Here is a 72,089-nt window from a genome sequence, read left to right as displayed (position 1 = left end):
AATGTATGGTTTGTGAACAAAACCATCTTAAAAAAACAGGTTGATGAAGAAAACTTGAGGGCACTATATTGAGTGAAATAAGACAGACACATAGGGACCAATATTGCAGTGTCTCACTGATATGACCTAATTATAATGGGTAAACTCATAAACATGAAATGTAAGTTATCAGGATACAGAAAGAGCTAAAGAATGGGGAGTGGTTGCTTATTATTAGCAGAATGTTCAAGTAGGGTGAACTTAAATGTTTGGAAATGGATAGAGGTGATGGTAGCATGTTGTGAGAGTAACTAACAGTGCTGAATTGTGTGTGAATATGGTGGAAAGAGGAAGTTCAGAGTCATGTATATCACAAGAAGGAAAGTTGGAGGTTAAAAGATGGGAATGTATAAAACAGTGAGTCCTTGTGTGGACAATGTCTGTGATTAACTGTACAAATATTAGAAATCTCTCTCATGAACTGGAACAAATGTATGACAGTATAACTAGAAGTTAATAATAGAGGGACATATAGAAAAAAATATACCTATTGCAAACTATATACTACTGTTAGTAGTATTTTAACATTCTTCATCAACAATTACAAATGTACTATACCAATACTATGAATCAGTAATGGAGGGGGGTGGTTGTGATTATGGGAGGATTTGAGTTTCCTTTTTGGGGGGGTGTCTTTATTTCTTCTCTGGAGTAATGAAAATGTCCTAAAAATTAAGAAAAATTTAATTGTGCTGATGGGTGCCCAGCTGTATTATGGTACCATGGGCAATTGGTTGTATACTTTTGATCTTTAAAAAATTTTATGGTATGTGAAGAATCTCAATAAAAAAAAAAAAAATGAATGGATAACCAAAAAAAAAAAAAAAACCCAAAAATGTATGGAGGTTAACAAGACACTCTTGAACAATCATTGGGTCAAAGAAGAAATTGCAAGATAAATCAGTAAATATATAAAGATGAATGCAAATGAAAATGCAAAGTATCAAAACTTACAGGATGTTTTGGACTCTCCCCTATTTTTGAAGGACAGCTTTGATGGATAGAGAATTTGTGGCTGGCAATTTCTCCCTTTCAATATCTTTGCTATATCATACCACTGCTTTCTTTCCTCCATGGTGTCTGATGAGAAATCAGCACTTAGTCTTTCTGGCTTCCCTGAATTGCTTTTCTCTTGCTGCTTTCAGAATTTTCTCCTCTCTTTGGCATTTGACAGTCTGATTACTCTGTCATTGAGTGGATCAATTCAGATCTATTCTGCTTGGAGTATGTTGGCTTCTTAGATTTGCATATTAATGCCATTTATAAGGGTTGGCAAATTTTCAGCCTTTATTTCTTCAACTATTCTTCCTGGCCCCTTTCCATTTTCTTCTCCTTATGAGACACCCATGATGCATATGTTTGTATGCTTTGTGTTGTCAATCAATTCCCTGAGACCCTGCTCAATTTTTTTTTCCATTTTTTTCTGCATTTGTTCTTTTGTCTGTTGGAGTTTGGTTGATTTGTCTTCTGGCTCACCGATTCTTTCTTCCGCCTCTTCAAATCTGCTGTTGTGTTTCTAGTATATTTTTAATTTCATCTACAGTGTCTTTTATTTCCTTAATCTATGTTATTTTTCTATATATTCTTTCAATTTTTTCTTTATGCTCTTCTAATATCTTCTTTTTTATATTATATGGATTCTTTATTGTCATATTCTTATAAAACTGACAAGTATATTTTACAGCTAATTAGGTAAAATTCTTTTAATGTCAAATCCTATATCTCATTTTCTATTCAAGAGTTATAGAAGTGAAAGTAGATTTCAAATTCCATAAGTTTTGTAAGAGTTTTCTTTTTCAAGATACTTCCATATATCCTCCATCCTTTAAGAAATGTGGAGCATTATTTAAAAAAAAAAAAAAAACTGTGTATTGATCAATATCATACTAAAATTATATTATCAGTATTCACCAGAAAAATATTTAGTTAAACTATAAGAAAATATGTGGTTTATTAGAACATCACTGAGAAAAATTTATGGTGTTTGCCAAAAATTAATACAGCTCATATCAAGTACCTTAACTGCTAAGTACATTGTGACTCTGCTTTGCAATTTCCATAGTAATATCACCCAGAAATGTTGCTGGGATTCCTACCATGGTCAGTACATCACTTTACATACATGCACTCAAAATACTTGTTGATTTACTAGTGACAAAACCACCAACTAATGTTGTTAAATAAATGGAACTTATTCTTTAACATTTAAGCAAAGTTGTAGATTTGACTTTTTAACTTTGTAAACAGTTGTTATTACATATAAACAAGAATTTAGTTTAACATAACAAATTTAAATCTTGACATCTTACTAAAAATACACTTCATCCCAGAAAATCTAGATTTAGAAAAAGATGTATACATATTTTCTAGGGTCTTCTTAGTATCATTTATCTGTTTATACACATTGCCCTTTATTTCTTTGAATTGATTCTGGAGATTTGTTTGTACAACTTTGATTAGTTTTTTTTCAGATTCTGTGTCTCCTACAACTTTTTTATATGTTCCTTTGAGTGGACCATTTCTTCATGAGTTTTAGTATACCTTGTGATTTTTTGCTGACATCTTATCATCTGATTATCTTGATGGGTCTGTTCTAAAGGTTATTTCTATCTCTTGTCTAGGATATAGTTTTTGCCTGGCTTTGTATTACACCACTGCTTTCACAGTTGGAGTGTCAGTATTTCTCAGCCAAAACAAGGCTGTGGCACATAAAGCAGCTGTGGATCATCTCTAATGAGACTGAGATAGGGTCAGAGATGCTCTAAAAAAGCCCTGCAATTATCCTCTGCAATTTTTAGCCTGATTAGGTGGCTTAATCATTCTCAGAAGCTATTTACCTGCTGAAGTCCCACAGAATCTGATGGAGTGGGGCTGAAACTGCAGGGTTCCTGTGCCCTCACTTCACCGACCAAAATATGGCTAAATGTGGGTCTATGTCCCCCACTTTACTTGCAGTGGAGGACCACCCCAGCTACCACAGTCAGGAGCTGTCCCTCAGGAAAGGAAGAGGCCACCCACTGTTTTTTCCCTCAAGTCCAGGACCCTCAGCTGGAAATACTGTCCCTGTCCATGTTTTCTCAGACTCTTCAGTCCTCATTGACCTGGGTCTTGAAATGCCCTCCCCTGTCCCCTGCATTGTCAAACAGTTGATTCATACAGAATGTGAAATGGTACAGCCATTCTGCAGGATGTTTTGGCAGTTATCCCAGGAAGATAAGAAAAGAGTTGCCTTATGACTTGGCAATCCCACAACTCAAGATATACCCAGATGAGCTGAAAGCAGGAATGTGAACATCTGTACACCAATGTTCATAGTGACATTATTCACATTGCCAAAAGATGATAGCAACCCAAGTGTCCCTCTAGAGACAAATGGGTAAATGCAATGTGGTATATACATACAATGGAATATTATTCAGCAGTAAGAAGGGATGAAATCCTGAAGCATGCAACAATGTGGATGAATCTTGAGGACATTATGTTAAGTGAAATAAGTCAGACACAAAGGAAAAAATATTTTATGATCTCAGTCACACAAACTAAATATAATATGTAAACTCATACACATAAAATACAGAATATAGATTACCAGGATATACAATGAAGCTAAAAAATGGGGAATTGCTTAATATGTGCAGAATGATTAACCAGGTTGAACTGAATATGTGGAAATGGAGAGAGGTTACAGCAGCACATTATTGTGAGAATAATTAACACTAATGAATGGTATGTGAATGTCATGAAAAGGGGAAGTTTAGAGTGATGTATGTCACCAGAAGGAAAATTGGGGGTTAAACCATGGAAAAGCATACTATAGTGAATCTTGTGGTGGACAATGTCCATGATTCACTTTACAAATATCAAAAAGTTCTTTCATGAATTAAAACAAATATATAACACAATTATAAGGAGTTAATAAATAGAGGGTATATGGGAATATCAGTACCTATTGCAAACTATGGACTAAGGAACACTGTGATATTTTAATACTCTTTCATCAAAGGTAACAAATGTACCACACCAATACTATCGGTCAGTAATGGGGGTAGATAAGGGTTATGGAAGGATTTGGGTTTTCTTTTCCATCTTTATTTCTTCTCTGGAGTAATGAAAATATTCTAAAATTGATCATGGGGATGTATGCACAGCTATGAAATGGTAAGGTAAGCCAGGGATTATACTCTTAGACTGGTTTTTATGGTGTGTGAATATATCTCAACAAAATTGCATATAAAAAAAATTCCAACAAAGGAAAACCACAGACTAGATGACTTTACAAGGGTATTGTACCAAACATTCTGACAAGAGTAACTGGGCAATTTTAGGCCATAGTCCCAGAAGAAAGAACCAGATGCTAGTTATAATTTCACTATAGAAACCCCAAAAAGGGTTAACTCCAATGCTGTGCAACTGTTGCTGACAGGGTGATGCAGAAATGAAACACAGACACAAAGTTAAGCTTTAAGGGAGCAGGGGACCACAGCACCTTGTGTCAAGTGGGTGCTGATGCACCTGTGCTCCAGTTATTTATTCATTTGTTACACAAACCAAGACTATGCTACATGATCAAAAGCATTCAGGGTCTCTCAGATATTAATCTTTACATGCTGCTGCAGATAAGAAGGAAAAATCTGGGGTCAATGGTTAACACTGCTGTCATAGTCACAAGACACACATCTTTACAAGGTGTGCCTGCATGGTGTTCCATGCAGGCTAGCAGCCCAGCATTCCAGGATGCCACGCTGGACATGGTCTAAGTAACATGAAAGGCTTGGTTCCCCACATGTCCCCCTTTTTGTTTCTTCAATGCAGACAGGATGGACCAAGCAGCTTCCTTCTGCTTTAGGTCTGAGAGTGTTTTTCTTGTGCATCTGAGGACTAAACAAAGATATAAGATTATTAACAAAATTAGGAGAATACTACCCAGGAACCCACCACCAAGAGATTTAACCCATACTATGGGATTTAATATTTCAAAGCCATCAGCAATGCCTTGCATTGTCTCTGATTCTGATAGAACATTACAATTAGCATTTTGGATATTATCTACTGTTTCTTACAATTTTAAAATATCCATGGTAAGATTATCATGAAGTCCAATTAAATGTCTCTTGACTCTATCCCATGTAAAATGGGTGTCCTTGTATTTATGGGGAGTGATACAAAATGTTGATGTATTCCAATCACACTGTAACTTAAACTGGTATTGTAAGTTCTCAACTTCCTCCCCTAAAAGGAGAACAGCATTCTCTAGATCCACGAGATTGGCATTAATTTCTTTGTCAATTTTAACTACTCCCCCCAAGCTTTACTTGCATTTCTATGCCATTTTTGAATAAATGCTGTAGTTTGAATAGATTGATGTAGTGCTGTTCCTGCAACAGTGGCTGTGGTTGCAATAGCTATTATGCCAATCAGATATGCTATTAACAGTCCAAGAAATCTCTTTGTTCCTTTATATACTTTTTCTAAAATTTGTAGTAACATATGCATATCAGGTGATGATTCCCAAGGTCAGTGCTGTGAAACAGGGAGCCACAGACGTTTGCGTCACCTAAGAATTACAATAGTAATATTTTTAGAGTCTATGGTGTTTTCCAAGTAAGCATAAAGTGAACAACTTTTATTCTCCATACAATTAATTTCCTTAGTAATAATATTAATAGTGAGATTTCCTATCCAAAAGACATAAGGATCTCTAACACAGGTTTGTATTCCAAAAGTATCTATTTTTGTAAAATTTAGAGTATAATTAATCTTAATTATATAATACTCATTCCATCTGGAAATGTTATGCAAACTAATAGGGAGACTCCAAAGTGTATCTTGAACATAGGAATTATTTAAAGTAGGTTTGGGTTGGGACCAGCCAATGCTGTGACAAATAATAGGATGTTTTGCCAGGGTTTGAATACTATAAGAATGATTATAATTATGAACCTCCCGTTTTAGTCTCTTGTAATCAGAGCACTTTGCATTAGTGCAATTCTGAACCACATACCCCTTAGGGGACCAGTCAGTTACAATTCCATAGGAACCATTCTGCACTAACACTCCACTAACTGATCTACAATTAACCCAATACACCCTTTGCATTTCTGGCGACCAATGTTATGGTATGTAACAAATAGGGCATTGTGGAGCATGGTCCTGAATAGTAATATTTTCATTGTAGGCAAAACTATAGCCAGATATTAGGAACAGGGATGCTTTGGAGACATTATCTCGCTTGGGTATGACTGATAACCATGCTTGCCAAGTCAGCACCAAGCATCCTTCACCCTGTCCCACACACAAAGGTAAATGTGTAGAAGCTAATGATTGAGAATAGTTCTTTCCTTCCTCCTCAGGAATCTGAGGAAGTCTTTCATTAATTGGAGGAGGCAGCCAAGTACCGTTGCTAAAATATACAATGGGAGACGGATGATCCCACTCTACAGGTTGTAGCAATGGGGGATTAGGGATATAGGCCCAATAGGTATAATTTCCAGAATGAGCACATACCGGAGATATACTCACAGCAATAGCAATAAAAGCCAACATTGCCACCATCAGGTTAGAAACTGTCATAGGCAGCTGAGCTTGCTGAACTTGTTTTTCAGCATCCTGACACAGCTTTTTTATCTGACCCCAAGTTGGGTGTTGGGCTTCCCTAGTTTGGGGTGTTGGCCTGATCACTGTCATCTTCAGTGTCAGACCCTGGAACTGCATCACTGGTGGCTCAGCGTCCCACATGAATTTTATTTTTCTTGTTGGCTCCATAGTACGGCTTCAGTCGTCAGGCTGGTATCCAAATTGGAGTTCATCCATCACCTGGGGAAACACAAGCATAACCTCATTCCCATGTTAGCAATTTTCCCATTGTCCATTTGTTGGTTAACACATCCTTCCACCATATGGGAGGTGCTTTCTGAGAGTGATGGTTTGGTGTTTTTTCAGTTGGGAAATGCCATTCTGTGGCAGTGGTGCCCAGTTTTTCATAAAAATTTAAAAAATTTAAAGTAAATAAGGCTTTTGATAATCTCTCATGGGGACTTCCATCATCTCCCCCTTTTTGTTTTTGCAACATTGTCTTTAATGTACGATTAGCATGTTCAACAATTGTCTGTCCTTGAGGATTATAAGGAATAGCAGTAGTATGATGAATGCCCCAAGTTGTAGTGAAAGTAGCAAATTTTGCAGATGTATAGGCTGGGCCATTATCAGTTTTTAAAGCATGGGGCAAGCCCATAGAGGCAAAACAGGCAAAAAGGTGAGCACAAACATGATGAAATGTTTCACCTGTTTGTGCCATAGCCCAAAAAAAGCCAGAGTACATATCAATGCTGACATGAACAGTGGCTAAGTGGACAAAGGAGGGAATATGAGTAACATCCATTTGCCATAAATCATTAGGGGCTAAACCACAAGTGTTGACACCAGGCTCCTGTAATAGAGGAGCAGTGAGAAGTTGACAATTTGGACAGGAAGAGACAATATTGTTAGCTTGTGCTCTAGTAAGGGGAAAATGAGACAGTAGTCCCTGCACATTAAGATGAGTAAGTGAGTGAAAGTGAGAAGCTTCTGAAATAACAGGTAGCAATCATTTATCTGCAGCAGCATTGCCAGCTGCTAGAGAGCCTGGAAGATTGGTATGCGAGCAAATATGGGTAATGTAAAAGGGAGTGATACGAGCACAAACAGCTGATTGTAACTCAAGAAAAAGGCTAAATAAACAAGGAGGCAACTGTTGCTTAATAGTTGCCATTTCAATTTTACTAGCTACATGAACAACATAGGCAGAATCAGATAAAATATTAAGGGCTTCAGGAAAATCTGTTGAAACAACTATTACTGCAGCCAGTTCAGCTTGCTGGGCAGAGAAATGAGGAAGATTTAAAACTTTGGACTTAGGGCCAGTATAGACAGCTCGACCTTTAGATGATACATCTGTAAACATGATGGGAGCATTAATCAAAGTTTCACAAGAAGTATATTTTTGCAGTATCCATTGTGTATGGTGAATGAATTGGAAAAGTTCATTTTTTGGATAATGATTATCCAGCTGGCCAACATAGTCAGCTAGAGCAATTTGCCAAGCTAGATGTTGTTGCAAAATAACTGAGAGTTCTTTAGCTGTTACTGGGAGCACAATGAGGCAGAGGTCAAAACCATTAAGTTGTTTTGCTCTTTTCCTTGCTTGAGCAACCAAGGTGGCTAGAAGATCGAAATAAGGGAATATGGATTTTACTGAAGAATTAGGCAAAAATAGCCATTCTACAAGTTTTTCATTTTGCAAAAGCAAACCTGTGGGGGATTTTGGAGTAGGAAAGATAAGGAGAGACAAAGGTTGAGTGGGTTCAATGAGGGATATCTGAGCTTGTTGAAATTTAGCTTCCACTAATTGTAATTCCTTCTCTGCAGCTGAAGTTAAAGATCTAGGGCTGTTTAATTTAGAATCCCCACAAAGGAGAGAAAATAGGTTGGAGAGCTCACAGTTAGGTATGCCTACTCTGCGGCAAAGCCAATTAATATCCCCTAGTAGTTTTTGTAAATCATTTAAGGTGGTAAAAGCATTCCTGTGGAGTTGTACTTTTTGGGGTCAAATTGTAAGTCTGTCGATAGTGGAACCTAAATACTGCACTGGCAAAGTGCATTACAGCTTGTCAGCAGCAATATGCAATCCTACATCCTGTAAAGCCTTTTGGATGGCATAGAAAAAAGCATCTACTTCAGTCTCCTGAGGTGCAGAGCACAAAATATCATCCATATAATGGGTTATATAAGCCTTAGGAAATTTTAAATAGACAGGCTGTAAGGCACTGTCAACATAATATTGACAGATTGTAGGACTATTTAGCATACCTTGTGGTAAAACTTTCCATTGATATCATTTAGAAGGGGTTTTATTGTTAAGAGACAAAATAGTAAAAGCAAATTTTTCCTTGTCTTGGTCAGCTAAGGCGATGGAAAAGAAACAGTCTTTAGTACAGATGACCACTAAGGCCTAGCTTTCAGGAATCATGCTAGGGTTTGGGATCCCAGGTTGTAAAGGTCCCATAGGCTGAATAATAGCATTAACACCTCTTAGGTCAGTTAACATTCTCCATTTCCCAGATTTTTTCTTTATTGGTGTCCTAGTTTGCTAATGCTGCAGAATGCAAAACACCAGAGATGGATAGGCTTTTATAAAACGGGGGTTTATTTCACTACACAATTACAGTCTTAAGGCCACAAAGCGTCCAAGGTAACACATCAGCAATCGGGTACCCTCACCGGAGGATGGCCAATGGCCTCCGGAAAACCTCTGTTAGCTAGGAAGGCAGCTGGCATCTGCTCCAAAGCTCCAGCCTCAAAACGGCTTTCTCCCAGGACGTTCCTCTCTAGCAAGCTTGCTCCTCTTCAAAACATCACTCCCAGCTGCACTCAGTTTTCTCCCCCCAAGTTAGCTCATTTATATAGCTCCACCGATCAAGGCCCACCCCAAATGGGTGGGGCCACGCCTCCATGGGAACATCTCATCAGAATCATCTCCCACAGCTGGGTGGGGCCCATTCCAAGCAAATCCAACCAGCACCAAAACTTCTGCCCCACACAAGACCACAAAGATAATGGCATTTGGGGGACACAATACACTCAAACCGGCACAATTGGGAACACAGGAGAATTCCAAGGACTAAAAGACTCTTCAATATTCTGCAAGGACAATTGTTCTTGAACCAACTCATGTAAAGCCTCTAATTTTTCTTTTGTAAGTGGCCACTGCTCTACCCATACCAGTTTTGTTGTAGTCCACCTTAATGGGATGCACTGGGGAGGCGAATGAACAGTGGCTGCCACTGAAAAGGTTTATATCTTAAATGAAATCAATCACATTTTGGTGAGACTGGTATGGGTGAAGGGGTACCTTGCAAATGTATGCCAAGCCCACGGCCAGGGACATGCCCCATATTTGCCATCATGTTGTGGCTTTGAATACTGTATACCCCACTAGGAGGAGGGATATGCACAGTAGCATGCCATTGTTCAAGTAGGTCTCTGCCCCAAAGATTAAGAGGAAGAGCAGCCACATAAGATTGTAGAGTGTCCCACAGGGCCAAGGCAAGGTAAGATGGGAACACTCTGGATAAGCCCTTGAGGGGAGCCTAGGCCCACAACAGTAATTCATGCCTCTTGCAACGGCCAATGTTGGGGCCAGTGTTGCTGACTAATAATAGAAATATCTGCACCCATATCTATAAGCCCATTAAAGCTATGTCCGTGAATTGTAAGAGTACACATAGGGCATGGCTCCTACAGAGCCTCTGTGAGAAAAAATCTGGCCTTGCCTGTGCTACCAAAACTTCCATCTCCCCGGTTTTTAGAGGAGGAACCAACAGGTACATAAGGTAATAGTAAGAGCTGAGTGACTCTCTTGCCTTTATGGGCAGTCCAGGGAATAAAGGAAGACATGATCAGTTGAATTTCACCAGTATGATCAGAGTCAATGACTCCAGTGTGTACACGAATGCCCTTAAGATTGAGAGAACTGCGTCCAAGCAAAAGACCCACCATCCCTTTAGGTAAGGGGCCATAATAGCCAGTGGGGACCTTAACAGGAGGATTATTGGGGAGAACACATACCTCAGCATTGGCAGCAAGGTCTACTGCTGTGCTCCCTGCTGTGGCTGGGGAAAGCTTCAGGATGGAGGGCTTGGAGTTGGAGGGACAGCATGCAGATTTTGATGTTGAATTGAGAATGCTCCCTTTCTGTGAGGGGCTGGGAGCCCACCCCAATTGCCGTTTCCTAAAAGGGAGGTGCCATCCTTATGAGAAGTGGATAGGCACTGGTTAGTCCAGTGTCGACCTTTCTGGCATTTTGGATACATGCCAGGCTGCTTTTGTGAAGATTTATTTTTTGAGCAACTGCATTCTTTTCTAGTATGGCCCATTTTCCCACAGGAAAAGCATTTTCCTGGGAATGGAGAGCCAACTCTCAAATTAGCCATGGCTTGAACCATCATTTCTGCTTTATAATCTTCAGTCCCAATATCTTTGCATAAATGAATATAGCCATAAGATCAGCTTTACCTTTAAATGGGGCAATGGCTCATTGACAGTCTTTATTAGCATTTTCATATGCTAGCAGGTGCAAAATAGTATCGGCAGCCTCTGAACTAGTAACCTGCCGGTGTATTGCTTCTTGGAGCTGGGCAATGAAATCTGGATATGATTCTTTTGGCCCTTGCAAAACCTTTTGAAAGGATTGTGCAGCTTTACCTTTAGCTTCAATTTTGTTCCAAGCTTGCAAACAACAACGGAGAATCTGCTCGATTGCCTGATCATTATAAACAGACTGATTTTCAACAGTGGAATAAGCTCCTTCGCCCAGTAATTGATCTAAATTTATATTTACTTTCTGTTGCCAATTATGTGCAGCCTGTCATTCTGCATGCTCAGTCCACCAAGTCCTAAATTGTAGATATTCTCCTGAGCTAAGGACTGTACAGGCTAACGTGGTCCAATCTATGGGAATTAGATGAGAACCTTCAGCTAAACTTTGTAATATGCCAACTGAAAAAGGGGAATGAAACCCATAAGTTTGTACAGCTTTTTTCAATTCTTCAAGAATTGCAAATGGGACATGCTCATGGAAGTAAGTATAAACTCCATCAGGATAATTAGCGTCTCGGCCAGGAGTCACGTCATCATGAACCGTGACAGGGAAGGCAAGAGGACAACATATGGCCTCTAAATCTTGCCACCTAGCCTCTGCCAGACCTTGCTGCATGCCTGAAAGGTGAGCAGGCTTAAGTGCCTGGGTATTGCTAGGCACAGGAGGAAGCAGCATAGGAGGAAGAGGCCATTCATCTAAACAAGGAGCAGAAGGAGGTTGTAGTCATTCACAGGTATAAAAGACTTTAGCAGGTTTTATAGGATCTTTATCATCCTTCTCATCTTCAGAAAGAGGATCAGGACTAGGACTATCGCTAGATTCCCTGTCCTCCTCATCATCATCAGTTTTTAGAGGCTCAAGAACAGACTTAATTAAAGACCATGTAGACCAAATAGTAACAGGTAAATTAACTCCTTGCATATGTTTTTGTTTCAATTCCTTACCTACCCACTGCCAGTCATGCAATTCAAGAGAGCCAAGGGTAGGGAACCAAGAGCAGTATTTTTCAATAACCTACAGCAATTCTAAGATTTGTGACTTCCCCACCTTGACACTGCCAGCACGCAGCAGTTGCCGCAAGAGGGAAATATAGGACACATACTTACCATGTCCCTCAACGTTACCCATTACCCTGCTTAAAATGCTCGGGGTCATTCTACAAGGAACGCATACAAAAGACGGCCGTTACCTCCACCCAAGTTCCAGTGCCGCTTTACCCGAGTTCCAGCGCCGCTATACCTCAGTCATTCAAGTGATGCTTCTGTCAGGAACCAGGTCCGGTCCTTTGAGCCCCATGTTGGGTGCCAGTTGTTGCTGACAGGGAGATGCAGAAATGAAACACAGACACAAAGTTAAGATTTAAGGGAGCAAGGGACCCAAAGCATCAATGTGCCAAGTGGGTGCTGATGCACCTGTGCTCTAGTTATTTATTCCTTTGTTACACAAAGCAAGACTATGCTACATGATCAAAAGCATTCAGGGTCTCTCAGGTATTAATCTTTACATCCTGCTGCGATAAGAAGGAACAATCTGGGGTCAATGATTAATGCTGCTGTCATAGTCACAAGACACACATCTTTACAAGGCGTGCCTGCATGGCATTCCATGCAGCCTTGCAGCCCAGCATTCCACTCCACCACCCCAGACATGGTCTAAGTAACATGAAAGGCTTGGTTCCCCACATGCAACCTCTTACAAAAAAACTAAGGAGGGAACATGTCCTAACTCATTCAGTAAGTTCAACATTATCCTTATTCCAAAGACAGATAAAGACACCATAAGAAAAGAAAATTACAGATCAATGTCTCTTATGAATATGGAAGCAAGAATCCTAACAAAATGCTAACAACCTGTATCCAACAGCAATTTTGAAGAATTATATACCATGATCAAGTGGGACTTATCCTGGTATGTAAGGGTGGTTGAGCATAAAAATTAATGCAATTCACAACATTAATAGAATAAGGCAGGAGGACCACACTGTTCTCAACTGATGCAAAGAAAGTATCTGATAAAATTCAACACCTTTTTTTTTTTTTTGATTAAAATAAACAGAACACTAGGAATAGAGTGAAACTTCCCAACATGATAATGGGCAAATACGAAAAGCCTACAGTTAATATCCTACCTAATGGTGAAATACAGAAAGCTTTCCCTATAGGATCAGGAAACAAGATAAGGATGCACACTCTCATCGCTGTTATAGTGATCACTGTTGAAGTTTTAGCCACAGAAATTAAACAACAAAATGATACAGAAGGCATCCAAATTGAAAAGGAAGAAGTAAAACTTGCCCTATTTGCAGATGACATGATCCTATATAAAATTCTGAAAAACAACAAAGATTCAAGAGCTAATAAAAAAATCCAGCAAAGTGGCAGGACATAAGATCAACATGCAAAATCTCAGGGTTGTTTCTGTACATAAGCAATTAACAAACAGAAAAAGGAATCAAGAAAAAGAATTTATTTGCAATAGGAACTAAAAACAATCAAATATCTAGGAACAAATATAACCCAGTATTTAAAGGACTTGTACACAGAAAAAAAATTGATTGCTACAAGAATTCAAAGAAGACCTAAGCAAATGAAACCTAAGTGATTTATAGTTTCAATGCAATCCCAATCAACATTCTAAAGACCTTCTTTGCAGAAAAGGAAAAGCCAATCATCAAATTTATATAGAAATTTAAGTGGCCTCAGAAGAGCCAAAGCCATCTTGAAAAACAAAAATGAATAGGACACACACTTCCCAAGCTTAAAACTCATAACAAAGCCACACAAATAAGTCAGCATAGTGCTGACACAAAGACAGACATATACACCAATGGAACACAATTGTTCAGATTCAACCCTCACATTTATAGCCAGATGATTTTTGATAAGGGTGCAAAACCCAGTTAATTGATAAAGATTATCTTTTATTCTTTGACAAAAGGTGTAGAAAAACTTGATCTCCATTTGCAAAAGAAAGGAAGAGTATCCTTAACTCACACCTTATGCAAAATAAAATAAATATTGAACAAATATCTAATATAAGAGAGAACTATCAAAGTCCTAGAAGAAAATTTAGGCAAGTGTCTTCAGGGTTTTGTGTCAGGCAATGAATGGTTTCTTAGATTTTATACCCAAAGCAAAAGCAGCAAAAGAAAAAGAGATCAATGGGACATCATCAAAATTAAAAACTTTGTGCCTCAAAGGACTTTATCTTGAAAATAAAACAACAACTTACACAATGGGAGAAAATATTTGGAAACCACATACTTGATAAAGGTTTAATATCCTGAATACATGAAGAAACACTTCAACTTAAAAAAAAGACAATTCAATTTAAAAATTAGCAGAAGAGAATGGTGCAGCCCCTCTGGAAGACTGTGTGATGGTTCCACAGGAGGCTGGGTGTAGGGCTTATATATGATCCTGCAACCCTGTTATGTGGTGTATAATTGGAAGAATTGAAAGCAGGAACACAAATCGACATTTGAACACTGATGTTTATGGCAGAATTATTCACAATTGCAATGGATGGATACTGCCTAAAGAGTACATCTATGGATGAATGGAGGGGCAAACTGTGGTGCATGCATATAACAGAATAATGAGCAGCTGCAAGGACTGAAGTCATGAGGCATGCAACTAGGTGAATGAATCTTGAGGACTTTAAGTTGAGTGAAGTAAACGAAAAATGAAGGGACTGCTCGCTCTTCCCCGGCGGCGGCGGCGGCAGTGAGCAGTTGCAAGCCAGTGGCGGGCACCATGGAGAGCGGCGGATGCCCAGGCAGAGCGGGGCTCCCACCCCGGCACCCGGGCTCCAGTGACCCGCGCTCTTAACCTGCACTGCGTCGGAGCGGCCGCCGCTTCGCGTTCCCCGCGGCCTCGTCCCCCTTCTCGGCACCCTGCTCCCCGACTTGCCCTGGCCCCCACACTTTGGCGGGGTGGCGGCTGCCGGGCCCCGGTGGCAGCGGCCAGAGCAATAGCAGCAGTAAGAACGCGCCTCTGATGAAGTTCAAGCCGAACCAGACGCGGGTCTATGACCGTGAGCGGTTCAAGAAGCGGGCGGCGTGCCTGCGCTTCCGGAGCGAGCAGGAGGACGAGGTGCTGTTGGTGAGCAGCGGTTGGTATCCCGACCAGTGGCTCGTCCCAGGTGAGGGGCTGGAGCCCGGCGAGGAGCCCGGCGGCGCTGCCTTGAGGGAGGTTTATGAAGAGGGTGGAGTCAAAGGAAAATTTGGCAGACTCCTGAGCATATTTTAGAACCAAGGAGCACAGAAGATACGTTTATGTTCTTACAGTCACTGAAATATTAGAAGATTGGGAAGATTCTGTTAATATAGGAAGGAAGAGAGAATGGTTCAAAGTAGAAGATGCAATCAAGGTTCTCCAATGTCATAAACCTGTACATGCAGAATATTTGGAAAAACTGAAGCTGGGTTGTTCCCCAACCAATGGAAATTCCACGGTTCTTTCCCTTCCAGATAATAATACCTTGTTTGTAGCTTCTGCACAGACCTCTGGGTTGCCATCTAGTATAAGGTAGAAAGTAGTCAGCGGAACGTTACCACCATATGCCAGCTCTTGGAGAGAGAGGTTCTTTATTTTCCTTGGCAAACAAGCATCTCAATGACATTTGCAAACGGTCTGAATTTGCCATACAGGGTTTTCAAAAAATTTGCATGTATTTCAGATGCTTTCAATTTTTTTTTTAAGTGTAAAAATACTTTAATAAGCCAAAGCCATAAGGAATTTTTTTGGGTGCCTTAACTGTGCTCCCTTCCCCCTCCATCCCATGTTATTTTTACTTGTACAAAATTTATATTTTCTGTAGCACACTATCTAATTTAAAATCTATGATCAGTTTATTTAAACAAAGTAATTACATAGAACCTAGAATAGGGAATGAGTTCTTGTTATTCTGTGCAGGCTAACGTAATAACCCCAATACATCTCAGAATATTGTGGACAGAAAATAAAAAGTATTTGCTATGTCCCCTTGAGGGACTGGGGGAAAGTGTGGAACTATTAAACTTCCCCACCTGGGGTATTCCTGCTATTCTCTGAAGAAATAGGTGTATCCAATTTGATAAGCCAAAGCCCTAGAACTAGGCGCTTGCCATTATAAAACTTATTTCTCCAGTGAAGGAGCTAAGCCTACTTACAACTATGCCTAAGGGTCACCCCAGAGAACCTCTTTTGTTATTCAGATGTGGCCTGTGTGTCTTAGCCAACTCTGCAAATTAACTCACTACCCTCCCCACTAGGTGGGAGATAACTCCCAGGGGTATAAGTCTCCCGGGCAATGTGGGTTATAACTCCCAGGGATGAGCGTGTCACTGGCATTTTGGTATTGAGAATGCCTTCTTGACCAAAAGAGGGGAAAGAAATGACAAAAAATAAAATGTCCGTGGTAAGAGATTTCAAATAGAGTCAAGAGGTCATTCTGGAAGTTATTCCTACACATTATATAGATATTCCTTTTTAGTGTATTCGAAGAGTTAGAAGAAAATAACTGATACTGATGAACTGTAATGCAGTAGCCTTGATTCTATAATATTCAATGATTCAATGATTCTATGACTCAGTGACTGCATAGCTATATAGCTTTTATTGTGTGACTGTGTGATTGTCAAAACCTTGCGACTGACACTCCCTGGATCCGGTGTATGGGCAGAGGAGTAATAAAATAATATCTATATATCTATCTATCTATACCTATATCTATATCTATATCTATATCTATCTCTCTATATATACATATATATATATGCATAATGGAGGGGAAAAGGGGTGTGGGATATTTTGGGTGTTCTTTATTTTTAATTTTTATTTCTTATTATTTTGATGGAGTTATGAAAACATTGAAAAAATGATTTTGGTGATAAATGCAGAACAATATGATACTGTAAGCCATTGATTGTATACTTTGGAAAGTCAGAATCTAGAATATAGCTTACCAGTGGATGGGGTGGAAATAGAGAATTTGAAGTTAAAGCTTAAAATGTAAAGATGACTTATTTGGAATGATGGAAATATTTTGTCAATGGATGGTGGTGATGGCAGCACAATACTGTGAATGTAATTAACAGCATTGAGATATATATTTGTATGTGACCTAAAGGGGAAATGTTAGGGTGTACGTATGGTGATAGAATTTTAAAAATCCATGGAACTGCACCACAAAAAAGTGAACCCTAAATTAAACCGTGAACTATAACTAATAGTACCATTATACAAATGTGCTTTCATGAATTGTAACAAATTTACCACACCAATGCAAGCTGTTAATAATAGGGTGGTATATGAGAATCCTGTGTTTTATGCATGATTGCTTTGTAAACCCACAAGCTCTCTAATAAAATAAATAGCATATATGGGAGACCACATTTATCACTGGAGAGAGATACAACAAGAAAGAGCCAGAAGAATAGATTAACTAGTATTTGAACTTGATTTAAAACATTTAAAAATCACATAAACATGGAAGGAAAAATAAATAAAAGTTGAAAATCTTTGCTACCTGTCAATAAAACTATATAGTTTTTCAGGTTTACATCTGTCTCTAAAAACAAAATAATGAATTTTTATATCATTAAGAGGTTATACATATTTTTTCAAACCAGAATCAAATATTTCATCGTAATTACTTTTCCAAGAATATAAAATTTTTGCCTTTCTTTTACTTCATTTATGCCTGAGTTTCCAACAACATAATTGCCTCCTTCTCTCTGTATGTATACATAGATAGAATATGGATACACATGTACATATATGTATGTAAACACACATATATACTTATTTTTCCAAAATACCATAATATATCTAGTCCCATTGTCTTAATTTCAGAAGATTTTCTTTTCTGAAGTCTACTGGCACCTGGTCCATCTGGAGGCCGTACCTAGCGCTGATGCAGAGCTTGCATTGAGTGATGTAAACTTTGTCACTCTCAACAGATCCCTCAATTCATTGGTCTCCTAAGAAAAATGTCTTCCTTTTTCTGAGTTTTTCTGCTTATGCCCTTGATTTGGCAGAAGTATGTTTTCAAAAGTTTTCTTTAAAATGGGTGCATTTTTAATTTTGGAGAATATTGAAAAGCCAATGTTGTTCACCACTGTTTATCCACATTACTTCTAGCAATACATTTTGCTACTCACATAAGGATAAAGTATCTTCTTGTTTTCTGCCCTGCATTTACCTAAATCATAAGTGCATTAGTCACCTGTATTTCTTTATAAATCCTCCAGTTGTTTAAAATTTGATAAAGTAACTTTTAAAGTTTTGTATATCAGGAAAATAAAACTTTAGTCCTCTTTCTATTACGTTTGTTGCATATTTATATTTATAATGTGGCTTTTAACATTTGGTTTGTTTAAAAGTCTTTTTACCACATCATAAAACTTGTAATAATATGAAGATAAACTTATCATTTTTCCCCCATCACTTTTGGTTATTTATCCTACATAAAAGGTCTTACACCTTCTAATATTGTAACTTTACTTGTATTTCTTCTAGTATTTTAATGGTCCTCTTCTATCTTCCTGTTTGTAATTTTTTGTAATTGTCTCTACTCAATTGGAGTTGGCACCAGATATTATGAAAAGTTTAACCATGCAACACATATTTGCTCTCCTATCTTTGACCTTGATTTATCTTTGAACCTTCTAAAACATCTATTTTCCACAAATCAGAAATAGTGTTAGGTGATTTGAATTTTCAATAGTTTATCTCTTCACAAAATTTTGTCTGTGAATATGATCCTAGGTAGAACCTGTATCTTAAAACACAGTTTCATCAATATTTCTTTTATTCTCAAATGATAGTTTTCAACCTGCTAAAATACCCATTCCTAAATGTGCAGCTAAATCATGATTTCATCACCCCTACCACCATGGTGCTAGTTTGAAACTATTATCTACCCCATGTAAGGCCATGCTCTTCTTATCCAATCTTTTCGGGCAGACCTATTGTGGGTGGGACCCTTAGATTAGGTTGTTTCCATGGAGATGTGACCCTGCCCATTCAAGATTGCTGGAGTCCTCTATGAAAGTATAAAAGGCAGAGACATTTTTAAGAGAGCTGAGAGAGATGCTTAGATGGATTCTTAGAGAGAAGCTAAGACAGAAACCTATTCCCATTGTTCTAAGCCAACCATTGTATGGTGTTTGTTTTAGCAGTTAGGAAAGTAAAACAATGGGTCAAATAGACTCCTGCCCAGGCATGTCTAATCATTACTTAACACACTGCGAGTCAAAAAATACCTTCCATAGAAAATCCTCCTTTTTGATTTCATGTCTTTGCTAGAATTCTCTGGTGACATAAACTAGCAACTAAACATAAACTAGCAACTAAAACACTTACTTATTTTTTCATGATTTTTCACCTCTTATTTCTCATTAAGGTATTCTCTTTCTATACTTTCCATTCACAAATGATCTGTGCCAGTTTGGATGTATTATGTCCCCCAAAATGCTTTTATCTTTGATGCAATCTTATTGAGGCAGATGTATTACTGTTGATTAAATTGGAATCCTTTAGTATTTCCATGGAGATGTGACCCACCCAACTGAGTGACACCTTTGATTAGAGTATGATCTCTTGATTGAATGTTTCCATGGAAATGTGGCTCCACCTATTCAGGGTATGTGTTAATTGGATCTCTGGAGTCCTATAAAGGAAGTCACAGATAGAGGACCTCAGAACAACTGAGAGTGACATTTTGGAGGAGCTGCAGCTTACAGAGACATTTTGGAGAATGCAACCCAGGAGCAAGCTGACACCTAGAGAGGAATGTCATGGGAGAAAGCCATTTTGAAACCAGATCTCCAGAACAGACAACAGCCACATGCCTTCCCAGCTAACAGAGGTTTCCAGATGTCACTGGCCATCCTCCAGTGAAGGTACCCAATTGTTGATGCCTTACCTTGGACACTTTATGCCCTTCAGACTATAACTGTGTAACCAAATAAGCCCTCTTTATAAAAGCAGTACTAGCAAATACTGCTAATTTTTTATAATGGCAGTATTAGCAAACCAGAACATAAACTTAATGTATAAACTGACATTTTCACCAAATCTTATCTTTCTGATATACATTTCTTTAACCCATGACATTATTTTGTGCTTTCTTGCCTAACACTCAAATCCTGTTTATATGCCAGAATGGTTTTATTAAAGGACAAATATGGTCAATCTCTAAACCTGTTTTGAAAATTTGAGCAAACACCATTATTGAAGTGGGCTCCCTCCCCTTAATCTGTAACAAGAGAGTCCCCTTCCCCCTCAACCGGTAATGACTGCAAAGTAAACATTAAAGCCCTGAGAGGAAGGGAGTGCAACTGTGCCGTTTTAGGGAGTGAGACTTGTGGATGTATGCATTAGCCAAGCGTAACCGTTCCAATAATTAACCATTGCACCAGCCTTGAGAAAATTTCTCAAGGTTGCTAAAGATCTTAAGCACCCATTAATTAACCGCCAACTCTGCTTTTGTCAAAGTAGCTTGCTTGCATTTTCAGGATGTGATTTCTGCCTATATAAGTCTCAAGCAATCTCCACTCGAGCTGCTGCTGCTTACTAAACTCCCTGCGCAGAGTGACAGGCAGCAGCCGCCAGCTAGCTGACTAATAAAGGCTCTTTTAAATTCCATTTGGCTGTCTCGTACCTTAACTCGCGGGCACCGTAACAATTATATGGACATAAAAATGCAAGCTAAAGCAAAGAATTCTATGATCAACAAAGCACACTATTTTAACTAATTTTCCTTTTCTGCCCTGCTCACGTCTCAAAATCTACTCCATTAACATTGCATTGATAACTGTCTTTACTGTAACCATTCTTTTTCACATGCTGTTCTATTCACTTTGAGCATCCTCCTTCTGTTACTGTTGCTTCCAGGCTTCCCTGCAAACCAAATATCTTACTGTGCTATGCCCATCAACAACAGTGGACAAAGTTCAGTACATGTAAATGCCCTTTCTCAACTCCAGAAATTAAATTTTAACTTATTCATGGATTAATTACCATTTTATATCTATACCCAGCAGCACAAAATCTCTTGCAGAGCAGCATGTGAGAGAGCTGCTGTCATGGTGTCTGAGAAGTGGGTTCCAGCTCTTCTGCTTCTGCAGCTGTGCTGTGTTGGATGTGGATTGTGTGGAAAGGTCCTGGTGTGGCCCTGTGACACAAGCCATTGGCTCAACCTCAAGATCATTCTGGAGGAACTCACAGCAAGGGGTCATGAGGTGATGGTACTGGTTCCTTCACACAACTACTACATTGACCACAGCAAGCTTTCCACACCAAACTTCAAGGTGGTTTATGTGCCAAATCATGCAGAGATGTTTACAAACTTAATGAAAGAACTTATGGATACAGCTGTTAACATCATGCCAAAATTGTCACACTGGCAATCAGCAGTAAAACTACAAGAGTTCCTACTTCAAACAACTGGATATGAGAAATTACTATGTGAGAATGTAGTATACAATCAGACTCTCATGAAGAATCTCAAGGAAACTAACTATGATGTAATGATTATAGATCCTGTGATGCTCTGTGGAGACCTGATAGCTGAGTTGCTTGCAATCCCCTTTGTGCACACACTAAGGACTTCTGTAGGTGGCATTTTGGAGAAACACTGTGGAAAACTTCCAGCTCCACCTTCCTATGTGCCTGTTCCCATGACTGGACTAGGAGACAAGATGGACTTTCTGGAAAGGTTGAAAAATCTAATGCTTTCCCTTTTCTTTGACTTCTGGCTCCAGCCATATGATGTTCAGATTTGGGATCAGTTTTACAGTGAAGCATTAGGTAAGAGACTCTGCTTTGCTTTCTAAACCAGTTACCAAAGAGTAAGAAAAGTCTAGAATGAAGAAAGAAATCTTTTTAAAGTTCTGTCTACCCTGTAAACTCATCAAGTGACACTAATGAACTGATCATTAATAATTAATCATAGGAGAGGTGGCAAGAAATATTTTACCATAGTTGCTCTGTCTTTAGAATCACCTAAACATTTCTGCACATTGCCTTGCTTATATTTAATATATGGCTATCAAAACAAAACAAAATATAAAGCACATAAATAGATGTTAATCTAATGAAGAGATTTCGTTTGTCACATTTAAGCTGAAAAAAATTGTCCAGTATGGTGACCTTTCAAATAGGATGTGTTTGTACTGTTCTACCTTTTTTGTATTAAAATAGTGTGATTCTTGTTGTGTAAGTGAGATAATTCCTTGCCTGATGACAGTAATAAACTGAAGTATGATCTATATTAACATTAAGATTGAATTTGGTGCAAACTTTACTTTGCTGGAACTCTCCTTAACAAATTTGGAGAATTATTGATAATCAGTGATAATCACTCTTGATTTTAAATTTTTTTTTTTTTTTTTTTTTTTTTTTTTGGTAACAGGATACCTGTTCTTAGCCCTCTCATAAATTTTGGATGAAATTTCAGGAAATCTTATGTGGACTTTTTCATACTGGCTGGTCATACTGAAGAGTCTCAGGGGTGCACTATATTTTTGGGAGAGTGTTAATAGAGCCCTCTAAAGCAAAGAACATTAAAGGACTTGGCATCTGGAAGGGTTAAGAGAGTTGATTTTTCCCTTCAATGATTCACTAATTCCACCTATTTTAAATTGGCTGCCATGGATACTAAAAAGTGTTTGGCTTTGTAATTTTTATACACTCAGCACTTATCTGAATTCATCTCAGACAGGCTTTCATTCCATCATCTTTGAGAATTACCTAGCAATATGAATTAACAAAGAAAGGATCATATTAGACACTAAAAATATTACCTAAATAAACTCAATGTCTTTTAATGATAAATTGTTTCACAGAACTAATATCAATGGAATCCACTTCAAAAATTCTTAGCTTTAAACGTGAGTTTGAATTTACACTTCATTTGTGTCACAGTAAATAATTTATAATCACTAAGCATTACCCAAGTTCCAGCAATGTTAGGCACAATGAATTTAATTTAAATATGACAAGGATCTTGCCCTCGTATGTGTTCACAGATAAATGGAAGCCACAGAATTATAAATACACCCCTGTGAATTCTTTGGTATATGAGGATGATGACTAAAGCCCCCTTGAAGGACAAAAGTTGAGGGCAAGAGGAAACAGACATTTTATCAGTGGGGAAGACTAGGGAAAGTCATTTTCTACTTAGCAAGGGTTTGTACTGACAGTAACAGCTGTCCCTGTGCTACTGGGGTTCTCTTATTATAATAAAGATTTGCAATATTTCCTCAATGAAAAGAAGTGGATAGCTCTCACTTACCTCAGTTTTGCAGTCTTACTGGCATAAGGCCATTTAGTGATCCTGTCTTTTCACCTTAGTCTCCCATTATATATTATATGTTTAATGTCATATACTTTGTACTTCTGGTTTCCTAATTTTCATCTTCTTCTGCCTATTACTGCATTCTTAACCATTCTGAGGTATAATGGCATTCTGTCTATGAAATCTACGAAAGTTTATTACTAATATATGCAAGATCTAAGAGGATCTCTATTTCACAAGCCAAAAACAATGCTGGATTGCATCATAGAACAAAATAGAAAATAATTTAAAACAAAATAGTGTAGGTTAGGTGCATAATGTTTGGACCACAGGCATCAGATTTTGCATTTTACAGTCAATTTTTACACTGACTTCTGCCTGTTGTCATATTTTTGCAGCATATCTCTACTTATTTTAAAAATTATTACTGCTATTTTTAATTAGAGATGTAGGTTTGCAGAAAAGTGATGTAAAATATACATCATACCCGTATACCTGCCTATTGTTGAGACTTTGTATTAGTGTTATACCTTTGTTACAATTGAATAAAGTACATTAAAATACTACTATTAACTATAAAGTACATTAAAATACTACTATTAACTATAGACCATAGTTTATATTAGGTGATTTTTTTCCCATATACCACCCTATTATTAGCATATTGTCTTAAGACTGTACTTTTTTGTAATTCATGAAAGAATATTCTATATGGTACTATTAACCCCAGTCCATTGTCCACAACAGAGTTAACTGTGTTATACAGTGCCAAGTTTTATCTTCTAACTTTCATTCTAGTACCACATAAAATGCAAAATGTCCCCTTTCAACCACCTTCACATACATTGTTCAGCACTGTTAATGACATTCACAGTAATGTGCTACCATCACCACCATCCATTTCCAAAACTTTATAAATCAACATAAATAGAAATTGAGTTAAATTAAGTGTCACCTTCCCCTTCTCTATTCCTAATCTATTCCCTAGTAACCTATAGTCTAGATTCTAACTCTATGACTTTGCTTATTTTAATTAGCTCATATCAGTGAGATTATACAATATTTGACCTTTTCTGTCTGGATTATTTCACTTAGCATAATGTCCTCAAGTTTCATCCATGTCGTCACATACATCAGGACTTCATTTCTTCTTACAGCTGTATAATATTCCATTGTTTGTATGTGGCACATTTTGTTTAACCATTTACAAGTTCTTGGTCATTTGTGTTGATTCCATCTTTTGGCAATTGTGAATAATGCTGCTGTGAACATCAATGTGCAGAGATCTCTTCAAGTCTCTTCTTTCAATCCTTCAGGGTATATTCCTAGGAGTGGGATTGCTGGGTCATATGGTAATTCTCTATTAACTGCCTGAGGAGCTGCCAACCTATCTTCCACAGAGGCTGCACTTTTACACATTCCCTCCAGCAATGAATGTGTTTCTTTTTCTCCACATCGTCCTCAAAATTTGTAATTTTCTGTTTTACTATAGTAGCCACCTAGAACGTGTGAAATGATATCGCATTTTGGTTTTGATATTCACTTTGCCTGATAGCTAGTGATGTTGAAGATCTTTTCATGTACTTTTTAGCCATTTGTGTATTCTCTTTGAAGAAATGTCTATTCACATCTTCTCATTTTAAATTGGGTTGTTTGTCTTTTTATTGTTGTGTTGTAGGGTTTCTTTATATTCTGCATATTAAACCCTTAACAAATATGTGGTTTCCAAGTATTTTCTCCCACAGGGTAGATTTTCTTTACACTTTTGTGATAAAGCCCTTTGATGCCCAAAAGTTTTTAATTTTGAAGAGTTCCCATATATTTATTTCTTTTCTTTTCTTGCTTGTGCTTTCAGCCTACTACAAGATTTAAAGATGCTTCCCCACATTTTCTTCTAGGAGTTTTATGGTTCTGGCTTCTATATGTAGGTTGTTGATTCACTTTGAGTTATTTTTTAATTATTTTGCATATGGATATACAGTTCTTCAAACACCAATTGTTGAAGAAAACGTTCTGTCACATTTCAGTGGTCTTGGCAGACCTGTCAAAATTCAGTTGGTCATAGGTATGAGGGTCTATTTCTGAACTCTCAAATTCAAGTCCATTGGTTGATCTATCCTTGTGCCAGACCACGGTACCATTGTAATATGCTGTGGAGTCAGGAAGTATGAGTCTTCCAGCTTCTTTCTTCTATTTCAAGATGTTTTTGGCTATTTGGGGCTCTTTACCAATCCAAATGTAGTTGATCATTGACTTTTCCATTTCTGCAAAGTAGGCTCTTGTAATTTCGATTGGGTTTTGTTGAATCTGCAAATCATTTGGGTAGAATTGACATCCTAATGATAATTAGTCTTCCAATGAATTAATCTGGAATGTCCTTTCATTCATTAGGGTACTCTTTGATTGCTTTCAGTAATGTTTTATAATTTTCTGTGTACAATTCTCTTACATACTTGGCAAAATTTATTTCTAGATATTTGATTATTTTAATTGCTGTTGTAAAAGGAATTTTTCTTGATTGCTGCTAACTAATGTATAAATTCACTACTGATTTTTGCATGTTGATCTTGTATCCCACTACTTTGCTGAAGTTATTAACTCTAGAAATTTTGTTGTAGATTTTCAAGACTGTCTATATATAGTATCGTATCTTCAAATAGTGAAAGTTTTACTTCTTTCTTTCCAATTTATTTGCCATTTATTTCCTATTCATGCCAAATAGTTCTAGCCAGAACTTACAGCAAAATGTTGAATAATAGTGGTGACAGTGGGCATCATTGTCTTGTACGGATCTTAGAGGGAAAGCTTTTAACATTTCATCATTGAGAACAATGTTAGATGTGTCTATTTCATATAGACTCTTTATCATGTGGAGGAAGTTTCCTTCTATTCCTATCTTCTAAAGTGTTTTTATCAAGAAAGTATGCTGAATTTTTTCAAATTGCTTTTGTTCATCATTTGAGACAATAGTGGTATTTTCCCTTTGATCTCTTGATGTATATTACATTTAATTGATTTTCTTGTGTTGATCCACCCTTGCATTCCTGAAATAAAACCCACTTGATGATGTTGTATAATTCTTTTAATGTGCTGTTAGAATCTAATTGTAAATATTTTGCTGAGGATGTTTGCATCTATATCCTTTGAGAAATTGGTCTGTAATTTTCTTTTCTTGTAGCATCTTCATCAGGCTTTGGTATTAGACTTATGGTGAGGTCATAGAATGAGTTAGGTAATATTCCCTCCTCTTCAGTTTTTTTGGAAGAGTTTGAGCACAATTGGTATAAATTCTTCTTGGAATGATTGGTAGAATTCCCCTTCTCCAGCCATATGATCCTGACCTTTTCTTTCTTGGGAGGTTTTTGAAGACTGGTTCAATCTCTTCACTTGTAATTGGTCTATTTTGAAGGCTCCCATTTATTCTAGAGTCAGTGTAGGTTGTTCATGTGTTCAAGGAATTTGACCATTTCATCTAGGTTATCTAATTTTTTTGGCATACCATTGTTCATTATATTCTCTTATGATCCTTTTTATTTCTGTGAGGTTGATAGTAATGTCAGAAAAATTATTTTTTATTTTATTTATTTGTTTCTTCTCTTTATCTTTGTAAATATACCTAAGTTTTTGTTAATTTTATCAGTCTTTCAAAAAATCAAATTTTAGTGGTGATAATTCTCCATTGTTTCTTTATTCTCAATTTCATTTATTTCTGTTCTAATTTTTGTTATTTCTTTCCTTCTGCTTGCTTTTGGGTTAGTTTGCTACTCTATTCCTAGTTCCTCCAGGTATACTCTTACATGTTTGAATTTTAGCTTTTCCTTCTTTCTTAGTATAGGTTTTAGGGCTATAGATTTTCCTCTCAGCACCGTCTTTGCATCCCATAAGCTTTCATCTATTGTATGGTCATTTTATTCATCTCAAGGTATTTACTGATTTCTCTTACAATGTTTCTTTGACCCACTATTTGTTTAAGGGTATACTACTTAATTCCATGTATTTGGGGATTTTCTGTCTTAATTTTGTTAAGACAGATTTGTTAATTAAGATTTCCAGCTTAATTTTGTTATGGTCACAGAATTTTTTTTGTATGATTGAATCTTTATAAATTTATTGAGACTTGTTTTGTGAGCCAACACGTGGTCTCTCCAGAAAAATGATCAATATGCACTTCAAAAGAATGTATATCTGACTCTTTTGAGATGCAGTGTTCTGTATATGTTTATTAGGTCTAGTTCATTTCTCATATTATTCAAGTTCTCTGTTTCCTTATTAATCTTTCACTTAATGTTTTATCTATTGGTGAAAGTGTTGCATTGAACTCTCCAAATATTGCTGTAGAGGTACTTATTTCTCTCTTCTTTTATTCCAATGTTTGCATCATGTAATTTGGGGCACCAAGTTAGGTGCATAAATACTTATGATTGTTAATTCTTCTTGGTTGATTGCCCCTTTTATCAATATATACTGTCTTTTTTGTTCTCATAACTGTTATTTTTTAAAGTTTACTTTATCCTACATTACTATAGCTACCCAGATATTTGGGTTACTATTTGCATGGATAATCTTTTTCCATCCTGTAATGTTCAACCTATTTGTACCTTTGGGTCTCAGGAGAGTTTCTTGTAATTGACATATAGTCAATTGGATCAAGCTTTTTATCAGGTTTTTTCCAGTCTGTGTCTTTTTTTTTTTGTCTTTTTTTTAAATTCATATTTATTGAGATATATTCACATACAGTGCAGTCATACCATACAAAGCATACATTCAATTGTTTACCATACAATTATATAGTTGTGCATTCATCACCAAAATTAATTTTTGACATTTTCAATATCACACACACAAATATTAAGAATGAATATTAAAGTGAAAAAGAACAATTAAAGTAAAAAGGAACACTGGGTGACTTTTTTTTCTTTGCCCATTTTTCTACTCATCTGTCCATAAACAAGACAAAGGGGTGTATCGTCGGTATGGCTTTCCCAATCACATCGTCACCCCTCATAAGTTACATTTTTATACAATTGTCTATAAGATTGGTTTCTGGGTTATAGACTGATAGTTTCAGGTATTTAGAGCTAGCTATTCCAATTCATTAGAACCTAAAAAGGGTTGTCTATATTGTGTGTAAGAGTGCCCACCAGAGTGACCTCTTGGCTCCTTTTGGAATCTCTTTGCCACTGAAGTTTATTTCATTTCCTTTCACATCCCTCTTTTGGTCAAGAAGATGTTCTCCAGCCCATGGTGCCAAGTATAGATTCCTCCCTGGGAGTCATATTCCATGTTTCCAGGGGGATTCACTCCCCTGAGTGTCAGATTCCATGTAGGGGGGAGGGCAGTAATTTCACCTGCCAAGTTGGCTTAGGTAGAGAGAGGGAGCCACATCTGAGCAACAAAGAGGCATTCGGGAGGAGGCTCTTAGGCACAATTATAGGGAGGCCTAGCCTTTCCTTTGCAGCAACAGTCTTCCCAAGGGCAATTCCTGTGGTAGAGAGCTCAGTTCATCAAACCACCAGTCCTCTATGTCTGTGAGAACATTAGCAACCATCAAGGTGGGGGAGCCCAAAACCCCTGCATTCTCCACCAGTCCCTCAAGGAGGCTGTGCATATTTTTTTTCATTTTTTTTAATTAACTCTTTTTTAAAATCAACTATATCAAAAAAATAAAAAAACATACAGTAAAAACACATTTCAAACAAACCATAATGAGGGAGTCCAACATGTTCCTACTCTACTCTAAGAAAATAACCTAATATGGCAACATTCCTTTGAACTTGTTCCTATCATACCCATCAGAAATTAACAAACCATAGTCATTCCTGGGCATTCCCAGAACATTAAACTTACCCACAATAGCTTATCTGTTCTTATTGGGTTATCATTTCCCTGTCATTAATTGCTATCTATCACTAGTTACCCTACATTCTGCACTATAAACCATTTATTATAGGAATGTGTTGTTTAACCTCCAGGTGTTTGTGAATTTTCTAAGTCTCTGATGGTTATTGAATTCTAATTGTATTCCATTGTGGTCAGAGAATGTGCTTTGAATAATTTCAATATTCTTAAATTTATTGATGCCTGTTTTATGTCCTAGCAAATAGTCTATTCTGGAGAAAGTTCCGTGATCACTAGAGAAGAATGTGTATCCCAGTGATTTGGGATGAAATGCTCTATATATGTCTGTTGAATCAAATTCGTTTATCTGATTGTATAGGTTTTCATTTTCTTTACTGGTCTTCTGTCTGGTTATCTATTTATAGGAGAGAGTGATGTCTTGGAGTCTCCCAAAATAATTGTGGAATCATCCATTGCTTCCTTTAGTTTTTCCAGTGTTTGTCTCATGTATTTTGTGGCACCTTGACTGGATGCATAAACATTTATGATTGTTATTTCTTCTTGTTGAATTGCACTTTTTATTAGTATGTAGTGGCCTTCTTTGTCTCTCATAACATCTTTGCATTTAAAGTCTATTTTATCTGAGATTAGTATTGCTACTCCTGCTTTCTTTTGGCTGTAGCTTGCATGAAATATATTTTCCATGCTTTCACTTTCAATTTCTTTGTGTCGCTGTGTCTAAGATGAGTCTCTTGTATGCAACATATTGATGATTCATATTTTTTGATCCATTCTGCCAATCTATATTTTTTAATTGGGGAGTTTAATCCATTTACATTCAATGATATTACTGTGAAGGCATTTCTTGAATCGGCCATCCTATCCTTTGGTTTGTGTTGGTCAGATATATTTTTCCCCCTCTCTCTCATTGTCCTTTAATGAACCAATATTGAATCTCTTTGGTACTGAAACTTTCTCCATATCTCTCTCTCTCTCCTTTCTTTCTTTCTCTGTTGGTAGGGCTTCCCTTAGTATCTGAAGTAGGGCAGGTCTTTTATTAGCAAAATCTCTCAGCATTTGTTTGTCTGTGAAAAATTTAAGCTCTCCCTCAAATTTGAAAGGGAGCTTTCCTGGATAATGTATTCTTGGTTGGAGATTTTTCTCTCTCAGAATTTTAAATGCATCATGCCACTGCCTTCTCACCTCCACAGAAGCTGCTGAGTAATCACTACTTAGTCTTATGTTGTTTCCTTGGTATGTGGTGAATTGCTTGTCTCTTGCTTCTTTCAGAACTTGCTCCTTCCCTTCAATATTTGACAGTCTGATCAGAATATGTCTTGGAGTGGGTTTATTTGGATTTATTCTATTTGGAGTTCACTGAGAATTTATGCTTTGTGTATTTATGTTGTGTAGGAGGTTTGGGAAGTTTTCCACAATTTCTATGGCTACTCTTTCTAGATCTTTACCCTTCTTTTCTTCTTCTGGGACACCAATGTGTCTTATATTTGGATGTTTTATTTTATCTATCATATCCCTGAGGTCCATTTAAATTTTTTTTGATTTTTTCCCCATTCTTTATTTTGTTATTTCATTTTCTGTTCTGTGGCCCTTGAGGTCACTGATTCATTGTTCAGCTTCATCTAGTCTTGTACCATGAGGATTCAGGTTCTTTTTAATTTGGTCAACAGTTTCTTTCATTTCCATAAGATCATCTATTTTTTTATTTACTTTTGCAATTTCTTCTTTATGCTCTTCTAGGGTCTTCTTCATGTCCTTCATATCCCATGCCATACTCTTCTTCATGTCCTTTATATCCTGTGCCATGTTCTCATTTTTGGTCTTTAGTTCTTTCGTTAATTGCTCCAAGTGCTCTGTCTCCTCTGATCTTTTGATTTGGTTGTTTGTGTTTGGGTTGTCCATATCACATGGTTTTATCCTATGCTTTAAAATTATTGGTTGTTTTTGGCCTCTTGGCATTTGCTTTACTTGATAGAATTCATTCAGTATATGTAGGATTATTCAAAGTCTAATATCTAATTTGTTAGATCTACACCTTTGTGCGAACACTTTCTCTAAGTAACCAGCAGATGGGGTCTGCAAGTCACCTATTCCCTTCAAGTGAGTTCTCCCCAACTTTGTCTCTGTGGTGTGGAAGTCTGATTCTTATGAGGTCCAACTGGTGCACAACATTTGGGTGTGTTTTTGGTGCTGTCCACTCTGAATGTGGGATGTGTGTCTGAGCAGTTAGGGAGGGAGGGCAGCTTTGATAATCAAACCTCTCATGTATTCCTGGAGATTTAAGGCTGTTGCAAGAGTCTAAACCTTCAGTTCAATCTCACCACAGATTGTCTCTGCCCTGACTGACAAGTCCTTGGTATTGTTGTATGGTCCCTGGAGTTTCCAGGTGGGTCCCTCTTCCAAGCCGTGACCTTCTAGGGCCTCTGCTGATGGAAGGTTGTGCTACATCACAAGTGTGCACCATCACTCAAGGGAAGTTCTGGGCCACTGGGCCATATAGGTGCATTCCCATCCTGCTGTAAGGATGACTGTGTGGGGCATGTTAATTTCCCCTTTTTTGCACAGCTCCATCTTCCCAGCTCTGGGACAATTAGCTGTGGGTGCACAAAAGGCTACTGTCTATGCCCAATGTTGTGGCATGTGCACATGGTGCTGGAAACACTTCCTGTCACAGTGGGGTTTTTTTTGGCACAGCTCTGGGCTGTGGCACTGGCACCGGGCAGGAGCATTCCCAGCCTGCTGGGAAGATGGCTGCAAAGGGCATGGTTATTTTCCCCTTTTGGCTCACCTCTGCTTTCCTTGCTCCAAGACAATTAGCAGCAGGTGTGCAAAAGGCTATCTTCCATGCCAGATATTGAGGCATACCCACAGCCTGTTCCTGTCATGCTTCACTGTGCAGTTCTTGCTGCTGTATGTGCAGACACTTTTGGGTTTCTTAAAAAAAAGAACTAGTCCACCTCCAAACACCAACACACATATTCCTCACAACGCAGCATGGCTGCTGCATATTCAGCATGCTTACTTACTCATTTCAGAATGTAGACTCCTGGTTTCACCAAGTACATGGTCCCTGTGGATTTAGCAGAACTTCTCAAGCAGGTGCATCACTGGAACTGGTGTTCTGGGTCACTTTCTGGCTTTTATCTAGTATTTTTCACAGAGGTGTTCTTTTGCCCTGTCTCTCCTAGCCGCCATCTTAGGTTCTCCCAAACTGTGTCTTTTAAAGGCAATTTTACTGAGATATATTCACACACTATATAATTCATCCAAAGTATACAACCAATGGCTCAGAGTATCATCATATTGTTGTGCATTAATCACCACAATCAATTTTAGAATATTTTCATTACTTCAAAAAATAATAATAAATAAATAGCAAAAAAAAAACAAAAAACAAAAAACAAAAAAACACTAAAGCATCCTATAAACCTTAAACCTTAATCCCCCTTTATTTATTAATTTTTTGGCTTATTTTTTTTTTTTTTACTCCTCAGTCCATACACTGGATATAGTGAGTGTCAGTTGCAAGGTTTTCACAATTACGAAGTCACACCATAAAAGATATATACTTATACAATCACCTTCAAGAATCAGGACAACTGTATTCCAGTTCAGGTGATTCAGCTATTTCTCTCTAGCTATGCTACTGCAGTAGAAATGTAAATGAATATCTATATAATGCATAAGAATAACCTCCAAAATGACCTCTCAACTCTATTTGAAATCTCTTAGTCACTGAAACTTTATTTTGTTTCATTCCTTTTACCCCTTTTGGTCAAGAAAACATTCTCAATTCCACAGTGCCAGGGCCAGGCTGATCTCTCAGAGTCATGTCCTACTTTCCAGGAAGACTTACACTCCTGGGATTCATGTCCCATGTAAGGGGGAGGGAAGCGAGTTAATTTTCAGATTTGGATTAGAGATACAGGCCACATCTGAGCAACAAAACAGGCCCTCTGGGAGTGACTCTTATGCATTGTAATAATTAGATTCAGCTTTGCCATTGGAGAGATAAGTTTCATAAGGGCAACTTATGATTGCAGATTTGGTTCATTAATTTGGGAGCCATTATTGCTTAAGAGAATAGCAGGAATTCCCCAGGTGGTGAAGTTCAGAAATTCCACATTTTTCCCCAGTCCCTCATGGGGACATAGCAAATACTTTTTTATTTTCAGTCCAAAATATTCTGTGATGTAGTGGGGTATTACATCAGCCTGTACAGATTAACAAGATATCATACCCTATTCTAGGTTCAATGTAATTACTTTGTTTAAATAAACTGACCATAGAGGTTAAATTTGTTAGTGTGCTACAGAAAATGTAAATTTCATACCAAATAAACCTCCCTTCCTTTGGTCTCATACAGAAGTTGGATTTTTAAAGCACAGTCAATATCATCCCTTACCCTGAATTCTAACTTACCTTTTTCCTAACAAAGTCCATTTCTTTCATATCTCCAGTTATAGTCTGATTTTCCTTTCAGCTTCTTTAAAAGTTTCTGTATGGAGTAATGCTGACTTTCAGAGCTGCAGAAATCTAACTCTGACTCTCAGGTGTCACACAGATACCTAAATTTGCAGCAAACTACTAGGTTATACAGAAAGAGTTCAGCATCTCAGAATTTAGAATTAAGTTAAACTCAGTAATAGATGAGACTACTGTAAGAGTTTACAATTAGGGAACCTTTATAAAAAGGATTGTTGAATATTCAGTATTCCTTCATCATTGAATGCCCAATCTCTATCCCTGCCCTATCCCCTGATAACCTATGCTCTCTAATTCAATTCTCAGCATTTACTCATTAGAAATATTTTATATTAGTGAGAACTTACAATATTTGTCCTTTTGTTTCTGGCTTATTTCACTCAGCATAAGGTCCTCAAGGATCATTTACCTAGTTTCATGCCTCACAACTTCATTCCTTCTTGCAGCAGCTCAACATTCCATTGTATGTATACACCAGTGTTGGCCCCTCTGTTTATCAATCCATGCCCCTTTAGGTTACCACTATCCATTGCAAATCATGAATAATGCTGATGTAAACATCAGTGTTCAAATGTCTGTTCATGTTCCCACTTTCAGTTCTTCCAAGTATGCACCAAATAATGGGGTCACTGGATCATATGGCAGCCCTACACCCAGCCTACTGTGAAACCAATATGCTGCCTTCAAGAGCAGCTGTGCCATTCTAATTCCCTATTAACAGCAAATATTTACCAGGGAGTAGGTATATATCTCTCTCCACACCTTCTTCAGCACTTGTATCTGTTTATTTTTAAACACTTTTATTCACACACTAAACTTTCCATCCTAAGTTAACTGTAAGTTGCTCCCAGTAAAATCACATAGTTCTACATTCACCAACAAAATCTATATGAGAGCATTTCCGTTTCCTCACAAAGAAAGAAGAGGAAAAAATAAAATGAGTATAAATGATTAAAAGAGACAACAACAACAATTACAAGAATCTCATATCCCTCCATTTTATCTCCTCTTACTGACATTTAAATTTGGTTTGTAGCCTTTGCTTATAATTAATGGAAGAATATTAGTGTTACTGTTTAGTATAAACCCAAGTTTGCACTGACTATTTTTTTCCATATACCATCCCATTTTCAACACCCGCTGTGCCAGTTTAAATGTATTATGTCCCCCCAAATGCCATTATCTTTGATGTAATCTTGTGTGGGCAGACCTATCAGTGTTAATTAGATTGTAATTCTTTGAGTGTTTCCATGGAGATATGCCCCACCCAACTGTGGGTGATGACTCTGATTGGATAATTTCCATGGAAGTGTTGGCCCTCTCATTCAGGGTGGATCTGAATTAAATTACTGGAGTGCTATGTAAGATCAGACAGAAGGAGCAAGCTAGTGCAGCCAAGAGGGACACTTTGAAGAATGCACAGAAGCTGAGAGAGTAGCTGCAGATGAAAGATGGTTTGAAGATGGCCATTGAAAGAAGACTCTTGCTCCAGAGAAGCTAAGAGAGGACAAACACCCCAAGAGCAACTAAGAGTGACAGTTTTGAGGAATTGCAGCCTAGAGAGGAATGTCCTGGGAGAAAGTCTTTTGAATCCAGATGCCGGCCACAAGCCTTCCCAGCTAACAGAGATTTTCTGGATACCATTGGCCATCCTCCAGTGAAGGTACCCAATTGTTGATGCATTACCTTGTACACTTTACGGCCTTAAGACTGTAACTGTGTAACCAAATAACTCCCCTTTTATAAAAACCAATCCATTTCTGGTGTTTTGCATTCTGACAGCATTAGCAAACTAAAACAGATTTTGGTACCAGGAGTGGGGTGCTCATGAGTTTGCAAACACAAAACATATTGGAACGGCTTTTTCAATGGATAATGGAAGATTTTGGAAGAATTGTGAGGAGCTCAATAAAAAAGGCCTAAACTGCTTTGAAGGGACTGTTTGTGGAAATATGGACTCTAAAGATACTTCTGATGAGGCCTTGAGGAGAAATGATGACTGTGTTGTTGCAAACTGGAAGAAAGGCAATCCTTGTTTTAAAGTGGCAGAGAATTTGGCAAAATTGAGTCTTGGTGTTGGATGGAAGGCAGAATTTGAAAGCAATGACCTGGAGTATTTAGCTGATGAGCTCTCCAGGCAAAATATAGAAGTAGCCTGGCTTTTACTTGCAGCTTATAGGAAAATGCAAGAGGACAGAGATAAGCTGACAAATGAAACATTGTTTTCAAAGAAACCAGAAATTGATGGCCTGAAAAACTCTGAGCTTCCAGGGGGTGAAACCTCAGAGGCTACAGCCCAACATGAGGATGTAACAAGACATGGAACCCAGCTACCATTTCAGTACAAGCCAAGATTGGAGGTAGAGTTATCCAGAAAGGATTTGTGGAAAGTCCTATTGTCTGACACCTTTGACCCATGTGTGCTTCATGCAAAGCCAACAGAATTTTTGCAAGCTTTTTACAGACAGAGGCACTGCCACTTGGGACTGGAGGAGAAAGGGAAGAAACAAATTGATGGAAAAGTTTCTTCAGAGACAGAGCCAGGGTGGAAGTCTGGAGTCAAGAGGCCTTGGGCTGGGAGAATGGAGTGGCCCACATGCATGGAAAGGGTGAGTTTGCCCTGGAGGTCGAGGGTGGACCTTCCACCTTGATGATCCCAAAGAGTTTTGCCACACCAGGCCCCAAAGAGGGTGGACACAGTCCCAGGAAATTGGCAACAGCCTGGCTGCCACTGTACTGTTCTGAAGAGGTTGAGTGTGTGCCCCAGAGATGGAAGGGAATTCAGGTGCTGCCCCATTGTTTGAGGAGGGTGAGGCTGAGAACATGGTCTCCCCAATGTGGGGATATGCTGGAGAACTCACCCCAGTGTTTGGAGAGGAAAGAGCTGCCAAAAAGGCCCTTAGGAAAGGTTAGACTCCCACTCTCTCAAGCCCCAAGGGTGGAACATCATACTGTAAATGACTCTCAGTCTTTGAAATCTAACAGAGGTTGTCCTGCAGGTTTTAGGATCTGTTTTGGTCCTGTAAACCCTGTTTTCCTTTCAGTTTCTCCTTATGGCAATGGGAATGTTTATCCTATGGATGTCCCTCCTTTGTATATTGGAAGCACATAACTTGTTCTATGTTCACAGATCCACAGCTAAAGCATAATTATGCCTTAGTATCAACAAGGCCAATAATTGTTTTTGATAGGATCTTGTACTTAACTATTGTTACTGAAATGATTTAAGTTTCTGCGGTATTGTTGTGGGATGAATGTATTTTGTATATGGAAAGATAATGTCATTTGAGAGTCCAGGGGGTGGAATACACCAGTTTTAATGTATTATATCCCCCCAAATACCATTATCTTTGATGCAGTCTTGTGTGGGCAGACTTATCATTGTTGATATGATTAAAACTCTTTGAGTGTTTCCATGGAGATGTGCCCCACCCAATTATGGGTGATGACTCTGATTGGATAATTTCCATTGAAGTGTTACCCCATTCATTCAGGGTGGATCTAAATTAAATCACTGAAGCCATATTAAGGAGCTGACAAACAGAAGGAACTCAGTGCAGCTGAGATTGATATTTTGAAGAGGAGCCACAGCCAAGGGGGAAACTTTGAAGAATGCACAGAAGATGAGAGAGTAGCTGCGCTTGAAAGTTTGAAGATGGCCATTGAAAGCAGCCTTTCCTTTGGAGAAGATAAGAGAGGACAAATGCCCCCAAGAGCAATGGAGTGACATTTTTGAGGAGCTGAAGCCTAGAGAAGAATATCCTGGGTGAAAGCCATTTTGAAATCAGAACTTGGAGCAGATGCCAGTCATGTGCCTTCCCAGCTAACAGAGGTTTTCTGGACACCATTGGCCATCCTCCAGTGAAGGTACCCAATTGTTGATGCATTCCCTTGGACACTTTATGGCCTTAAGACTGTAACTGTGTAACCAAATAAACCCCCTTTTATAAAAGCCAATCTATTTCCAGTGTTTTGCATTCCAGCAGCATTACCAAACTTGAACAGTATCTTAAATACATAATTCCTCTGCTTTATTGCCTCCATGGTTTCTTCTGAGGAGTCCATCCATAGTTTTATGATCTTCTCTTTTATGCAATGGATCACTTTCCTCCTGCTGCTTTCAGAATTCTCTTTGTCTTTGACATTTGACAAACTAGTTAGTGACTTTACTGGAGAAGGTCTATTTGGACCTATTCTGTGTAGGGTATGCTGTACTTCTTGGGCATGTAATTTTGTCTTTCCTAAGAGTTGGGAAATTGTCAGTTATTCCCTCCATTATTCTTTCTGCTCCTTTTTCCTTCTCTTCTCCTTCTGGGACACCCATAACATGTATATACATGTGCTTCATGTTGTCATTCATTTCCCTGAGACCCTGCTAGTAGCTTTCCATTGTTTTCCCTATGTGTTCTTTTGTGTGTAGGATTTCAGATGTCCTATATTTTTGTTCATTAATCCTTTATTCTTTCCCTTCAAAATGGCTATTGTGTGTCTCCATTGTGTATTTCATCTCTTCCATTATGCCTGCCATTCCCTTCATTCATGTTTGTTTTTTCAAGCTTTTATTTTCTTTTGTATGGTCACTCTATGTCTTCTTTGTATTCCTCAACTCTTTGACATGTTTTCCTTCAACCCATTGAATTGATTTAGAATATGTGTTTGGACATCTTTATTAGTTGTTTCAACTCATGTATCTCAGTTGAGGTGTTAGTTTGTTCCTTTAACTGGGCCATATCTTCATGCTTTCCAGTTTGACTCATGAGTTTTTGCTGGTGTCCATGCATCTGATTTCTTTGATTAGTTTATTCTTGAAGGTCATTTTCTCTCTTTTACCTAGGGTTTTCTTGATTGCCTCTATTCTCTATCAGTTCTTTGACAATCAGTTTAACTTATTCTAGACCTCTTGCATAGCTTCTATTTAAATGATCACAATACACAGCTCCTGTTTTTCTGGTTCTTGCACTGCCTATTATATGGAAGTTTTTTGAAGATGATCTCCATAGATAGGATTGACTACACCCCAGCCAAATTTTCCCTTTCAAGACATGCCCAAGTTTCAGAAAAATGGGTTAATTGGTATGAAGTTTCCCCAGGTAGAATACACAGCAGCATGCCAGTCTTTCCTTTGATGTCTCTTGGTTCATTGCTTTTCCTATCCAGCCCAGCAGGTGGCAGTTGTCAGCCCACAGCTCCCCAACAGCATAAAGGTGTGTGGTGCCTTTAATTATCAGCAGACACTTTTCCTGACTGGGACAGACTTGAGACATATGCTGAGGCAGAAAGGGGGCTTAAACTGTTTCTGTTTTCCAATCCCTGGGGTCTGAATTCTCTGAATGAGAGCCAAGACTTTTTATGGTCCCTCTTAGCCCCTTTGTTGTGGAAGTTAAACCCTTTAGAGAATCATCTCTTTCAACTGACTAGTTAGATTTGTTTCCCAGACTTACCTTAACTCCACCTTTGCCTGGTGCAGTGCTGGTAACTGAATATGCCTGGGTCTTTCTTTAATGGACTGCTGAAAATTAAAAAATGAATAAATAAATAAAATAAAGCACCCTGGGTTTGCTAATCAAGAGCCCAAGTTTGTAAGTGGCTCTTTGTTCCCTTTTCCTGTTATTTGAGCTCATCCAACTTCAAAAGCTTCTATTTTCTTTTCTTTCTTTTTTTTTTTTTTTTTCACCATCAGCCCCACCTCCTTGCTGCTGAGCATCTTTCTGTGCTTTTTCTGGATGTATCTGTATCTGGAGCTTGTATTCAGCTGTCCAGATTTTTTAATTAAATCCACAATTGGAGCTTGCTTGAACTCTCCTTCTCTTACCCCTAGAAGAGACTGCTTCTTTTATCCCAGCAAAGTGACTCTAAAACAGCCTTCAGTGTCAGTGAAGGAAGGGCACCTAACTCCACAGATTGGGGGAATTATTTACATTTTTTTCATTGCTTTCTCAGCCTTTCCACCCATTCCACACTCTTTTGCATTGTGTGTCTGGTCATGAAAGTACCACAAACTACTATTTCAGACAGTTCTTGCTATTTACTCACTGCCCTAGGTGAGGAGCTAAATTCCACACCTCCTTATGTGGCCAATCTTGCCCTGCCTCTCCAATCTGTGTATTTTGCTAAGTTTTATCTAATAACATTCAGTATTTTTTACTTTTATACTTACTTCAGGCAATTGGTCCTTTGGTTTTTATATGTTGTATCCATTTCTTTGTCTCTCTTTTCCTTTATTGAATCATCTTTCTCTGTACTGTTGGTCTGACTGACCCCTTTCTCACTTCTGTTTCTGAATATTTTCTAAATACTTTGTGGTTACACTGTGGTTTATATTACACAATCTACCTCTATAAACTACTAATTTGGAAAGATAACATATCTTTAGTAACATACAAGCTTTCTGCTCTCATATCCCTGTTTCCCCCTGTATTAGTTAGGGTTCTCTAGGGAAACAGTATCAATGAGCAGTGTCTCTGACTATCAAATTGTAAAAGTGACTCACCCAATTGTGGGTATGCATGAGTCCAAATTCTGTAGAGCAGTCAGCAAACTGTCAACTCCAAGGAAGATATCCAATGAACTCCTCAGGAAATGAGCTGGCAACTTCAATGAACTCCTCAGGAAATGAACTGGGATCTTCGATGAATGTGTTTGATGAACTCCTCAGGAAATGAACTGGCAACTTCGACGAACTCCTCAGGGAATGCTTCACTGGGCAGCCAAAGAAGAAGTGAAGGTCCTCTATCTGCCTTGCTTATAAGTCTTCAACTGATTAATTGGATTAAATCCAGCCAATTGCATTCTCTCATTGTGGAAGGCATGCCCTTTGGTGAGTCATCAGTCACAGCTGCAGTCAACTGACTGATAATTTAATAAATCAGCCTGTTGGTTTATTACCCAGCCACAAATATCCTCACAGCAATTGTTAGGCCAGTGTTTGCTTGACCAGACAGCTGGGTACTATCACCTGGTCAAGTTGACACATGAACCTAACCATCACACCCCCTTTATGTTGTTTTTGTCCCATTTTAACACTTTATATTTTGTATATCCATGATCAGGAAGTATTCCTTTTTGTTCTTCAATTGTAATCTGATTTTTGTATGAATAAAGAATAGAGTTGTATATTGAGGATACAGTGCTATTGGGTTTTGCATTTACCCTTTAGTTACCCTTAAGGTTGATCCTCATTTCTTCACACTACTCCAAGCCACACTCTTCTGTCCTTTCCCTTCAAACTTCAGGACTCCCTTTAGGAATTCTCATAGGGCAGATCTTTTGTTTATGAAATTGCAAAATTTCTGTGTATATGTGAATATTTTAAATTGTCCCTCAGCTTTGAAGGACAGTCTTGCTGGATAAGAATTTTGCTGGTTTTTTTTTCTTCTTTCAGTTCCTTAAATTTATGATACCACTGCTTTCTCACTTCCATGGTTTCTGATAAGAAATTGGTGCTAGCTTTGTTGAGGATCCCTGGTATGTCACAAATCACTTTTCTCTTTGCTGCTTTCAAAAAGTATCTTTTTTTCACATTTAATATTCAGATTAGTGTGTGTCCCAGAGTCTATAAGGATTTATTCTTTTGGGAGGATGTTGCATTTCTTCGACATGTATTGCTCTAGTTTGCTAATACTGCCAGAATGCAAAACACCAGAGATGGATTGGCTTTTATAAAAGGGGGGTTATTTGGTTTATTTCCAATGGTGTCTGGAAACATCTGTTTGCTGGGAAGGCACGTGGCTGGCATCTGCTCCAAAGTTCTGGTTTCAAAATGACTTTCTCCCAGGACATTCCTCTCTAGGCTGCAGTGCCTCAAAAATGTCACTCTTAGTTGCACTTGGGGTATTTGTCTTCTCTTAGCTTCTCTGGAGCAAGAGCCTGCTTTCAACAGCCATCTTTAAACTGTCTCTCACCTGCAGCTCCTGTGCTTTCTTCAAAGTGTCCCTCTTGGCTGTAGCTCCTCTTTAAAAGTTCACTCTCATCTGCACTGAGTTCCCTCTGCCTGTCAGCTCATTTGTATGGCTCCACTGATCAAGGCCCACCCAATGTGCTGGCCAACACTCCATGGAAGTTATCCAATTAAAATCATCACCCACAGTTGGGTGGGGCACATCTCCACAGGAACACTCAAAGAATTATAATCTAATCAAAACTGATAATGTCTGCCCACACAAGATAATGGCATTTGGGGGACACAATATATTCAAACTGGCACATGTATATTTATTTATTTCATAAGATTTGGGGATTTGGGGGCCATTATTTCCTCAAATATCCTTTCTGCCCCCTTTCCCTTCTCTTCTACTTCTGGTACACCCATGATGCCCATGTCTGTGCGCTTCATGCTGTCATTCAAGTCCCTGAGACACTGCTCAATTTGTTCTATTATTTTCTCTATCTGTTCTTCTGACCATATGATTTCAATTGTCCTGTTTTCTAGCTTGCTGATTGTTTGTTCTCTCTGTTCATAACTGTTCATATCTGCTGTAAGCCTCTGGTGTATTTTAATCTCTACTGCTTGTTATTATTAAGATTGCACTTTTTGTGCAATCATTTCGTCTCCAGGAGAGATCTCCCATTATTCTGATCCTTCTCCAGGAATCTTTATCTGTTCCATGTGTTTTAATGCAGACTTTCCTCCCCAGCTTCTATTATCTTCTTGAATTCTGTCCCTCATATAGTATTCCTTTTTCCTTACATTTTTCAGTTCTGGGACCCATCCTGTCTTACAGCATTTCTGTTTAGTCCCCTTTTTTCTGTGAGGCTTTACTGCCTCTGGTTTCTTTCCTGCTAATATATCCTGCCCAGGGAGCCAGATGGAGTCATCCCAGAAAGATGGCTTACTTCAGAAAAGTCATTTTGTGTTTAGGTGGTCCAGTCAACTGAAACTGGATTTAGTGAGGGAACAGCATGTCATCCTAGTTTTTCTCTCACAGTCTCTCCCATTTTTTCTTTCCATTGGGGCCCTTTTGTATGAAGCTCTCCTCAGCAGCTCTTACATGCACTGTGTCTCTGTGAACTCCATCCCTGTGCCTGGATATGCATGGAGTTCTAACTCACTGCTGTGAATTGCTCTATAGTACCTGTCCATGGTAGGAGGGCCCCGGACCATGTTGTCCCTGTGTGACTCCCAAGCTGTATGGGAGCAAGTGAGGGAGAGGTAAATTGGTATAAGAGCAGTCTGGGACAGAATTTGCTACCTCATATGTTTTAGTTTCTTCAATTCAGCATCTGTTGAATGCTTTCAGATTCTTCACCATTATCCAGGGTTCTAAGCAAGTGGGATTTATCATTTTATCTTTGGGGGTGCTTTTTCAGTGGAAATCTTATGTTGCCATGTTGATGACATCAGCTCCCTAACCTCTTTTATTTGGGCTCCACTGAAGAATAACTATTTTCTCACTCTTTTACATCACTATCGGCCACCACAACTCCACAGAGAATTCTGGAGCTAAGTTTGCATACCAAAGAAGTCATTAATCTGCTCCATTAAATATGTATACCATCCTTTAGTGGCTCAAAGCACATACAAAAACTTGAAAAATGTCAGGGCTTTTTCTTCCTACTCCTAGGTCTAGCTTCATTTCCATTGAATGTGCTTTAGTATAAACAATATCATGCTTATTAGTTGAGAGTTTCTTACTGGCTCATTGACTTTAAGATAAGAGTGACATTCAGCTTCCTGATATCTATTTTTACTCCCCAAAATATATGTGGAGAATTTTCCTCTTTAGAGCCTTGATAATGTAATAAATAAGGATTCTAAACATGTTTTTTTTTATTTTATTTTGAAATGAATTCAAAGTTATAGGAACAGTTGCAAAAACAATAAAACCCCATACACAGAACTCCAGCATACCCTGACCCCCCTCCCCCAATACCCCAATCCACCAACTTCAACATCCTGTCACACCACCATTTCTTTCTTTCCCTCCCTCCCTCCCTATCACCCGTAATCTATTGCTCTGTCTTCTGAACATATGAGAGCTAGCTGCACACATCCTTGAACAAACACTGTAATTCACATATACAATTCCCATGAACAAGAACATTCTGTTATGCAATCCCATTAAGCACAGCTAAGAAGTTCAAGAAATTCAACACTGATACAAAGCTTACATTCTATATTTCCTTTTATTTGATTTTTCTTATGTCTCAACTGTGTCCCTTTGAGCCTCCTGTCCTCCATCCTCAAATCCCATCCAGGATCATCCTTGGCATTCAGTTGTCATCTATTTAGACTGTCTTTTTTTTTTTTCAATTGTGGAAACATATATACAACCTAATCTTCCCATTCCACCCCCTCTCCCTAGCATTCCATTAGTGGGATTAATCACATTTAGAATGTTGCAATGCTATCACCTTCCCACTTTCCATCATTAGAAATTTCCCTTCACCTCAAACAGCAACCCTACCCTCATTTCTTAACTCCCCATCACCCCTTCCCCCACTTCTCATAACCCATACTTTACTTTTCATCTCTATGGTCATTTTCTCTGATAATTTCTTTGTTTTTACTGTGGGGCTTAAATTTAACCTCTTAAATCCATAATAATCTTGTTTTTCTTTGATACCACCTTCACTTCAATAGGACACACAAACTATGCTCCTATGCTCCTCCATTCCCTCACCTTTATATAGTTCTTGTCAAAAATTACATATTTTACATTGAGTCCAAAACCACTGATTTGTCATTAGAGTTTGTGTATTTTATATCATGTAGGAAGTAAATAGTGAAGTTACAAATCAAAAATTATTGACTTCTATTTGTATTCCATTGTGGTCAGTGATTGTGCTTTGAATATATTCAATTTTTTTGTTTTTAATTTATTGAGGCTTGTTTTATGTCCCAGCATATGGTCTATTCTGGAGAAAGTTCCATGATCACTAGAGAAAAATGTGTGTCCTGGTGATTTGGGATTTAAGGTTCTATATATGTCTGTTAAAATTCTCTCTATCTCTCTCTCCTTTCTTTGTTTCTATGCTGGTAGGGCTCCCTTTAGTATCTTAAGTAGGGCAGGTCTTCTATTGGCAAAATCTCTCAGCATTTGTTTGTCTTTCAAAAATTAAGCTCTCCCTCAAATTTGAAGGAGAGTTTTGCTGGATAAAGTATTCTTGGTTGGAAATTTTCCTCTCTCAGAATTTTACATATGTCATGCCACTGCCTTCTCACCTCCATGGTGGCCACTGAGTAGTCACTACTTAGTCTTATGTTGTTTCCTTTGTATGTGGTGAATTGCTTTTCTCTTACTGCTTTCAGAACTTGCTCCTTCTCTTCAGTATTTGGCAGTCTGATCAGAATATGTCTTGGAATGGGTTTATCTGGATTTATTTTATTTGGAGTTTGCTGGGCATTTATGCTTTGTGTGTTTATATTGTGTAGAAGGTTTGGGAAGTTTTCCCCAACAATTTCTTTGAATACTCTTTCTAGACCTTTGCCCTTCTCTTCCCCTTCTGGGACACCAATGAGTCTTAAATTTGGACATTTTATTTTCTCTATTGTATCCCTGAGATCCATTTTGATTTTTTTCAATTTTTTTCTCTGTTCTTTCTTTTGTTCTTTCATTTTCTGTTCTGTGGTCCTCTAGGACACTGAGTCGACGTTCAACTTCCTCCATTCTTGTATTATGAGTATCCAGTCTTTTTAATTTGGCCAAAAGTTTCTTTTATTTCCATAAGATTTTCTGTTTTTTTTTTATTTACTCTTGAAATTTCTCTTTATGCTCTTCTAGGGTCTTCTTTATGTCATTTATATCCTGTGCCATGTTCTTCTTCATGTCCTTTATATCCTGTGCCATGCTCTCATTCTTTGATTGTAGTCCTTTGATTAATTGCACCAAATACTGTGTCTCTTCTGATATTTTGATTTGGGTGTTTTGGATTGGGTTCTCCATATTATCTGGTTTTATCATATGCTTTAAATTTTTCTGTTGTTTTTGGCCTCTTGGCATTTGCTTTGCTTGATAGGGTTCTTTCAAGTTGTAAAAAATACAACTTGTGGGGTTTGTGTCTGGATGGTTAGGGAGGCAGGGCAGCTTTAATAATCAAACCTCCCAGGTGTTCCTGGAGAGTCAAGGCTGTTGCAAGAGTCTAACCCCTCATTTTAGTTTTGCCCCAGATTTTTTCTGCCGCTGACCCACAAGTCCCTAGCATTGGTGTAGCATCCCTGGATTTTCTGAGTGGGCCCCCTTTCTCAGCTGTGACCTTCCAGGACTTCTCCTGAGGGAAGGCTGTGCTATGTCATAAGTGCACATCATCCCTCAAGGGAAGCCCCAGGCCTCTGGGCCATGCAGGGGCACTCCCAGCCTGATGCAAAGATGGCTGAATGGGGCATCTCAACCCCCCACCTTTTGCACAGCTCTGCCTTCCCAGCTTCAGGATAACTAGCTGTGTATGCACCCAAGCCCACTGTCCATGGCTGATATTGTTGCATGTGCATGGTCCCATGAGATACTCTCCCTGTCACACTGGGTTTCCTGATGCACTTCTGGGTACAGCCCTGGGCAGGAGTGTCTCCAGCCCACTGGGGAGCTGGCTGCAAGAAGTGTGGTTTCTTTCTCTTTTTGGGTCTCCCCTCTGCCCCCCAGCCATGAGGGAATCAGCAGCAGTCTGTTCTCCATGCCAGACACCGAGAGGTTGGCACAGCCCTCTCCTGCCATGTTTCACTGTGTGGTTCTCACCATCGTAACTGCAGCTGCTCCTGGATTTTTTTTTTAAAGAACTAGTCCATCTCCAAACGCCAACCCCTGGTTTCCCCACACCGCAGTGCGGCCATGGGGCTCTCAGCCAGCTTACTCACTCATTTCATAGTGTAGACTCCCGGTTTCACCAAGTGCATGGTCCCTGTGGTTTTAGCAGAGCTTATCCAGCTGGTGCATCACTGAAACTGGTATTATGGGTCACTTTCTTGTTTTTATCTAGTATTTTTCATGGAGGTGTTTTTTTGCCCTGTCTCAACTAGCCACCATCTTAGGTTCTCTTCTCCAAACATGTTTTATGAGACTAAATGTTTCTAAGGCAAATCATTATAGAATACTATGGTTTTATTCCAAGAAGGCCCTTCTTCTTATGGCCGCATGATTCTCACAGAGCCAGGGTATGACCTCTGGAATATACCCAGATGGTGAAGTGTCATGAGGTCTATATAATTTCAGCATTGGAAACATCAGTCAGCTCTTCTGTTTGCTCGTTATTTTCCAGAACTGAATTGCCTCTTTAAATACCTGTGGATGGAATGATGACTACAAGGATAAAGTGTAATTGTAGATGTAGCAGCTTTGAAGCAATGGAGGTACTATTTAGAAAAAAAGAAAAGAAATTTTGAGAATTGTTCTGCTGTATTGATTAATTCTCCAGTACATATTACAGTACCCAAGAATAGCAACTCTAAAGAAACTATTTTTTGCATCTTTGCTTTTGCTAGAAGAGCTCTCCATTTTTCTATTTATTCAGGAATTTACAGATACTACCCAAATCCAAACCATAGTTTACCAGGGCAAAGGACTGAATGAATTTGCTGTATTATAAACAAATAGAAGAAAAGGATATGTTTTTCTATATATAAATATTGTGGATTAAATTTATCCTTAAGATACTGGCAAATTTTTAATTGTGTTATCTTTAACAGGCTTTCTTTTGCTACAAATACTCTCATTGGTTTTCATTGCTATATATGCTAATGTTCTACACTAGGCAAAACTGAATATGCATTGTTTCATTCTTGATCTCATAATAAAATTAACAAATACACATAGTTTAAAAAATCCACATAGAGCAAAACTGGATATAATAAAACATAATTTCATCTGCATTTCCACTGATTTGCCCCTATTAACTTACCTTTTCTTCACATTAAGATATTTCTATACATTATTAAACATTTGTATTGTGTACATCTTTTGACTTTCCTGTGTACCAAATAGGAGCAATTGCTAAATGTTCATTATACTTCTTTATTTACACTAATATAGATTTGATCATCTTTCTACCTCAAACTTTAAAAATCAACATTATTCTTTCTTTCTTCCTTCCTTCCTTTGCAGTGGAATAAAAAATGTCCATCATGATTTATTAAAGAGTCGTTTTCCAGAGTCCCTTGATAATTCTTGGCTCTCACCTTAACAATCACTTATAATGATCTATAAATGTTAAAGTTTATAAAACTTGAAATTTGGAGATTTTAATGGCATTTATATTGACTCTGTAGATTGATATGGTAAGAATGTACATCTTTATGAATTTGTACTTCTGATGCATGAATCAGATATCTTTGTCTTTTTAATTTTTATAAACAGGTATTAGTAAGATTTACAACTTCTAACCATAAAAGGCTTACACAACATTAATAAAGTTATTGAAATATTTTTGAGATGAATTATATATTTTGTTAAAATTCTGATTGCTACCAGTGCATAGAAATTGAAATTGTTATTTCATATTGTTTCTGTGTCCAAAAAGATTACCAAACTGACTTATTTAAACTTTTTAATTACCTGATATTTTGGGGATGCTATATGACAGTCATAAAATTTACAAAAAGTTTAGATCACCAGATCTACTGTGCTCTTATTCTTTTTTTTTCTTTTTAAATGGATTAATATATTATTGAATTAAGATTGTCATTCGCACATATCATTGACTTGTACTCATCTTATGAGAATGCTTGTAATAAGTCAATAAAAATGTCACATTCCATTTGGGCTTTTGGTAGGTGTCTTTCATCTGAATAAGAAAATTCTTTCCAATTTCTAATCTGCTACTACATTTTAAAAGTATGAATAATATTGTGTTTTTGATTGCCTGATATACGTGATTTTTTTCTTTCTTTGTTATTCAGGTGAATTGAATTATACTTTTGATTTTTAATGTTTTCAACTATCCAATCATCATTCCGTTGTTAGAATGAACCAAGCTTCTCCATGATATCTTTTTTTAATATATTATCAAATTCAGTAGACTAAATTTTTTTAAGGATTAGAGCATCTATCATATGAATGAGAATGACTTGATTTGTTTCTGTATTACTGATGCTATTTTTTCCTGTTCACTTCATTCCTTGTTTTTAGCTTTACAGCATTCTTATGCTGATTGCTTAAGTGCATTCTTTTACTTAATAATTATAAAGATTGCACTGGATACATATACTATTCTTAAGCTTATGGGCTTTTTAAGTTTGAAATGGCCCAATTTTTGGTTTTTTAATATTTATATTCCAACTTAAATGCATCATTTCATGATCTCATCCAATTAAAGGGCTTAAATTACAAATTATAAGTTGAAGACTCAAAAATTTGCATTTCTTTGTGGCATGTTCTCCCCTGTACTGCAGCTTCATAAGTCCAAATGCCTACTCCATATCTACATTTGGATGTTAACTTGTATTTTATAATTTTCTTATTTAAACCTGAGCTCCAGCTTGTACCCCACAAGAAACATGTGCTTCCTGATATCTTCTCCATTTGATAATGAAACAATTTTTGCACTTACTCAAATAAAAAATACCAGCATCAACATGTTTCTGTCTCTTTTTCTCTTACTCCACAAACAATTTGCCAGAAACTCCTGTAAGCTATTCCCTAAAAATTTCAAGAATTTCACTCAGTACAGCCATTGGCATTATCCTGGTTAGAGCTACCATCATTTCTCACCTAAATTAAACCACTTAACTTTGCAGTAGAGGCTGCAGTGAAAAAGAGATAACAGATACAATGCTCTCAGTTGCACAGACATGTATTTCTCTCAATGTAACTGCTCAAAGTAAGACAGAAATTTCTGCTTATAAAGTCATCCAGCTATCCAGGAACTGAATGTTATTACTCTGGTATCCCTTAGAGTGTAGTTTTTGTCCAAAATGTTAGGAAAGGACATTTGTAGTCTTGCCAAAGAGAAAGTTAAAGAGCAGTGGAGAACAAGCAATATCCTTTTTGTACTTCCAAAAATTGTACATAATAGTTTATTCACATGGCTTGGGCAAGAACTTAATAACTTAGGGAAACTAGGAGAGTTTTCTCTAGACATCCAAAAAGGTTATATGAGTTACATCTGAAAATTGTCACCCAGTGACGTTCCATCCAGTCTGCCTTACCTACAGTAAAGTACTTGGTCATGCATTGACACTGCCCTCAGGAATTTCTTGCAAATAAAAGCCATTGCATGTGACTCACTGTGCAGATTTTAACTAATGGATTTATTCAATGACAATATTTACTTGATAGCTCAAATTTAATTTATAGTTATCCACTGTTTCTGTGATTAAATTTTATGTGAATAATATAATTATAGGGAAAGGTTTCATGATCAATTTTAATTTATTCTTGATTCATAGAATACTATTCCAAATAAGTCTTATGAATTTATTTATCAACACTTATATATTCTGTGCAATTTCATTCTCTTTTATTTTAATCCATATCATAATTGTCATTGTGAATGGCTGCTTTTAGTACTGAAATCTGCATAATGCTTTAAGCTTGGTTTTTCTAAAGATGCCATATAAATGTCATACACATCAAATTCATCAGGGTATTTATAATCACAGCAGGATGTCAGATACGTACATCCAGATATCTTGAGGATATAAATACATTGACTCTGAAGCTGGCAAATTGGGTTCTCATCCAGTCTCTAAAAATCTCAATCCTGGTGTCCTGGGGTAAACTTTCTTCATTAGCAAAAACACTTGTTGGACTATATTACCTCAGGCATACTCCAAACACTAAAACATGATGGCTCTAAAAAGATACTATCCTTCTGGCATTTATATGACCACCATCTGACTTTCTACAAAGTATGTTTTCTGTATACTGAAATAATTTCACTGCTATTTTTGCAAATGTAGCTGTTTTGCATATAATTTAAGAATAATACCTAAATATCACCCTTAAAAAAAAACTTCAATTTAAGACAAAATTAAAGTAAGTATGTGATAATGTTATGTTCATATGTACCTTAAATCCAAAAGAGGGCCAACGTGAGTGTGAATTACACAGGAACTTATTAGGAAAACAGTGGCTCTTCAATAGAAATGATGGAATTGACTAAGGATGATAAGGTGGAGACTGTAACGGGTGGGATCATTCAAACACATGAGGCAGAGTATATTCTGGATTGGATACTGGAAACTGTTGAGAAGTAATTTTGGACAGATATGTTGTTGCTGATCTATCATAGTTAATGTAAGCAGAGGTTTAAAAAATGAGTAATCAATTCATCAGTATCTTGGATATTGGTTATATTTTGATTGAATTTATTGTGGTAATAGTACACTGACATATAGCAATTCTTTCTGTCAAAGATTTCCTTTCTTCATCCCTCTCCCCTGTCTTTCATTGTTTTCTTTCTATCTCTGTCTGTTTCTTTTTCTTCCAACTTCTACCTTCATTTCTTTCTTTCTGCTTCTCACTTCCTTCTATCCATCCTTCCTTAATCCTTTATTTTTTTCATTTTTTCCCTCTTTTTCATCTTTCTTCTTCCTGTCTTTCTTTATAATTTGCATTCTTTCTTTCCTTGTTTCCTTAGTAGAGCTCAAATTCATCCCCATTTTTGACATACAAAACCCATGAATTTCTAGAGGATATAAATTAATTTGCCTTTCATAACTTACCAGAAAATTAGTGGTACAATTGTTTCCATTTACCTTTTATGTTAATTCTTCAAACCACCATTCTTCATATCCTCCAGGAAGACCCACTACATTATGTGAGTCTATGGGGAAAGCTGAAATTTGGCTAATCCGAACATACTGGGATACTGAATATCCTCGCCCATATTTACCTAATTTTGAGTTTGTTGGAGGATTGCACTGCAAGCCTGCTAAGCCTTTGCCTAAGGTAAGTCTATTAAATTGGAAGATTTTATATACCCTATGACACCATACCTGATCCTTATTTTCTTTTAAAGTGCACTGCCTCCTTAGCAGATACTTGGGTTAGATAACTTTAGATTGCTGTTACAGTTCTATTTTGCAGGTCACAGGTGCTGTTACCTGTGTTGTTGGTCTTTACATTGAAATGTTAAGCAGAAGGTGTCCTTAAAAATGTCCTTGTGGCTATCATTCAGACAATGGATTGGCAATCCAGGAAGCTAGAACCACAGAAATCACTGGGAGACTAGCAATTATGACAGAGTTCTGCACAAGGGTATTCACCATGATAGGAAAGAGATAAATTGCTTTCAGAAGAACTTTGGGTTAATTCCACAGATTTGGTGGAAAATAGGTAGTGTTGAGGGTGAATGGGGCTTCCATGAGAACTCCTCAATTTCCCAACTCCTCAATTTTGGTCTTAGAATTTATTTGGATACTGGTGAATTTTCTACTCAGTGGAAAACTTCTTTGAGCTGAGGAGGATGAGTCCATTATGGACCTAATCACTGTGAGGTGACAATGCAATTTTCAGACAGAGCTTTCTAAAAATCATTTGGTTAGTACAAGGTCTCAAACTCAGCAGAGGACAGTAGAAATTCATTGAGTTTCATCAGCATCATGTAGAATGCATAGAAATGAGATACCCAAATATAGGATTGGCTCCTTATCAGAGTGATTTTTTTTGTAGTGAAAAAGAAAATTGTATACCATACACCAAAGTACAAATGTAGAGTGTCAAGAAGGTTGGAAGGTAACAGTGTTGAGAATCAAAGAGAGTAACAGCTAAGTATAAGAATACTGATTTAATTATCAATAGGTAGTAAGAATACAAAACCTATTTACTTGGGCTGTGGGAAAACAGCAAAACCTCTTTAGGAATGTATAAGGGTAGATGTTGCTTCCAGGAGACTTCTTTATTCCTTTTTTTGATCAGATGCATACTGATGTATGAAGTTTCATTTCAGGATTCTGAATATTCTTTTGTTACTAGTGAAATTATAGTTATAAATCAAGCTCTATTGAGAGCTGGCATTATAAGAGATAATGAACCACTATCCAACTACAGATAGAGAAAGATACATTATCCTGGCTCTCTAGATCATCTCTCATTACACACTATTGTTTGTCCTTCCACCTCCCCAGCCTCCCACCTCCATTTCCTCCTAATACAAACAAACACACCACATGAATCTCATGATTTCACAAAAACATATATAAGTTATGCAAGAGTGAGAAAAGTATTCCCTTTCCAACTCAATTTACCTATTAATATAGAAGTTTGAACAGTCTTATATGAATATTTATAAATTTAATGAATGATTTATCTCAATCAATGCATACACAAAAGAAAAATAACACTGGGAATACAGAAATGAAAATAAGGCTGGGATATAGAGAAATCAAGATTCAGAATTCAACTGGCACATATGTATTTTTTATACACATTTGTACACAAGCACATATACACACAAACACACACATGCAATTATTTGGAATAGATGAATCGAAATAGTAAAACATCAATTTCTGTGGCTTGAGAGATATTCCCCTATCATTAAGCAAGCTTAGAAATGGCATTCTACTTTCACTTCATATATTCCCTCTCCTTGGATAATTTTCATTTCTGTAAATTGAGAACATGGTAACTCCAGAGGTGCTACACACAGCTGCATAGGGAATGTATGACACATATTTAAAGGATAGTATTCACATAAATTATAAAGTGAATGGCTCCAAGACCAGATGCTGCAATGCCAAACTAGTACAAGTGTAATTGAGTGATGTCAAGGGAATTACACATCAGTTCTGGGGTAAGGCTCAAATTAAGGCATGAAGGCAGTGCTCCATGCAAGTGGGAGCTTTCTACAAGGGAAAAGAAGCACTGCTTCATAATATTTTCTGTGGTATAGCAGCATTAACAATATCATCAGATTTCAAAATAAATTATTACATGTTCCATTTCTAACAAATTTCTTCTTAACCTGATTAATCAGGAAAGTGTAAACACAAGAAAAATAATCCTGAAACTCTGTCTGAAAGGAAAGATGATAAATTTGGTAATAATTTATTGGATGAAAAATAGCTTGCTGAAAATTCCAGAAGCCCACTTCAGGACCCTTCCTTGGGCTTGCGTCTAAGTAATATTTGTACAAGTTTACAAACCATTCAGTGGTTAAATTTAAACCTGGGGAATAACAGTTTCCATTAATCAGGAAAAGAACTACCCCTTTATCATCTACTGTTTTTCTATAATGATCTGATTTAATTCCTTTCCTAGTAATCACTGATTATATATTTAAGCCATAGGTATCAGGATATATATCCTCCTAAAGAATCAGATGCTTCTACTTTTAATGGAGACTTTATAACAATCTTTTTTACACTTTACTTGAATCTTCAAGTTAAGAAATGTAGGGGAACTTTATTTTCTTTCCTTTGATGCTGTACCTTTGTAATAGAGATATTTTTTTCTCTGCAGCAAATGGAAGAATTTGTCCAGAGCTCAGGAGAAGATGGTATTGTGGTGTTTTCTACAGGAACAGTGATCAGAAACCTCACAGAAGAAATGGTCAATCTCATTGCCTCTGCCCTTGCCCAGATACCACAGAAGGTTAGTTCCCCCCTTACCTTGTTGGACAGTGTTTTTTTTTTTTCTTAAAAGGATCACCTCTTTTTCTATTTCCAATAACCAATTCATCCTTTCCTTCTAAGGCCTCAACAGAAGGAACATTTGCATCCGTATTTCTACCAGCAGTCTCTTCAAAACATTCTATCTTCTTCTATCAATTACATTCCACTTCTTCCAGCCTACCAATTACTCAACTCCAAAACCATTTCCACCTTTAGGTATTTGTAATAGCTGCACCCCACTTGCAGGTACCAAGAACTGTTTTAGTTTCCCAACTGTGAAAACAAACAACATGCAATGGCTTGACTTAGCAGCAGGAATTTATTGGCTCCTGGTTGTGAGACTAGAATTCCAAGTAAAGAAGTCACAAGTGATGCTTTCTCCCAGACTACTGGCATTCCGGGGATAGCTGTCCGTGACTGTTGATCCTTGGCCTTTCTATCACATGGCGATGCATATGGTAGCCTCTCCTAGTTTCTCTGGGTTCCACTGCCTTCTGACTTCTTGTGATTTTCTCTCTTTCCATCTTAAGTTCATTCTACTTATGCAGACTTTAGTAAAAGGATTAAGAACCATCCTGATTCAGTTTGGCCACATCATAAATGAAGTCCCCTTATCAAAAGGTACTATTTACAATGGGTTCACACCCACTGGAATGGGTTTCTCTGGGTGGCATAGCTCCAAGTCACCACAGGCTGCTACTGGAACAACTGGAAAGAGAGTGTGGTCACAAATGATCCCTTGAGATGAATGTAGGATCTCATTAGACAATTAGCATAACTACCAGAGCATTAAGTAAAAACTCATCAAATATTAAAATACTGAATTTAAGAACAGTTGATCATTTGTTTACTTGGCCTTGGAATTATTGGGGAAATATATTTTTGTAGTCATGTATTTTATATGCAATAGACATGAAAGTGTTAGGTCCCCGCTAACATTTCAGTATTAGAAAATAAGGCCTGGCCTGACTACTCACAAATGTTCTGAGGTATTTTAGCTTCAAGGTCTGGGAAAGGGAGAGCAGAAATGACTAAAAGTAGGGAGGAATTATGCTCAAGAGTATGCTCCACATCTCTAGGCATTCTTGGGACTCTATCAACATATAGTTGAGCTAGAAGTAGCAGTCTAGATTCATTTGGTCTTTCTGCATAGAGTTTTCTACAGTCAAAAACCATGTAAAATCTTAATACTATCTTCAAACAATACACATGTTTTTACTTATGATATTCAATTACTCTTAAATTGTCACTACATTTCTATATTTCAACACTTTGGATACTGCTATTCATGGAATATCTGAGGGCTCTTTCTTTTTCTATATTGAGTATGTTAAAACTTTGATTTTGTGTTTAAGTATTTTCAGTTAAATATTTAGGACATCTATTACCTTTCTTTACTATTTAATCTGAAATTAATCTTACAGACTTCCTGAAGAGTGGAAAACATGTAACAAAACGTTCATGTCCTAACAAGAATCTTCATTAAAAATGGAATGAAAGCAAACCTCTCCCCTCTCATTCTCTTTCTAATCTTTTTTTTCATTGTGAACTATAACATACATGTAATAGAAGTGATAACTTTCCAAGTGCAATTTTCAAAAATTTTTAAGACTATCTGGAACCCTGTCTGAGACTATAAAAGTTACACTCACTAAGTTATTCTTCAGAAAATTAAATCCTCCAAAGAACTCCTATGTCAAATCTTTTTTTAAATATTATGGAGGAAGGAAGGAAGGAAAGAAAGAATGAGAGAAGGAAGGAAAGAAGGAAGGAAGGGACAGGAAGAGGGAGGGGGAGGGAGGAATGATAAAAGGGAGGAATGAAAGAAAGATGAGAGGAAGGATGGAACTAAGAAAGGGAGAAAGAAAGGAAACCAATCATACAAATAAGGACACACCAAATATAAAGTAAATTATATGTGGAAAAATATTAAATTTTAAGTAGAGTTAGGATGTATTTAGGCAGTAGTTATATTGTCCACAATAAATTTTACCTTCCAACCCTGATTGTTCAAAATATTTATTTTCCAATTTTGCTCCTATAATCATTATCCAAAGCTCATAGATCATAATTCAAATTGATTTTGTGAAAACACAACAAAAATTGAAACATGAGAGTGAGTATGGCCCAGTGACTTAAATTTATATGGATATCCATGGTTTCTGCAAAAATTTTAACCCCATACTTTTGATTAAACAGGTACTAATTTTTTTATTCTTCACTTGAAATCTCACTATCAAAATCTTCTAAATCATAACTGTCAAAATAATAATACAATACCTAATAGATCATGAGTAATCCCTTAAATAAATAAGTGGTTTCAGACAATCCTATTATTTTCTTCACTGATTGCAAAGAAGCCACTCTTCTATCACCTGAAGTAGGATAACTATGATTATGTGATTTTTAAATGGTTCTAAAGGCTTAAAATGCCATCATCTTGGGGTTTTAGTTTTGAAATAAATTCATACCCTCCTGCAGGTTTTATGGAGATTCGAAGGAAAGAAACCAGCCACATTAGGAGCCAATACTCGACTCTATGACTGGATACCCCAGAATGATCTTCTTGGTAAGGATATGGGGAACAAAAGCTATAGAATTGCATGAAGGATAAATTGAGCAACTGTTTAAGAGCAAAGAAATTCCAGTCATATTTAATAATTGCAAAGTTTCACAGTTTATTTACTTTTTTAAAGCAGATATAGTACAATAATTCTCCAAGAATTCTATAGATACGTGCTTCCTATGATTGACTTAAGTGTATCTTCAGTTCAGACTTAATACACTTCAAGTTTCTGGCTCAATTCAGAGAGTATCAATCCAGCAAAACTTGCCTGCAAATGCAAAGGTGCTAGGTCATTCTTGCCTTGGCTGCAATTTTCTGTGCTAGCAATGTGCCATGTGCTTACCTTTAATAGAAAATGCTTCCTTCTTGAGTGATTAATTCAGCTGTTTTTTCCCTTTTCTCTGAAATTATGTTAACACATTGTAATGAAATTCTTCCCCACATCTCACCTCTCTCCCAAACTAGGTCATCCCAAAACAAAAGCTTTTGTCACTCATGGTGGAATGAATGGGATCTATGAAGCTATTTATCACGGGGTCCCTATGGTGGGAATCCCCTTCTTTGGTGATCAACCGGATAATATCCTGCACATGAAGGCCAAAGGAGCAGCTGTGGGCATGAACATGAACACAATGACAAGTGCAGATTTGCTCAGAGCCTTAAGAACAGTCATTAATGAACCTTTGTAAGTACAGCTGCTCTCTAAAGGGTCACCACTGATGTTTTAAACATCATCTTAGAAAATGTCCAATGTTAACATGGAAGGAAGATCTGAAGCCCCATCTCCTCCCTTCATCCCTTACCAGGACCACACTGGGCCCTGAAAATGCTCGAAATGCAGCCATGAACACCCTCCACACTGGGCCTGCCCTGTCAGGACTGCTGTCTGCTTTCAAAGTAAACAATAATTTCTGAGATGTACATGAAGAAGTCTGAGATGGTACAGGATCTGTAGCATCTCCACCCTCTCCTAGCCACAAGGACCTCAGACCCTGGGGATCAGGCACAGCAGGACCCCTGCCTCAGGCTTCACTTCTCTGGAGGCCTCTGTCCCAGTGCACCCCTTCTCACAGCCCAACACTGCAGATCTGTGCTCTATCCACAGAAACACTCTTCAGTGAGGGCTTACTCAGAAGCCTGATATGTTAACATATCTGTAATTCATACAGCCAGTTGTCCTATACATGGAGAGTTGGAGGCTCAAGTCCCCACCCCCCACCCCCCTCACGCCCCCCACACACACCCCCACCCCCAACTGGGCTATGACCAGCTCCTCAAGGAGGTTGCAGACCCCTCAGCCCTCACCTTCCTGACTCAGGTAGGGAGCATTGCCAAACCCTGGGGATGAGCTTTCAGCAGCAGGCAGAGAGATGTTGGCTCACCTGGCGCCTCACCTGCAGCCCCCAGGCCCTGCACTGAAGCCTGACCCCAAGGTAGACAGTCCTTAGTAGCTTGCAGTGACCTTTCCAAAGGCCCAGTGTGTGAGCTAAGCCCCACTTGGAAGGAAGGAACAAAGCAAAGGATTATTTTTAGTCGACTCTTTAAAAAAATGTAATTTTTGTACATGCTTTATTTTCAAATAACTACTGTAATATGACAAATATGAAAATCACTTTTGGATTTCATTTCCCAAACTAAGCAATTTACTGAAATTGAAATAAAAAATGGAGACCTCAGATATTCCATTAAAATATTTTTCAAAATGATTATATGATGTTATGGCTCATATAAATTCTAAGGTTTTTTCCAGAAAGATCTGTGTATTTTTGTAAACACAAATATGTTACATATATGTACCTTAATTTATACATTATAAATAATTCAGTAAGGAGAGGAACAGAGGAGATAATCTGCCTGATATTAACCATTCTGAAGTGATCATCATTAAAAGAATTTAAACCATTCATCACTATGCACATATTACAGGAGGAGAGATGTAGATGAATTAATAATTTTCTGAATATTTATTGGTTCTATATATTGAATAAGATTTCAAATGTTATATCATCTGATTTAAAATAAAATGAATTCAAATTACATGAAGTTTTATTGAATTTTAAGTAAATATCCTAAATCTTAATTTTCCTTGAATTTTAAATTTACTCATCATTTAAATCACTGCTATGAGAGTAATATAATTCACAATTTGTATTGCATATATGACAATTTTAATATGTTAATATGTTACATTTATTATCCTTACATTTGTTAAGTCTTTTTGGTATATTTGAAGTATTCAATACTCACTATCAGTGCTTCAATTAGAGATTCCTTATTCCAAAGTATTTTTGGATTGATTTCTTGTCTGACTATATTATATAGATTGTTTTTCCAATAAAGAGTCATGGATTTCAATTTTCTGTGATGATGTTTAGCAATGTATGTTTGTTCCCTTTATGTGAGAATGACCACTAAGTTAATATACTAGGGTCTCACTTTCTTTCCTTCAGAAATTTGTAAATATTATTCATAGACTTCTGACTTGAAATGTTCCTTTAGAATTTTGAGAACTGTCTAACTATTTTCTCTTCTTAGAGTCCTTTTTTTCAGATTGGAAAAAAGTATCTTTTCTAGTTCAGAAATTAATTGTGATATATCTTTATGAATCATCTCATGCATTTGCCCCCGGGATACGGTATGTCCTGAGAACACTGCAGATCCAAGATAATAAATAATTAAATTTTCCTCCTCATGAATTTCGTTTGTTATATATTAGAATAACATTTTGTCCCAAATTTTATTCTCTACTTCAGGGAAATCAGTTTTCATTTTCCTAATGTTGAAGTATTTTGCTTTGTACTCCTATATTATTCTCTCTGCAATTATTTTAATCAATTTTGGTCTTCTTAATTCATGATCATTCTGTTATATATTCTCTAAAAATTGGTAAATTGACATTTTTTTGCTTGAGCATTGCATGTTCTTTCTAATTTCTCTATTAATTTGTAAAGTGTTATGTTTTAACAATTTTTTTTATAAATCTCCAATACCCTTTATCATCTCCTGTTGCTTTGTCATCTGGTATTGGAGCTCTTATACTTTAATGTCACATTATTATAATACTTCAAATGCCCTCTTCTTTGAGTTTTATATTATGCCTGACTGCACTCGTAATCTTTCATATTTTTGTTTTCAAGATTAATGTGTACCTGATTTTGTGGTTTCAGGTCATCACTTTCATCTTGGTTTAAAAGCATTTGATCTGATATTCTATGGGTGCATTATATTTACACTGGTATTCTATTATCTCAGATTCAATTATGTTTTCTTCAGAGCCCAAACTTGAAGTGTGGATAAAATATTTCATTCACTTTTCTGAGCTGAAATTCAGGGTGTAGAGGAGAAGATGATCTCAGTTGGAATTTGTGCAGCTTTTTAAAGAGAAGTTGGCTTCTTGAAGCCATCTGTTAATGTCCTTTTACAAGGGTTTATTAGATTAAGAAGCCAGTGAATTAATTTCCAATAGAGAAGACAATGCTTGACTTGGATCAATCATTAAGAATCAGTCACAGGTGTTCATTTTCCATCACATCCATATTTCAGTCAACAAACTCATACTAATATATTCATCTAAGAGTTGTAATTTTCAGGAAATTATAGAAATCTAATTCAGGAGTATGGTAGGGAGTTAGGATATATAGCATGTCTTACTATGATTTTTGGATTTTCATAAATGTTGTAGCTGATTTCTAATGTATCAGTCTATTACCATTCTCTCAGTTGATAGCTGTTGAAAATGTTCAATTTATTAAATATCATAGCAGGTTGTTGTGTGATTTTTTTTTTCCACATCATTATAATAAATGCTTCTTAAAATGCTTTGAATGTGAATAATATTGAAGCAAACAGTGCTAATTCATTTGGACTAATAGATTTTTCCAAGAAAATACCTTTATGTAAAGCCTAAACCAAAAACATTATCCCTCAAATTATTGGTGAACACAAGAGTGTGGGATAGTGTTTACGTGTGCGTGTGTGTGTGTGTGTCCCTGTGTTTATGGTCCATTCTTTCACTCCATAAATGTATTAAGAAACACAAAACATTGCATTGAATATATGATATTTATATCAATGATTAAGGTATTATACAATATCAGTTTAAGACAGTGTTTAGTAAAAGAGAATAAGCAGTTTTAATATGAGCATGAGCCTTGATTATCTTACTGCAGTAGCAGAAGGGCATACTCTAATGTTACTTGGTTTCACATATATCATTTTTTCAATCAAGTATTGTATATACAATTGTGAATCTCTATTGTAAATACAAAACTTTGAAAAAAAATCTAATTTCAAGTGATAGGCTTTCATCATCACTATAGTTTATAATAAATGTATTATGCTGACTCATGTAGAATACCATTTGACCCTACCTATGGTTCAATCCATTTGTGAGAGTATGACAATTCTTTCTCACTACACACTCAAAAGAAACACAAAATTAATTAGTCACTGATGCTGGACCTAGAATACCATGTTCATTCATGAATGAGAACTACATTCCCTCCACCCCAGGCCCAAGAATATCCTACCCGGAACTGGATACCTCATCTTGAATGGCCCCTGTTCTCTAATATTCACGTCTTTAGGCTGGAACTTTTACCTCCAATGCAAAGCAAAGGCAAACCTCCAGTTTCTGGGTCAGGCACCAGGAAACTTCAAGAGAAAAATATCTTGCCTTTCAAATACAGAGACCTTTGTCCTGTGTTCTGAAGAAACAATTGGAGAGGTTAACTGCATGACTATTGCTGCTGCAATTCCCAATTTTGTTAGAGGCCTTCATTCTAAGAAGATGTTTACCTTTAAAATTCAAAGTCCATGTATATGGACATGCAACCACTTAAATCAGTCTTATGTACATTCTATCTTGGTACTATTAAAAGAGACACTGTCCTTTGCATCAGAAACACACAAGTGAGTGCAAAGCAGGAAGTATCACAGTGTCATGATCTTGGACATTGAGAAAATGACTCAGTAATGTTGACCACCAGTTTCCTGTGTCAGCCCTCCTCAACTAGTGAGAAATTAGAAGATGCACTTATGAACTTTCAATGGACCTGTTCCCAACATCTCGGTTATTAACCATCTTGTGTTTGGAATAGTCCTGGAGACTACAGTTCATACAGTGTTACTATTTTATCCTGGAAAAACTATTGTATATTTTCACAACTGCTTATTCCACTTTTTCTCTCTCCTCAAACACACACATTCTGCTAAGAAAATACTTCTCCCTCACCTTCCGTTTATACCTGTTAAAAAGTTATATAACCAGGAAAGTACATGCACAGCAAGAATTAATGTTTTCCTCAACAATTCTATGGGCCTGGTCTTGTATAACTTTGATGACATACATCTCATACACATATGTAATGAGAAAAGACCCTCATTTCTCTGTGTGTATTTGCCTTGCAGTTATAAAGAGAATGCTGTGAGGTTATCAAGGATCCACCATGATCAGCCGATGAAGCCTCTGGACCGAGCGGTCTTCTGGATCGAGTTTGTTATGCGACACAAAGGAGCCAAGCACCTCAGGCCAGCCGCCCACGACCTCACCTGGTTCCAGTACCACTCTCTGGATGTCATTGGGTTCCTGCTGGCCTGTGTGGCAGTTGCTATATTCTTGGTCACAAAAGGTTGTTTGTTTTTTTGTCAAAAATGTAGTAAAGCAGGAACGAAGAAAAAGAGGGAATAGATACTTTCAAATTTGTCAAATGCCTAAGTGGGACAATCTTGTTTATTCTAGTCACAACAAGCTTAATTAGAACATCTCACCTCCTTCTTTTCCAATTTCCCATTCTACTTCCCTAGTCTAGTGGCAAGACCAAGAGTTTGACTCTCTTTAAGTAGTGATTGTGCCTCAGTATTTCTTCATCTTTCCCAGGAGACCTTACCTTCTTCCTCCCACTTTCTTGACACAGGGACACTAATAATTCTACTGTGTTCTATTCATAAAATCAATATCTTCATTTTTTAACCTTAAGTGATATGCTGACTAGCAATATGCTGTCTCCTGGTGAGCACATATGTGAGCGGAATTCAATGGATGCAGGGAACACAGAATGGTAAAATTCACAAGTTCTCTTACACCACACAAATCAGGGACACATCATAGAAGCTTAGTTTGTTATGAGGAAATTAATGATGTTTTCAGTAAAAACAATCCTTCTCCTTTCCACATGTTTCTGATATTAGAGCATAAGTTGATATTCACTCTGATCAGTCATTGCAATAGGAAAGATTCACAATATTTCTATACAGCTTATCCAGAATATCATGGCCTAAATTTCTGCCTTTAGACAAAAAATATTCTCATGTGCAATGGCCAGTTCTTGGCACAGCTTTCAAACAATAGAGAGAATCAACAAATTGTTACCTTTTTTCAAGGACAGAATATCATCAGCATTTTAAATGTGAACATATCATTTTGGGAGAAAAATGTTATAAAAACATTAAAGTAATTTATTAATTTTATGAATTTTTTTACCAAAAGTACATCTGAAAAACTTGGAATTAATTTTTGACTCATTAAACTTAAAAATCAGTAATATTCCTAATATCTTATTACTATATATAATCAAAGGTATAATTTAGTGTAAGAAAAGGAAGAAATGTTTACACTGAAAATATGATCATTGTATTGTTTTCCAGTCCATATCTTCTACAAAGGGAAACTCTTCAAATTATTCTCATTTTGCTAAGGATATAAGAGATTGGGTGACCTGCTTGACTGAGAATATGGTACATTAAATATTATAAATGTAAAGCTCTAAGCTAAGGCAAAAATTTATATTTTAGTCAATTTTAATTAATTTATCATATCTATTAAAGTTTGCAATTCTTACTCTTACTTTCATATAATCCTAATGAGGTACCTACTTAAAGATTTAATTTCAGGAATTTGTAAAGTGTTAAGAAGACAAATTGCCTCTAAATGGTGAAAGTTTTGAAATTCTTATACATTCATGGGGTATATTTGGAACTTACTACAATTATAAAAATAACTCTATGATGGGAAATGTATTTCTTCCTGATTGTGTATGTGACTAAAAGTGCAAATCAATTCTGTAACTCTTTCTGAATGCTGAAAATACATTTATTAAATTAAATATTGAGTGATCCCTATTGATATTGGATTTGAATTAATTTTTTGTGCTTTGAATTAATTGTGTATATTTTGTGAAAGGTGTTTATCTTTGTTTTAATCTCTGTATGTTCCCTGCGGTTAGAAGGCAGCAATAAACTAAGATTCACTGAGACCTGCATACTGTCAGCCTTCTTCTGTGGTTTCTGAGACTGGCCACCTATTGCACACAGATAAATGTCACACAAGAGGTACCCCTCTCCTTTCCCCTCAATGTCCACTGTATTTTGAAATCAACTAGAATCAGATTCATCTTGGCCTTGTGGTATGTACTGTTCATGCCACATTATTAACACTGTACCACAGAAGATAGTTAAGGGCTCTTTTTTGCTATATATTAAATTTTAGGTATCTACTTGAATTCTAAGCAGTAATACCATGCCTAGAACTGAGAGGAACATTCTGTTCTATGAATATAAGACTGGATCCCAACAATATAGAAGTCAGTATGTTATTCCTTAGCACTGGGTGAGATCATATGGCTGGAGAATAGAGGAAGGTCTACAGACCCCTTATTGACATGGCAGGAGACACATTACCAAGATAATTCAACCAAAGAGAGTTTAGGATGTGGCAACGTCCAGAAAAGTTGGTAATAGCAGTGGGAATAAACAAGGGATGATATGTTGCCAGAAGAACAAACTCTATCAACCCTAGTGCAAAATGGACAAAAAGAATAAAGAACAATCTTAGAGCCCAAGGAGAACTTTAAATATGCGAGCTTTACACAGCAAGTGACGGGCATGGGGGACAAAGGCACTGCCAGTGAAATACAGTGAAAGCAGAGAGGGAACAGGTAATATATTGCACAATCTCTCTTTTCTTGTTCTCTGATGATTTCAGGTCTCTCCTTTGGCTTTAGCTCTCCAGAAGCCTAGTGATAAAAATCCTGGGAGACACAATATGAATTGTTCTGTCCCTGGGGCATAAACCAGGATAGAAAAAGGCTGTGAATGTACTTCTCTTCATAGTCATTCATACAATTGTAAAGATACTCATCCCTAACAAAACAAATACCAAGTTACATAAGTCACAGGACATTTGCACATTCCTGACATTCTCAGTCCCTAGAGGTGGTCAGAAATCTGAGTTGATAAGTTATTCTCTCTGTTAATATTCCACTTGCCCCTTATCCTCTAGCATCAACTCCACTGTTCAGAATTCTCTAACTGCTGGAATGACACAATTAAATTTACTCACAATCTGTATCATGATATGGACCTTTGTTATACTGTCCTGATTTTTTACTGTTGGTCACCAGATTATTAGTCACCACATTAGTATTTTGCCAGATACTAGACATAGTTTGGCCTATACCCATATTGTCATAACAACCTAAATTATTTTTGGTAGTTTTGCTCAATTATCCATACCAAGGCAGTAACTACTTCTCTGACAAAATCCTGTAGAATAGGAGCTCAAATAATTCAAGAAGTCGCAGATTCTAATTTAAGTAAATAGAGCCTATGTTCCTGGATAGAATCATCTGTACCCTGTTCCTGTAATCTCCTACAACTCCTGGCATATCCCACATGCCCAGTGGGTCTGGTTCACTCTGCAGCAGCCAGTCCTTGCAATGGCCACCAACACCCAAGCCCTCTGTTCAAAGACTGACTTAGCCTGGACTGGGTCCAGGGCAGGCCTTGCTCACAGCAGTCCCCATTCCCACCTTGAGCCAAGTCAGTCGTCTGACCTCACCTCTTTCTGTAGGTTCTACCCCAGGCCTCTCTTCTCTCCTCACAATGGATGACTAATATTTAGGAATAAAAGCAAATTGGTAGTAAAGGAAAAAAAATACTTTTCTAAAGACATAAGGAAGGCTACTTGTTAGAAGACGCATTCTCACATTCATGTATTCCAACTACAAAATAGAAAACATCAGAACTCAGGTGCCTTTTCAAACAGCCTATGAAATAAATAAAGTATTCCCTCAAAGCTAAAACCTTAATGAGCATCAATTGGTGATGAGACGGTGGTAAAATCAACCTATCCAAGGTTGTGATTTTGTTGTTACTTTTCCATTGTTGTAAAATGTATTTGCATGTCATACCCAATGTTGATATCAATACCCTGATGGTGACTAAGACTTCTTCATTTCCACATCTCATGGTGCAGCCAGAAATATTAGAGAGGGAGAGGAAAATCTGTCATTTTGAATTCATATTTACTCCTGTGATGGAAAACTGATGAATTCTCCTAGATGGAGGTGACCAATACAATCAATTTGCTGTTTTTTTGACTGCCTAGACCCCTACAGAATGCTGTCAAATGGAGCATCTGTTATTAACAGTTGACTGTATGTCAGCTTCAGCAACCAGATCAGTTTGGTGAAGGTAAATCTGTGATGTGAAATTATTCATAGTCGGTCCTAGCCACCATTACTCCCATGTGAATAATTCTTTGTTCACATTATGGAGGATTAGAAGAAAGAAACTGATATCCACAGGAAAGCTCATCTCTTTCCCCTGATTACTGACACACTTCTCTGCAGAAAATGCCTTCCAGTGAGCATCCCTGTGAATATGAATATCTTTCTACTGAGCACCTATTTCTAGGGGTGGCTCCACAAATGCTACTGTAGATCTTCATGTCACTAATCTATAGATCATATTCTTCCAAAGCTCTAACCAACCAGTCAATCCATGATTTCTACTGGAAAATAACAATCAAGTACCTAATTTAAACTCCCAAATCTTCCCCACTGTCAGTATTTCATAATGCTTTGCAACCAGTGATAATTTCAGGAATCCTGATACCACTTTACAAAATAGATGACTGTTTTTTCCTTTGCAAGGACAGCATCCGTATATGAGTCAAATATGAGAGTCCTCTTAGACTCTAATTATAGGAGTCTCTTGCCTGGCCCCATGCTACATACCGAGACAGAATATGTCAGGCTCCTTTCAGATAACAAATTCACTTCAAATCTTTCACATAGGGAGATTTTAAGGAAGGGTATATTTACAAAGGTTTTGACAGGGTTAAGGAAACAGAAGGAAATGATGCAACAGCCAGAGATGAGCAACAGGGGAGGCTATTAATATCCATTAGGCTATGAGATGAGGGGAAAAGTAATATTCCCAGAGATTAGTAAGGATTGGAACTGTGGAGGAGGACCAAATGGCAAGAGATGTTCTGAAAGGACATAGTAATTGCCAAAACCAAGGTCTACAGCCAGGGATGGGACAGTGATGAAACATGACTTTTGTTCCAGTTTGCTAGAGCTGTCATCACGCAAAATACCCGAAATAGATTGGCCTCTATAAAGGGTTTTTTTTCATCAAAAATTTAAAGTTCTAAGGCCATAAAAGTGTCCATACAAAGGCATCAACAAGAAGAAACCTTCAAGGAAGAATGGCCAATGGTGTCTGGAACATCTCTGTCAGCTGGGAAGGCATATGGCAGAATTCTGCTTGCTCCCAAATTGCATTTTAGCTCCTTTCTCAGCTCCTGTGCGTCCTTAGCTTAGCATCTCCAAATGTCCTTCTGTCCACCAACTCCAAGCATCACTAAGCATCAGCCCCCAAGCATCTCTCTCAGCTGCAATAGGGATGCTTTGTCCTCTCCTACATTCTCCAGAGAAAACTCTGGTCTTGCATCTCAAAAAGTCAGCAAGCATCTGGGTCTCCTCACTTAGCATATCTCAGCATTTTTCATCTCTCTGCTCTCTGTGTAAGCTCCCTTTAATGGACTGCAGTAAACTAATCAAGACCAACCCTGAATGGGTGGGGTCAAGTCTCTATGGAAACATTCAATCAAGAGGTCACACCCTAATCAGAAAGATTAATAAATCTGCCCCAACAAGATTGCATTAAAGAATATGGCTTTTGAGTGACATAAGATATCCAAATGGGCACAACAACTTATTCCCACCAGGATAATCCCAACCAGACCCAGCTGGCAAAGGAACTCAGTTAATACCATCTACGAATGTGAGCCAGCTGCAGCAAAACACCAGAGCAGAGAAGGGAGGATGACAGAATTAGTAAAACAAATGAAAAATAACCAGGACATTCCAAGGACTGGAGAGATCTTGTGTTGCCCAAAGGATGAACCTATGCAAACTAGTTCACGTTCCTAGTGGCTGTCATGGTGATGGTGACCAGGAAGGAACCCCTGGCTTTGTGCACGGTGGCATCCTGTCTGTAGAGCATGGTCACTCACAGACCCTTCAAGGTTGCCAGCACCAGTGGCATAAGTATGTATAAAAGCCAATCACTGGTTTGCCTATTAAAACCACTTGAATGATGTCAGAAAAAGATGGCAGGTGAATGTGTCAGCCATGGCTCCCACTGTGGTCCAGCAGCTGTTCTCCTGGGGGGTGGACTGAGTGCCATTCTCAGATACACTCCCTGAATGTATTAATACTCTGTCTTCTTTCTGCATTTGTAAAACATTATGAACACATTCATTTCCTATCTCTACACATTTGGTTTGCTTAAATAAATGCAGGATGTAACAAAAAAATTAATTGATAGTTACAATTTATTGAATACAATCTTACACAAGGGATTTTGATGGGTGGTTTATGTATATTTTTGTAATACTTATACCAACTAAATGAGTTAGTTATATTTATTTTGGCATCTGGGTAAGAAAGTCATATGAATTCAATGGAATTTTGTATGGCATAATAAAAACAAGAAAAACATATGAGAAAGTATATACCAGTTTAAATATGTGTGAATATATAGAGAGAACTATGTATGATAATAGACAAAAAGTAGAAATAAATAAAAAACCTCCTTAATTTTTCCTGTTTCCAGTCACTTATTTATTTAACAAATATTACTGGAGAAATTATGGTAGGCATGATGCTATTGCTAGGGCTATGATGCCTAATAATATATGCACTGTTCACATTGCTCTTTTTCTTATAAAAAGTAAAATACATTAGAAGCTCTTAAAAAGACATGTAACATAGTCTGTGTGGATGATCAATGAATAATGAATAAAAATGTTTATTTTTAGATGACTGCAGACAAACATGGCAATTTTCCAGGCAAATGACAAAAGAAAGAACTGGAATTTTGAGAAAGCATGGAACATGAAAAGAATGTTTAGCACATTATTGCTTATAGAACATTTGAGTGTGCCACCATAAGTAAATACAAGAACTAAATCATGCAAGATTTGTAAGCTATATGATGCTGTCTGAATCCTTCACTAACAACCTGTAACAAACTCTTGGCCTCAGGATCCCCACAGTCTGAGGATAAGATATGGAAATTCCCAATAAGGGGAAGATGAGGAAAAATTTCCTGCCTCTCACTTTATGGTCAGCTTATACAGATGTGATGCATCTCCAAAACTGGATGGCATTTCTGGACATAATAACTCACCACTTGTCAAATATGTATTCTTTATGTCCTCATTTATATGCTCTTGCATACCAAAAGAATCCGTAACAGGTAATGCCTTACAGTGACTATATCTGAGAAGCACCTGAGTTAAATACAAATCAAAAATTAGAACCCAAAAATACCTATATACACTGTTTATTGCAACAAATCCTATTTTAGTCATTCAAACAATGACACCTGAAATGTCATTTGGATATTTTGCTATATAAATTATTCAAATAAAAAATAATTTCCTTCAGGAAAGTCTTCTAGAGTATTCTAATTTTGTATTTGAAGGATTCTTAAATAATAGACAGGAAATTCTGTTAGAAATCTAGTCACATATTTGATTTAAATCTTAAGGGGTCCTAGTCACCTGCACCAAGGTCAATTATAAGTGATACACAGTGAGGTAAACGATATTACAGAAGCCCTGAAAACATTTTTCTCAGATGAAGGTGTGGGGAGTTGGAATGAAATAAAGGGAGAGAAGTAAAATTCAAGAAGGACATCCCAGGGCATGATGCTTGAATTACATCTTTAAAATAAGTAGGAGAGTTTAATTTAATTCATGAATGGGAACAAAAATATGATCCATAGATGCCAAGCTCTGCAATATTTATTGTTTCCATGCCATCACTTCTAATAACAAATGGTACCTTATACTCAGTGACTGATACAAATAAATGAAATGTGATTCTTGTTTCCAATCATGCCCTCAAACATGCACCTACATGTCAGCAGGCCTCAAAACCTACTGGTTCCTACTCAAATATTATCTTTGAATCAATAATCTCTCAAGATGTTCTTTGTAGTGTTTATTTACTCCTCTTCCTACTTAAACATGTGCTCTACTTTTTCTGTAATTCATTCTTCAGCCAAAAACCAGAGTGAGCTATTAAACCTTTATTAAAATCTGTCACTGTTCAGTTCCTGGTTCTTCAGTGACAATGTCCACATTGTTGCTATGCTCCTTAATGCCTCTTCCACTTTATGTAGCTCATATACCTCTCCAAACTAGCTCCCACTCTAACTCTTTAGCACAGTATGTTCCTGACAGATGAGCTCCTGGCTGTTCTGCTTTCTGCTGGGGAAGTCATAGACACATTCAGCAGCCATCTCCCAGCCCTCACTTACCCACCTACTTTCCCCTCATGCTGTTTTGCATGCAAATGTTTCAATGTTTCCATTCTGAACAGTAGGCTTCCCTGGGGAACCAGGGCAATTTTGTGCCCTTTATGATGAGTAAGCAATAAACAGAATCTGATAAATGTGTGCCTTTGCTCTCACAACATGCTGCACAGAAATTCGCTCCAAGTCTTATTGTCAAACTAGAGATAATCAGGCTTTTCTCATACCTAGTTCAGTTTGACTGAAGTATCTTTCTCAGCTCTAGTCTCATTTTCAAATTTCAGTATAAATGTCATCAAAACTACAGTAGTCCTCTCCCACCTCATGTATTTCTCTTTCAAACATAACTCCTGTGTTTATCTTTATTTTATTTTTTCTTGCTTAAGTATTGATCAATGAAATATAGAAAATGGAAGGCAATAATCTCTTCTCTCTTGTTCATCACTGCATCCTCAGTACCCATTGGTCACCTGAGCAAGGAGAAGGTGCTCAGTAAATATTAACTGAACTTGTAAATAAAGAACATTCTCAATTACTAGAAAGACAGAGGCTGCAACATCATAAAAAAAAAGTGAGATAAGACAAAGAGAATGTAGGAGAAAAACTGAAAGGTATGCTTTGTCAAAAATAGTATTTTTTGACAATAAATGAAAGCAATAGTATTGAAATCTAGGTCATGTATGCAAAATGACTAAAATGTTTTTATATGATTTGGAAAGATTTCTGCTGATCTCCATAGAATTTATTTCAATGAAAATAAAAACTAGATTAAAAAATATAAGGAAAGTAAATATGAAAAATGTACAGATGATGTTCATAAAATTTATGGAGTGTGAAAAGAGAGGTAAAATGGAACTTGAGGAGGTAATGGAATCAACATCTAGATTTGTCTCTCTCTCTTCTTTTTCTCCTTGTATATATTTATTTTATTTGATAACATGGCTGCTGTATGCTGGTCCTTCTCTCCCAGGTTTCATTGCTTTCATCTTCTAGCTGCTTCTCTCTCATTCTCTGGCTTTTCTCTCTCAGCTTCTCTAGCATTTGTGAATCTTAGCTTCTGTGTGCATCTCTGAATTTAATCTCATATAAAGGACTCCAACAAGAGGTTTAAGTCCAACCAGGGACACACCTCAGCTGAAATAACCTAATCAAAATTTCCCAACTACAATAGGTCTATGCCCACAGGAATAGATTATCTTTAAGAACATGATCATTTCTGGGGTACATACCACTTCAAACAATCACATATTATATTTCCTAAATGTCATGGATTAATTCATTTAGTTTCACTAATAGCTTTGAATGAAGATAGTAATTTTTGACATGGAAAGGAAGTATATAATTCTCCACTCTGCTAAGAAAATTTACATAATATGAAACTGCTATTATGAAGGTCATAATATGTCTTACATCTTTGAATTGGTGATATAGCAATTTGTACCCATGGCTACCCTATTACTTAAATATTACTGAACTTCTGGAATAAAACCACTTAATCAGGGTGGTTTCTTTTATTATGTATGCCAGATTCTATTTAAGAATCTTGAAAGAATATACATAAATGTTTTATAATATTCTCCACTTAGAGTAAGTTATTCAGTAGCTTGCTTCGTGTCATGGTCCCTTTATAT

General features: G+C 37.2%; 1 protein-coding gene and 1 pseudogene across 1 annotated transcript; both read left to right on the top strand.

Annotated features, from left to right (window-relative positions):
* Positions 1–15,015: 15,015 nt before the first annotated feature.
* LOC119528647 lies at positions 15,016–15,706 on the top strand (annotated as a pseudogene).
* A 5,498-nt stretch (positions 15,707–21,204) lies between these two features.
* On the top strand, positions 21,205–64,091 carry LOC119529475 (UDP-glucuronosyltransferase 2A3-like). Its single transcript, XM_037829920.1, has 6 exons — positions 21,205–21,969; positions 51,467–51,615; positions 54,130–54,261; positions 56,763–56,850; positions 57,313–57,532; positions 62,257–64,091. The coding sequence occupies exons 1-6, from the start codon at positions 21,246–21,248 to the stop codon at positions 62,534–62,536; spliced, it is 1,593 nt and encodes a 530-aa protein (XP_037685848.1). The 5' UTR covers positions 21,205–21,245; the 3' UTR covers positions 62,537–64,091.
* The last annotated feature ends 7,998 nt before the right edge of the window (positions 64,092–72,089 follow it).

This window comes from Choloepus didactylus, chromosome 3 (assembly GCF_015220235.1).
Source record: "Choloepus didactylus isolate mChoDid1 chromosome 3, mChoDid1.pri, whole genome shotgun sequence".
Taxonomy (NCBI): domain Eukaryota; kingdom Metazoa; phylum Chordata; class Mammalia; order Pilosa; family Megalonychidae; genus Choloepus; species Choloepus didactylus.
This window is presented reverse-complemented; position numbering and strand designations above follow the sequence as displayed.

Excerpts from the sequence above, each read along its gene's own strand:
- LOC119529475 (XM_037829920.1), top strand. The coding sequence starts at position 21,246 with ATGGTGTCTGAGAAGTGGGTTCCAGCTCTTCTGCTTCTGCAGCTGTGC. Across the intron at positions 51,616-54,129 it reads CTGCTAAGCCTTTGCCTAAG|CAAATGGAAGAATTTGTCCA; the intron begins GTAAGTCTATTA and ends TTTTCTCTGCAG. Across the intron at positions 56,851-57,312 it reads ACCCCAGAATGATCTTCTTG|GTCATCCCAAAACAAAAGCT; the intron begins GTAAGGATATGG and ends CTCCCAAACTAG.